Genomic DNA, 72,089 nt, shown 5'->3' on the forward strand with positions numbered 1-72,089 from the left:
CTGGAATCTTGAGTTCTTGACTAATAGGAACTTTGACCATCATTATCAGCTGAAGGAGAAGAACCGAAGGCGGCCTCTCTGTTCCCTCTCTTCGTAGTCTCTGCTACTAATATCAATCAAACCTCGATCACCGAAGCCCCTCATCAATGGCTTTCCAATACTAGCTTCACTATCAATCTTAGAATCCCCTTCCAACTCCAACTTATCCTCAACCAAATCATGTCAGATCTAGGTCAGGAAAGCTCTGATGTTGACGAAGATGATGATCTGAAAATCAAAGGCAGCCATGGATGTTGATGATCAGAAAATCAGAGACGACGATCTAAAAATCAAAGTCAGCTATGTATATAGGAAAATCTTATTTTCGTTTGTAAGATTGAAGTGAATGAATACACGAACTTCATCTTCTACTCTCTAAGTTCTTCGTTTCTTCTTCAGCTTCCATTTCTACTTAACTACTTTTGTGCAAGCAGTAGTATATAAAAGGTCGGTTGTTATCAACAACCGAACCATTGAGCAACCGACAATATCGGTTGCCAACCATCACCCAACCCACACAAGTCGAACCGATAATGGTTTTCAATAATAAGTATAATCAGTTGGTTGGGTGATTGAATTATCGACCGATAATCAACCGACCCGACCCAGTCCCAACCTTAGCTACTGCATCATACTTTGTTGGATGTATATTTACAGCCTAAGACATTCTAGTTATAAACCTCACTATTGGTAACAATACCATGACGACTCCATTCTTTGAGATAAATTCACGTTCTTTATATAATCTCATGTTGAGAAGAGACTGGCTACACTTTTGTATGACGGTTCCATCCTCTCTGTACTAGTGTGTGGTATTCGAGAACAAGAATGACATAGAAGTGATCAGGACATACAATAATCCATTTTTGGCATCTACAAACTGTGTGAAGCCAGGTTTTATGATGAAAACATTGGCAATCTCAGAGTGATATGCATGGACAAACATGACAGACCCAAATCAGTTATCTTCAGCAAGGATTCGTCCTTTGGATAAGTAAAATTTATCTATACTCAGGTTTCGTCCTTTTAATGATAAGAATTTGTAGACCGATTACCATTATCATACAAAAAATCAATGATGTCAAGAGAACCGACATAAGTTGAGGAGGCCCAAGATGACCTCTTTTTTAGTAGAAAAATGTCTGGAGAGTTTGTTCTATGTAGACTCCCATATAAATATAGTAGAACTGGTCTTTGAAAAAGACCAACCAGAAGATTATGTCGTCTATATAGAAGAACTTGAAGCAGCTCCAGTAAAGCTAGACGACCTGAAAGCTTATGCCAAGATCCTTTGGATGAAATTAATTTTAGAATAGAAGAATCTCCAAGACCGCTGTTCATCAGTCAACTCCTGCCTCCATACATCAGAGAGGAAATGATTCAACTACTTGAAGAGTTTTAGGATTGTTTTGTATGGGAGTACAAGGAGATGCCAAGTCTCTCAAGAGAGCTTACAGAACATCGGTTGCCAATCAAGGAAGGCTATAAACTACACAAACTACCTCCTAGAGGGATGTCAAATGAAGTGACATTGGTGGTAAAAAACGAGCTAAAAAAACCTCTCAAAGTTGGATTCATTATAATTGTAAGGTTCATGGAATGGTTGTCTAACATCGTCCTTGTAGTGACAGTTCTGAATCTTTCTACACCAATGGATGAGTACCCTATGCCTATGACAGACATGCTGGTAGATTAAGCAGCCAAACACCAAGTCCTATAATTCATGGATGGGCGTTCAGGATACAACAAGATTTTCATAGCAGTAGAAGATATACTCAAAACACATTCGGGTGCCCAAGTGCACTTGGAGCTTTTGAATGGATGATTATGTCATTCAGTCTGAAGAACTCAGGAGCTACATATCAAAGAGCCATGAATTTCATGTTCCATGACATGTTGGGCCGTTTTATGAAAATCTGCATTGATGATGTAGTACTCAAGTCTCCTTCTTATAGGGAGCACCTTGTAGATCTTTGGCGAGCATTAGCTAGAATGAGAAAGTATGGCTTGAAGATAAATCCCTTGAAGTTTGCCTTTAGAGTTTCAACCAAAAATTTCTTAGGATTTCTTGTTCATCAAAGAGGCATCAAGGTTGACAATAACAAAGCCAGAGCCGTTCTTAAAGCACAACCTCTGGCAACAAGAAGGACTTTAAAGATTCATGGTGCAAATGAATTTTCTCAGAAGATTCATCTCTAATCTTATTGGGAAAGTCTAGGTATTCTCTAAACTTCAAAAATTAAAGTAGGAAAAAGGATTCATCTGGGAGGAGAAACATCAATAGCATTTCCAAAAGATTAATGAGTATCTAGCACAACCTCATATCCTTTCTCCTCTTGTACCTAAGAAAGTATTGAAGCTCTACATATCAATGGCAAAATGATCTGTTGGATGCTTTCTAGCTCAAGACAAAGAGTGGTAGAGAACATGCGATCTATTATCTCAACAAGTTCTTATCATCTACAAAACTGATGAACTCCCCTATTGAGAAACTTTTCCTGAGTCTTTTCTTTGCGGCCACCAAGTTTAGATACTATATACTGCCAATTACAGAGAACTAGGCACACGAACTATTGAAGTCACTTGAGATTCCCAGCTAGTATCAATCACTTGGGAGGCACCTACAAATATCATAGTCTAGAACTTGCACCTTACTACATGGCGGCCAAGCAACTTCTGGAAGAGTTTGACAATGCAATTGTGTCTTACATTCCAAGGAATTCAATGTAGAAGCAAATGAGCTAGCTTAGGTAGTTAGAGGGGTTAAGATACCACAAGATACCTATAACATAACTATCACATTATAGAGAGGACTGCTACCTTCTGTCAAAAGAATGACTCACGCTATCCTGGACGATTTTCATGTGGAGATTTCAGATTCAGATTTGAGGCTTCCTATAATCCAGTTCTTAAAGTATCCAAACTTGAAGATGGATCGAAGACTAGATCAAAGAGAGCCATCAACTACGTGTTGGTAGATGCATTTACAAGAAGAGCTCAAAAGATGATTACTTCTGAATTGCCTAAGTTAGGAGGACCCATCAACTACGTGCACGAAGACATTTGTGGAGCTCATCAAGTAGAAAGAAAGATGAGGTGGCTCATTAGAATATATGGATATTATTGACCTTCTATCTTGGCAGATTGTATCCAATATTCGAAGGAATACCAGCCTTGTCAAATACACGGATAGATTCAACATGTACCAACTACTACCATGCAAGCATTCCTGAAGCCATAACCATTCAGGAGATGGGCTATAGATCTCATTGGGAAAATTTTCTCACTTTCTAACGAAGGACATCATTTCATCATAGTAGTTACGGACTACTTCACAAAAAGGATGGAGGCCTTTCCACTCAGATCGGTAACTCAATAGGATATGATCAAGGTCATCAAGGAGAACATCATCCACAAATTTGGTCTTCCCCAAAAGCCAAGTAGAGTCTACTAACAAAGTTTTGAATAATATCACTTAATGAATGGTGGAGAGTAGGCCAAGAGCTTGGCAAGAGGCCTTATCAGAAGTTCTTTGGGCGTACAAAACGTCAAAAAGAACAAAAATAGGAGTTACACCTTTTATGCTGACTTATGGATAGGATTTAATTCTTCCTATGGAGATGGCAGTCAAATCAATAAGGGTAGCATTGCAGAATCATTTTTTATTTTCTACGGATTATTATCAGGCCATGATAATGGAAATATAAAGCCTAGATGAAGTTAGACTTACGGTCTATGACCATCTTCAAGTTCAGAAGTAGAAGGTTGTGAAAGACTTACAATAAGAGAATGTGAGAAAATACATTTCCTATAATAGACTTTGTATGAAAAGTTGTTCTTCCAATTGGCCGCAGGGATTTAACATATGAAAAATGGTCACCAACTTGGAAGGGTCCCTATCAGGTGACAGAGGTGAAGAAAGTTGGAGTCTGATTACAAGATCTGGATTGGACCCAACACAAACACCATATAAATAGAAAATATCTCAAAAAGTATTATCCTACTCTATGGGAAGCTATGGATAAACCTATTTTGGACTAACCTTTTATCTTGTAAAAAAGCCATAAAATACCTTTACCCAGAATAAAATTCCTATCAATTAGAAATTCAAGCTCGTACCAAATTTAGCCTACCATTCCACACTTAGAAAATTAATACAAATATCCAAAACAGAAGATCACATCCAGTAACCCAAGAAAAGAAAACCAAATATCCATAAAGTTACTAGGATCGTTCAAGTGAACACCATTAGAAACCTAAGAAAAAACGAAAAGCAATAGAACAGTCTAAGACAGAAGAAGTCTCAAAATTGTTCATGGCTTATCCGAAGAAAAAGTTTCACCTTTAGCAGATTTTGATGCAACAGGGTCATCACTAACAAGTGAAGTATCTTCAGCTGGTGTGTTGGTTGTTGGAGAAGCATTTTCTTCAAGAGACATTACCAATTCATTGCAAACTTCCTTCAGCCAATTTTACTCGGCAATAAAAATTGTAGTGCTGACGTCAATGTAGTTCTTTTCATCTGCAACAGTGAAGTCCCTAGCCTCCAATTGGGATACCTTAGAGAAGACACTTTCAGAGTTCTTAAGAGTGGCAATGTTCTGCAGTGAAATAGCAGCCAAAAACTTTTCATGGGCCCTCACCACGAATTGGAGGTCGGTGATTTACCCTTAAACTCTTCAATTATCCTCTTCACTTTATCTTTTAACTTCTAGAGAAGACTGTAGCTTGTTTATCAGATCATGAAGTTTAGCATTAAGTTCTTGTCTCTTCTCTTCTTCAGCATTTAACTCAGAGCTTGGTTGCTAGTGAAATCCTTAATGAGAATAGGGAAGTCTTTCATAAAGGTCAAAAAAATTCTGTGAACAGCTTCAGTAAGATCAGAAGCTTGGAGGGTATCTTCAATAGTAGCCTTTAGATTGAAAAACAAATAATGATGCAGACATGATTCAGGTTCTGTAGCACTAAGGACTTTCAAAAGCTTCTTGGCAGCTATTATCTTGTCCTTAGAAAGAATGGTGGAACTAGAAAAACCTGAATCACCAATGTCTAAAGGCTTGGAACAGAAACTAGAGTCCCATAAGCTAGCTTGTCCAAGAATCCTTGAACATCAATTATAGTCAATTTGCCAAAGCCACGAATAAAGTATCACTATCAAGGTTAGTATCTACATATTGGTTCATTTGAAGTAAATGAGTTACATTCTCAAGAGAGACAGGAATGGTGTAGACCTGGGGTGGACCGACGGCAAGCAGGGTTCTCTTTGATGATCTAAGTCGTTGTCCACCTCTGATCGCTTGACAAAGATTTTGTCACGCCCCTCTCTCCTAAGATACACCGAGGTGTATCTATATCACAGGGATGTGACCGGCAGGGGACACCCCATCTCCCGAACCAGATCCCAAATCTCTTCTAAACCCAACAGACATAATAATAATAATAATAATAATAATAATAATAATAAGAACTACCATACTATCCACAAAGTACATCCACCTATACATATACAACAGCGAAATAATAAAACATATCTACCCGATACCAAACCGTATAGTATATACAAATACAATACAAAAAAAAAAGTTCCCACACCCACTAAGAGTCAGCCCAAGGCTACACACCAGCTCACGCATCCCGCTGCTGACCGCCATCACCTATATCCAACTCACCTGAAAGGGGATAAAGAAGAGGGGTGAGCCACAAAGCTCAGTAGGGCGTAGAGAGGAAACGCCAATATTCATAAATAATAATGATAAATCCAAAAATGAAATGCATAGTATGCAATACAGGAAATATACATCCATCAGTAAGTCAACCAAATAGCACAATAGCCGATAAGGCTAAGCAACACTGGAACCACCAACACTGGTCTCTAGAAATCCATACACCAATCCAATCAAGTGAAATGATAGCCGATAAGGCTATCCAACACTAATCACCACATCAATCTCCAACAATCCATCACACCCCTGGACCCACCCTAATCCCCGTAGGGTGTCTCCCAATCCAGGTCCACACCGAAACTGGATGAGGATCGGGTATCCCGATAGCATAGCCTACACCAGAGGGCGTCCCCTGTGATGCACCCCATCTCAGACGGTCCATCGGTATATATCCGGTCTGTATATGTATATAAATCATCCATCAGAAATCCATATCTGATCATTTGGGCGCCTATATGGGCCCACAATCCACATCCACATCCACATCCATATCCACATCCACATCCACATCCACATCCACATCCACATCCAACACCTCCAATCACCTCACTCTCAGAAAACATACCAACAGTTATATATATATAACAGGGAATATAAATCAACATGCAAACAGGTCGTATTTCCACTCCCGGAAACCGACAAAACCATAATATCACCAGAGTCCGTAAACCAGAACTCTAAAGTCACATGCAAGAGTAAGGAAACCCCTACCTGGAAATCAGAGTGCTAAAACCAAGTACGCGTCCTAGACAACCCCTAACTCCAAAAGTTAACCCGCTCCGAATCTCAACCGTGACCACCGTCTACACCGAAAACATGATATATGTAAATACTGTAAAAATACGGTCGGTCAACTATGGTCAAAGGCCAAATAGTACTGGTCAAAGTCAACGTATAAATAGTAAACGAGTCAAAGTCAACAGTCAAATAGTACCGGGTCAAATAGTACCGAACCGGGTCAAATAGTACCCGACCGGGTCAAATCGGGTCAAATAGTACCCAGCCGAGTCAACTCGACGGTCAACCGAGTCAACTCGCCGGTCTACTGAGTCAACTCGGCCTGACACGGTCAACTCGCCGGAAACCCATTTAACCCCATCGCCGGCGATCCGACCACCCAAACCTGCCAAATCTTATATCAAATTAAAGAACTCGATGAGATGAACTCATAGGTACCTGAAACAAACCAAACCGTCGCCGGAATCGGCCGGATCGACCAAAAGAAATCCGAGTAAATCGGAACTTCAAACTCCGATATCTCCCAAACGACAACTCCGATCAGCGTGATTCTAGTTGGGTTAGACTCGTCTCGTCAATACGCTTCTTTTGACACCGGTGGTGTCCCTCACCGTCGTCGGACTCAGAAAATGAATAGTAAAAAAATAGATATACGAGAGAAAAAAAAACTGCCGTAAGGTTTTTTCATTTTAAGTTTTCTTTTATAATAACTTTGACTTACCAAAAACACCCACCTGTCAAAACACCCCCAACTAAATTGTTACAATTTACTTCAAAATTCATAACAAATCAAATTTAAATCTGATTAAAGTAATTTTTTCTCCAAAAATTTTCTTTTAAAATTCCCCATTTATTAAAATATTTATTCACACTTTAATTTTATTCTCTTCAAATACCGATTCACCAACACAGAGGTTCACTCCACCTCAACCACCACGATAAGATACTATGAATAGTGTAAAATTAGACCAGGATATGACAGATTTGCTGGTCACACTTTTCCTAAATTTCTAAAAAGTGGTAGTAATTTTCATTGAAACACTACAATTGGCCTCAGCATCATATAGCTGTCATTATCCTTTAAGGATTTATGAGAAGAGCCTACAAAAAAAGTAGTCAACATCTGCACCAGATAGTCAAAGAAATGGTGAATTACAGGGTTTTACCAGAACCATTGGACAAGTTCACCCCAGGGTGAGAAGTCATAATAGCCAGTAGTTCCTTAAGGTCTCGTGCAAACTGCTGATTGATGTATTCTGTCCACCAATTTGTGAACTCCAGAGTGGCTTGATCGCATTCAACAAATGAGAAGATATTTTTAGAGGTTATAATGAAAGCAGAGATAGGGTAGATGTTGGTCAATACCTCAGCTGACCACAAGCCTCTACCCAAAAAGAATTTATTCTCTGAAAGATATGGGGGCAGGGGAACCATCTAGACATTGCCAAACTGTCGAGCCAATTGGGCAGTATTGTAATACTCCACCACACATTTGTTATTATGGGGGGATTCGTTGAAGTAGTAGGGGAGGTCTCTGAAAGACAGAAAGCTAATCCACAAAGGGATGGCATTTTCAGCATTTTTATCAAATTCAAGGTCTCTAGGGTTGACACTTAGATAGCCAGGAGCCTGACTATGATTGAAAGGGAACAAGAAAAATTCATTGGTGACAGTGAAGTCTTGATAAAAGTAAGAAAAATAATCCTTTAACTCATAATCTAGGGGAAAGACACCTTTGTATTGGAGACCGAAACAAGAAAGGTTAGAAGAACTGAGATTATGCTCATGGTAAAAAGGCTTAAAGTATGTCCATAGCCGTAGCTGCATGATCTAGAGGGGACGAAGACAACTTTCAACACATGCCTCAATGAAGGATTGCATAGTCCTATAGACAAGAGCAAGTACTATACGAGCAAAGGAGTGTACAATACTGTGAGCCCACCATAGGCAAGTTGGATGAAGTCCTGGGTTATTTTGGAAGAGAGGATGCAGAAGACAAACTTGTTACGCCAAAAATTAGGAACTTGTTGTGTTCTTCTTCAGAAATCGTTTCTTTCTGATCAACGTATGTCTTCAGCCAGTAAAAGTAAGATATATCCCAGACTTTGTAATGGGAGAAGAAGATGTTGTCAGGAGAAGGCAAGGTCCTAGAGGGTAAGGCTTATGAATCCACCCTAAAAATGGAAGGTGTTGGTCACCACTTCCCAAAACTATACTGCGGGGCAAAGAAATGCTTTATCCATATGAATTTTTTGTTCACTAATCAACAAAAATTCATGGATGCCTAATTTTCTCCATAAGTTTTTCAAGTGAGGGGAAAAAACTAACAAAGGTAGGAGCCAAATCGAATTTTTTAGGGGCCAAATCCAGAAGTTGGTACATGAAGGTGAGGATAGGCATTAACAGGTATTCCTTCTTTTACTATGATTTTGTGGACTTGGATTTCAGGGCTGGATTCATAGTGGCTAGAGCAAGGGTTGGCCATTATAGAGAGGGAAAACATAATGCAGGGGAGAACTTGGGAAGAAAGAAGGGTTAAAAAAGAAGTGAAAAGGCAGTGTAGTGACTCAACTCTGTCAGAGTTTTTGTTGAGGTGAAACATCTACAATAAAAGGAACAGGCAACATGTCTCTTCATAGCTTAACATAGAGGGACGATTTAAAATTTCAAAAGGTTGCGCTGCGCAATTAAAGGTAAAATCAAAAGTCAAAATTCAAATACTTCTCTTTAAAAAGAGGAAGGTTTCAAGGAGGGGTATTGTTTGTACTGTAAATGACCCTCACACACCTATTGACACGTGGCAACTTGGGCCTCACATTTTGCAAGGAACAACCAACCTCCAACTGACACGTGGTAACAGCAGGATATTTTTATTTTTAATGTTTGTTCATTTTGTAGATTTTCTGGTAATTATTAGCTTGAAATCTAGGAATTAATTTCTTGAGATTAGGAATGCCTGAAAATCAATGTCCAAAAGGTTACAAATGGGGAATCATTGTCTTAATGGTTTATCCTCTTTCAAATCAGTTTGTTAAAGGAGAACCGAGCTATAGTAGAATTATCTCAAAGGAAGTTTAGGAGAAGTTAGAGTTTATTAGCCCTACGTCCTTGAATTCTCTCAAACACGTTTCGAGCTGCTACATGGCACTATGAAGCCAAGATCATGTTCGTCCTATACTCCAAAGTAGAAGATATTTTCCCACGAACTTTCGTGTAGGAGTATCAATAGTATGGCGATTGTTAGCCATGTTTTCATAATTTCAAACATGAAGCCCACAAACGAAGAAGATGGACCGTACAACATCCTCCTAGAGTGCCCACATCCAACCTGAAAAAGGAGCACGACTAGAGAGATGTTGTCATCATCCTAGTTTCTAGGAGTTGGTTGAGGTTATTCAGAGTTCTGACCTAGCAACTTAAGCAACAAGCAAGATAACAGTCCCCCATGACTTCCCACATTTGGAAATTTCAAGAACGTGCCTAGGGAATAGGAGTTGAAGATCACCATGGTCACCATGAAGAGTATAAAAGAAGAAAGAAGAGAAGCCTACAAGCACCCCGCATCAAACACAGACTCCGCGTCTACTTATCTTTTCAATGAGCATGGCTCCGGCAAACTAGTTTCTAGCTTAGTCATTTACTTTTCAAGCCTCCGTGACTATGTTTCGTATTAACTTGTAAAGCATGCAAGATACATTTCAGGATGTATTCCTTTTCAATGAAATTCATGATGCATTCCTGCAATGTATTGTTTTTCATTTATTTTCAACAGAAGTTCTTTCATTCCGATGATAATCTTTTGTCTCATGTTTTTCCGGTTTGGCACAAATCCAATTTTAAGTCCTTTTCTCGAAAGTCAATCTCGAACCAACAGTCTTGTGTTCTCAGCCTGCACACAATTTATTTGTTGAGGAGGGGTCAAATTTGGAGTGTTAAAGTTAAAGAATGTAAAATATATTACACAAATGACAATTGAATGACAAATTTTCAAAAAAATATGCACCAAAAGTTTGAAAAATTGTATGACTTTCTGATGGACAACATAAGAACGCAAGTTGTTTGGATCCTGATTTAGGAACATAAAGAGGATATATGTCCTGCATTCATAAGAATTACTTCTTGTTAAGATTAACTAATAAGGAAAGGGAATGAACTAAAGAATAGAAACATAGTCTCATAATGATTGGAAAATTCAAAGTCTCATAGTCTCAAGGCACATATGGTCACAATTTTTAAACTTGGACCGGTCCACCGATTCAACCGTAAAACCCATGAACTGGAGGCCTACACGGGTTATTTTATGTAAAAGACCATTTCAGCAATGAACCGTAGTGAACCGCGAATTCGATCATCAAAACCATGGCCCGTGCGTGATAAGACCCTTTCAAACCTAAACCTTGCAAGCAATGTGGCTATGGCGGTAGAAGCTTTACAGAGAAGAACCTATAGGAAAAACAGAGAACTAATTGTATTTCATTTCATAACTGTTTCTTTACAAACTAATTCGTACTAATATCTAAACATACCAACTCAACTAATAACATCCAATTAGGATATGCCACGTGTATAGCTATATAAACTCAGGACCTCAAAATGACTATAATATCCTAAGGTTCATATCATTCCACCTCCCTTGAAATATTCCTTGTCCTTAAGGAATGAGTAACCAAACAACTGAAACAGCAAAGCAGTCCACAAAAAGTATCCACACCTTATTACAAAACCAGTAGCTTTCATGCAAAATCAGTAGCTTTCAAACAAGCAATCCAAGTTGGAAGTCATGGAATTTAGCCACAAACTAAGTAAGATAAAGATGTTGTCCCCCTGAAAAGCCACACTCTCTAAATCAATATTGCTCCCAGTTGCATGGTACCAATCAAGTTTTACTTGCTCAAACTGTTGCTGCCCAAGTGTAAGATAAGCTTCATAGAAGTCAATTTTGATTCTTAATGCTTATTCATATCTCAACTTTGCCTTCACATACTCTTTGTGCGTCCATTCATACGCCATCTTAATATGCTCAAGCACAACTTCTCTAGAACCATGCTCTGGTAAGGCCTGGGACAAGTGAATCATTACCGCAGGGCAGAGAGGGGGAGGTCATAAGCGTCTAATGCTAAAGCAGCCATCTTTTGGAACTTATCTGAAGTAATATCAAAAAGTTCCTGGGCATCTTCAGAAGCAATAGTATCCTCCATAGCCTCTGAGTACAGTTTCATGCCAAGTTTTGGTTTCTTCTTTTGCCTGTATACTTCCTCCTTCTTCTTAAGGTCTGCTACCTCATAAGCTGGTTCTTGATCTAGGTTAACTTGTGTAATATACAACCTAAAGGAACCCCTTGAATCACAGGATAACTCAGCCAATTTTAGCTCCTCCATGGTAGTAATAGCCACTAAATCACCTTCTTGATCCCTATATTTAACAAGAACACCCTTCAAACCTAGATACTTATCTCTCACTATATCCCTCACCAGCCTAATACTGCAATTCACTGGCAATTGTGCCCACATTATATCTTTATCTAGCACCAATTTTACAGTCCTGCTAATCACCTTCTCCTCCACAACGACCTCATCATCCTTTTCCACTTCTTTCCCCTCCCTTTTACCACTATATTTCTTCTTTTTCTGTAATTTATCCTTCACCACCTGACACAATCGCATAGCACCAACTATTTCAACTTTATAGTCCTCAACATTTATATCTTTTCCTCAACATTTATATCTTTTTCACTCATGACCTTCTTAACACTATCTATGTCCTCCAAAGCAGATAGATAAAAAATGAGGAATATAAATCCACTTTTTCCCTCTTGTTGCACAAAATCCATAAAGGAGATTGCACAAGGTGCCATACCTGATTGAGACAATTCTTCAAACACTTTTCGTGCATTGTCCACCACAACTTTCATATTGGATTTTTCCACTTGCTTTGATCTTTGTTTTCCATGACTATCAGAGGGATCCTCATTGGATAGTGAACTTTTGGTTTGCGGTTTGATGAAAACTCGCTCACTTCCTCACTCTCATGATTCATCTTGCCTTCTTGGTGCCTCCAACCTCCAGCCTCCACTTTCGAGTTTCGTGTTCGACCTAACAATCTAACTTCGACTAGATGACGACTTCGCAACAACAAATCAATGGTGACATGGGTATTTTAGATTCTAATAACTTCCAAATCAACATGCAGTTGCCATCACGTTCCTGTTCTTCCAGTCGATGGGTCTCTTTTTTATCTCTCTCATTCACATCACTGAGCGCCTATGGATACAAAGATGTGAAATACAAATACCTTACTGCCTCTGAAACTGTTTGAAGAGTTGAAGATCCATCGTAGCCGTCGACAATCACGAGCACTTGAGGCCGTTCACCCAAATGATGTGGGTGTCTAGGTTTACTTTGGGTCAACAGTTAGCTAAAAATGAGCTTGGATTTAGGCCTCACTTCAAAAGACATATCAAACCCTCTATTTTGTTCGTCCCATACATTCTGAAGTTGGGCCCTTGATAATTGATATAATATTCAATATTATCACGTGTTACTTCAATATTATTATCATCATACATCATCGACTAATAATATTGGTTAAGAGAGGTAGTAATGATATCATCAATCAATCAATCAATCATCAATTATTACAATATATAAAGTTCATAGATTTGAAGTGATTTTGTGGCGAGTTGCCCTTCCTTTTCATACTCTCTCGGTTGGTGTTCGTTTTTTTGTGCAAGTGGCTAGGAAAAACGACGTCGTTTGGGCTGTGGCTATTTTTGTTTTTTTGTTCCGTGTAATGCAGTTGCCCGTGTGGTTCGTTGCTGGTTTTCCTGTTATTTTGTTTTGTTGTGCCATCTCGCCCTTTACGTCGTCCGCGTTTGTCGTATTTCTATTTTGTCTTTCGCTCCTCAAGTCATACGGCTTCGTTTTGTATCCTGCAGTGTATATTTCGTCAAACTTGCGTCGTTTTGTTCTTCATCGTGTCAATTGGTTGCCAAAAATGACGTCGTGCGAAGCCATGATTCCATTCATTTCGATCGTATTTACGGTTCATGCATCTACTGCCTCAATTAGCTCAGTTTCGTGCTGATGTCTTCCTGGCTTTGAGTGACTACCTGACATTGGTCTGTGTACGGTCACCTCACAATTGTCAGTTCGATATTAAGTTGAGTTGTCATCACAGCTTCCTTCCTTCCTTCCTTCGATTATCATCTACTTACTGTTCTTTGCGTGGGTTCTTGGCCTCATCAAAGGTTTGCGTCTTCATTTTGTTGCTTTCTCTGGGTGACGCTCGAACGGCTTGCGTGGTTTGCTTTCGATCATCTCCGATTTTATTTGCTCTCTTAGGTTTCCCATTTTTGGCTTGCTCTGTTTGTCTTTCGTTATTTATGTTATTTTTCAGCTGATGATTTTGACAGTAGACAGCGACGGTGGGCGAAACTGGTGGTCTTGGTTGTTCTGCTTCTGGTTCCATTTTGTCTGTTTTTATTACTACCAAAAGGAGTCTCTGTCCTTCTCAGCCTCTCGATGAAGGTGAGATTTTTCCACTGTAAGCTCTGCCACCATGCCCGAGTTAATGCTTGAAATCGGCTTTTGAGAAATGTAAAGTATTACAGAAGGTGTTGCTTGTGGGTTTGACATAGGGGATTTAATTTTCTTACTAACAATTCCTTCGTTTATGTCTTTATTTCAGTTTTGACGTTTTTCTTAGCTTGGGGACGATCATGCGGCTCAAGTTAGGGGCAATCATAATGTTTCGGGGGTCTTTGGCCTTCTTCCTGAATTCGATTTATTGATGTTCGATTGATTTCTTTTTTCCTCGCGTGGTTCTGCAGCTCTCCTGAACTTCTCTTCGTCATATTGGATACTCTCTGTGGTACTCTCTTTTTGCAACTTTATGCTTTTTTTTAGTTGCGTGATTAGGTCTACTAATGGTTATTTTGAAAGCAAGCTTTATTAGTTCAATATGTGGTAGGAGAATTCTCAATTCTAAAAAGATGATGAAGTGTATGATTGTCGTTTGTTCCATGCTTTTAAGTGGCAATTTTCCCATACTGGATTAGGACCCTCTATTGTTGTACAAGCTTTTTGTGAAACTATAATTGGGTTTCCTTAGGGTTAATTTGTTCCATCGTGTATCATTATCTGATTTGTTGCATTTCAATTGAATATGAAATTGCTCTCTTATGGTAGGTTCATCATACATCTGATTTCAACTCAGCTGATTCTATGCTTTTGGATCTTCCTACTGAAGAATCTCGACAACCAAAGAGCAGACTGAGGTGTGGTTCTTACAATCAGAAACTAATGATTTGTTGAAACCCTCATAAATCTTATGATACCTATCTGAGCATCTTTTTCAATTTCTACAGTCTAAATTAATTGCTTTCTATTCTGTCAAAAGTTTTGTTCTTGAACTGTTATCCAATATACTGCTGACTTCTTAGGTTGGAATTTCAATTGTCAGTGTACATCCACCACCAGCTTTTGGTTCATCGCCTAATCTTGGAGCCCTTGTACTTGAAGCAAATAAATCTGAAGAGCAAGATGGGGATAGATTAATCACATACATTTGGTTTTTGTTGGTACAGCGCTTGATGTACCAACTTTTAAGGTTGTTGCTCTCTGCCATGGACATGGAATCTTACACAGGTTATAATCATACTCTTTTTCTTACCTTCATATTGGTAGCCCAAATTACTTTATAATTTTCTTTCTCATATATACTGAATCTAGGGACCTATAGCCTCAACCTCCCAATGGATGAAATGACAGCGATGCTCAAAATAGCAAATCTTCGATTAGCTCGAGCATTTACTATTCCAATCAAGAAGTACACTCATGGGGTTATATTTAATTCCTAAGAACCCCTGTGGATTTTTCAGGAATGCATATGATTACAATTGATAGCATATACACTAACATTTCAACCAAGTTAATGTCGGCTTCTGTCAGATAATCGAATAATCATTTCCTTGGACATTTTTACATATTCGTGTGCTTAAATGTGCCTCTGTTTTGGTGTGATGTGTTTTCTCTTTTGTATGTGTGTTTTCCTGTCAGATTTCACTCCAGAGAATATACAGAGGATGCAATCAAATATATTAGTGGGAAAATTCTTGACGACCATCCTATACATGTGGATTTTAATTGGGGGGTTTCAGGATTGAAGGCAATGATCCTATCATCCTGTGGATAATCTATGGTCTATGTTAAAGCTATGTTGACAAATATCATACTGATTATTTTTCGAGTATCCTTTGTTGTTTTGCTTTCATTGTGAGAAATGTCTTAAACTGATATGGTAGGTGGATCAATTAAGCTAGCATACTCTCTTCCTAATTGAAGAAGCAACCACTGGCAGATGAGAAGGCATGTCAATTATATCTATTACTTGATATTTTTGTTGTTAGCCAATGTTTGAGTTTTTGGTTGTATTTAGAAATTAGACAACCGATCGCGATTATGTTTTTAGATCCACTTCCTACGGGTGATTGGGGTATTTTTTACAATAGGTTCGTGAGATTAAGGTGATAGAGTTTGTGAATGTCTTCATTCTTTTTTGATTTGTGTGAATTATAGTTTGCTTTTGTTTCTTTGAAGATGCTCAGACTCTGCTTTTTGTATTCAAGCTCTCTCTGCTTTTGTTTTCTGCAAGGTGGCTTATTAGTCTCTACTTCAGCACAACAACCGCGCTGGTGCCACTGCCCTACCATATCACTTTTTTGGATGGAAAAAAGTGATTACAATAACAGTATGGAAGCTTACAATATAAAACAGGTTCTTTATACTTTATCTACTACGCTGCCATTGTTGTTGTCATTGTAATTTGGTTGAAAATGGAGTCTTTGTTTCAAACAAACAATGTGTGATGTGTTTGGGAATTTGTTGTTTTGTTAACGAGGAGTTGTGCAACATTATCCATGGAAATGCTTCTTGAGATGTGTATTTTTGTTTGTTAATTTCAGGTCCAAAGCTCAAACCCCATGCCAATCTATTGACCCTTCCATGTACCTAAGCTACTGTTTGTGATTAATTAATTAGGTTCTTCAACTGAAGCTTTAGTCGCATATTACTTAGATTAATCATAACTAATTCCGTCTGATATTTTTGTAAGTATTTGCCTCCTCACAGGTTATTGGAGTAGTTTATGATGTGGTGTTGGGTTTCGGTTCTTCCTTCCCCTCTCTGTACGCCTCTTCATTTAAGAAAAGGTAATTGTGTTTGCTTTAATTCTTTAGATATTGCATTTTGGTTCGATTTCTTTAGCGAAATGTCGAATGGTTTTTGGCTGATTAATTTATTTGGTCTGTTTGTGAGTTTATGCAGAGAGCATATGGAAGATTCTGAGTATTGAGGCCAAGTTGAGCTGTAAATATAAACTGAAAGTATGGATGCTCTCAGTTGAACTATGCATGCATCCTTCCAAGTCCCTCCTCAATCTTCTTTAGACAGAGTTGCATGCACTTGATAATGCTTTATCAAGGTGGCAGTGGTGGTAGCAGTGTAATGAGGGACTACAGGAAAGGGAACTGGACATTGAGTGAAACAATGGTGTTAATAGAGGCAAAGATGGATGATGAGAGAAGAATGAAGACAAGTGGATAAATTAGTGAAGTAGGGAGATCGAGCAATCCAACAGAGTTGAGATGGAAGTGGGTTGACGATTATTTCCATTGATTTTTTGACTGTGGGTTAGCTGGACTCTCTCTCTTCTATGATTTGCCCAGCTTTCACAATTAGTTCGATACTTCTGTAGGTATGTTCATCTTCAATTTTCCTTCTATTAAGGTGGCAAACCACAACAGCACTAAAAAAATTAAGCAGCCTTTTTATTCAATAAAGTTCTGTTAAAAATAATGGTCTCATATCCTTAGCTATATTATGCCTTTGGAAGAGAGAACCAATTTGTACAATAATGACATCTGCAATAGGAATAAATAGAAATAAATATTTACTAATCATAGTTCACCAAAGGCCATACGTATTGTAAGTACATAAAAAAATCAGTGTCCATTTAACCAAACCAGGTTTATTTTTATGGATTAGTTTTGGTTTTTCATTGTCATTATTTTTTAAGAGGAGACTCCTTTACCATTCTCTACAAAATTGATTAATCCTATGTCAACCAAGACCCAATTCTGAAAGCAGCATGGAATGCCAAGAATATCAAATAAAACCAACTACAACAGCAATAACCCAGGCCACGAAAACAACAAATAAAAAAACATCCCCGTAGCGGAGCACGGGCTAAACGCTAGTAATAATATATTGTGTATAGTGTAGGATATATAATATAGTGTATATATATATATTTTATTATTTTATAAATAAACTTGCGGTTCAACTTTCATTGTAATGATTGAATCTTGAAACCCTTGAACCTTCAAACTTAACGGTTCAATGCACAGGTCGGGTTTAAAAACTATGCATATGGTTACTCCAGTCCATCACTTACATTGAGCGTAGCATTCTATTAATATAAAAAGCAGGCAAGAGTGAACGTAACCATGGTTCAAAGTAATTCAGGTACTAAACATTCGAACTTTAAGACATTGGCAGTTGAGGAAATATAATCCAACCCAAACATATATATAACCAACAACCATAATGTCAATAACTCCTATGAGAAAAAGAAAGACATCATTGCATCTCAAACCAATTATCGCGGCCCTAGATTCTCCAAAATAACGAATGATTCCAACACCCATGGAAATTCTAACTCCCATAATAAATTTTATAATAACTTATATTTACAACTCTGCTCATCCATAACAATCACTGCACCTCTTTAAAAAAGTAAAGAAGATTAAAAAAAACTTTCGTAAAATCATCTCCATTGTCAACAACATTTCATAATTGAACTGTATAATTTCCGCATGGAATGATCATCTATTGAAGTGTCCCTAGGATTCAACAGCCCATGTATACTAATTTTACCAATGGTTTTTCACATATTACTTAGATACATAAGCATTATACACCTCTCATTAGAACCACTCACCAATCAATATAGTATCTACACTAAACAACTAATGTTTGTTTATATAAAGTTACAAATCCCCTTTTGCAATCTACGTCAAATAGCCATAAGCCAACCAAGCCTTTATCAAGCACATAAAAGTGTAGAATTCAATATAGGGTGCGTTTGATAGAGCGGTTGGATTGATTTTCAATTCTAGTAGAAAAACTGTGGGAAAAAAAGCTAAGCTTAAAGGCTCCATTTGATAGAGCAGTTGTATTGATTTTCAAAGCTAATGATTAAGCTGTGAAAAAAAACTGAGCTCAAAGCTGTAAAATAAACTATGAGGAATTTAATAAAGCTGTTAACTGTTGTTAGCGGTTAAGTAGTGCAAAATATATTTAGTTTTTTTTAAATTTTAATTATTTTATTTCAATATAGATATTAATTATTATAATTATAAATGAATAAATACAAATTATAGATAACTAAATTATTTAATTATTTAATTTAATATTTAAATTATAATTGCCTTAGTTTAATATTTAAATAAGTTTGTAATTTAATATATACTACATTATTAATTTAATATTTAAATAATATTTTTATTAATAAAAAAATTAAGATATAAGAATTATTAATTGTAAAGTAGGTGGGACGCAATAAAAAGTAAGTGGGTCTCACCACTGTTTCAACAATGTTAACAACAAAGTTTGTGGGGCCAACAAAATTTTTTTTTAAAAAAGAAACAAAAGGCTAACTCCTTGGAAAAAGCGGTACCGCTAACGGTTAACCTTTGCCCAACACCTTACCAAACAGACACAAAAACTGTGTAATATGAGATTTGTTTGGTGAAGCGGGCTGCACGCCAGACCCGCTTCACCAAACATGGTAATAACACCGGGCGTTACGGCCCTCAAAACGGGGCGATAACGCCCCATGGGTCAAGGGTGGTGGCCATTTCTTATTTTTTAAAATAGTTTTTATGTGGGTCCCAGATGGGACCCATGTGCTTTATATGTTATTTAAATGTAATTCTTAATAAACTATACAATGTACTATTATTTTATCATAATTATACTTATAAATTAATAATAATTTATATTTATCCATTAATAGTATTATAATTAAATTATTAATAATTTATCTTTATCCATATATAATTTATATTTATAATAATTATATTTGATATTTATAATAAATTATATTTAAATATATTTAAATGTAATTCTTAATAAACTATACGATGTACTATTATTTTATAATAATTATACTTATAAATTAATAATAATTTATATTTATCCATTAATAGTATTATATTAAATTATTAATAATTTATATTTATCCGTATATAATTGATGTTTATAATAATTATATTTGATATTTATAATAAATTTTATTTATTCATTTATAATAATAAATTTATATATTTATATTATATTATATATTTAAATACTTTTTTATTTAAATATATGTTTTCATTTATATTATACATATTAAATGACTATTTAAATATTAAATTAAAGTAAATATAATTTTTATCTAATAATAATACAAACAAAATATATTTTACACCACTTAACCATATATTTTACACCACTTAACCGCTAACAATAGTTTACAGCTTTACCAAACATCTCACAGCTTATTTCAGAGCTTTAAGTTTAGCTTTTTTTTTCACAGCTTAACAGCTAGCGTTGAAAATCAACACAACCGCTCTATCAAACACACACATGCTGTGAGGTGTTTTGCGAACTAAAAGCTAACGCTAGCGGAAAAGTTGGTTATTTAAAGCATTATAATATTAAATTTTATGATTTTTATATGAAATTTTGTTGTTAAATTTAATATTAAATTGAATATAATAAATATAATTTTATTAAAATTCATTTTTAGTATAAATTATTAAATATTTTTACATCAAAATTAAAATGATTATCTCAAAATATTAATAAAATGATTTATTAATAAATTTTTTAAAAATATTAATGACTTATTTTGTATAATTTTCCAATATAATAATAATATAAATTATTTTTTAAATAAAATTAATAAACAAGTAATAAGTGAAAAACTGTTAAGTATAATGATAATGCAAAATTAATGAAGATATTATTTCTGTGGGACACACATAACAATAATAGAAAAAAACTTCAAAGGGAAATTAGTTAATTTTTAATACTTTAAATAATTCATTCATATAATTATTGTAAGGGATAAGTATGAATTTGACCCTTGTACTCAACGTTTTGATTCAAAAAGGCCCGTGAATTTTTTTTTTTTGGTCAAATTGGTGTCAAAAAAACGCTGATTTGACAATTAATTGTATTTTTTATTTCTTCATTTTTGACTATGGATTTAACCTATCAAATTGTGACACATGACATTTTTTAAAAACTAAATAATTAAACACACTCTATCATCTTCTCTGGCACAACTTTAAACCTCCATCTTCGTCGACACCAATTAGTGTATTCTCTAATTCAACTTTAAACCTCCATCTCCGATTAAGCCTAGGCTAGAGAGCCCCTGAACAATTGATAGAATAAAAAGACCAAAACGCAACTTCATGTTCAGATGTTCAAAGACCAAAACAACTGATTGCCATGAGTGGGGAAGGAGGATAAAGCAATTAGGGTGTTATCAATTTCTAATTTAGGTTTTTTAATTTTTAAGTTTTTGATTTTTATAAGGACATGTTTGGTTTATAATTTAAAGTTATGTTTGATTTTGGCCATGTCATACTTTACACATAATTGTTTTTTGTCAAATCAAATCCATGTCACATATTTGAGTCCACGTAAGCTTAATCTAATGGTAGTTTAACAGAAGGGCTTAAATGAACCATTTTGACATGTATAAGGTCTTGTTTGACCCAAAAAAAAGTTCAGACTTTTTTGATCCAAAACGCTAAGTGTATAGGAGTCAAATCCATACTTATCCCTTATTGTAATATGGGACCCATATAAAATATAAAAACAAAAAAAAATGCGGCGGAACACAGCAAATAAGCCTCCTCCAGGAGTTTATTTTTTACAGTATATCCGCCTTACCAAACAGGCTGATAATAGAGTAGACAATTATGCACACGAATGCGTACCAATTGCCGTTTGGCACAGCAGAAGTGGAGGATCCGCTTCCGGCTTCCGCTGTGCCAAACAGCACAGCGGAGCCAACGGATCTGCTGGTTCCTGGCCAGCGCTAAGGGAGCAATGCCAAAAAGCTGCAGCTTTTTTTAAAATTTTTTTTTAAAGTGTGGGTCCCATACTTTTATATAAAATATTATTATTTAATAATTTTAATATAATTATATTTTAATAAAAAGTATAAATCAATTATATTTATGCATTTATAATTATTATAACAGTAAATTTAATTTTAATACATAATGATAAATTAAAAAATATAATAAATGTAACAAAATTTATTTGATTAATTTAATATAAATTTAAAAAAATACAATAAATGTAAGTTTAATTAATTTGATTAATTAAAAAAATTAAATAAAATTAATTTTAAATATAAATTATATTTGATTAATTAAATTAATACTTAAAATTAATTTTAATAAGAATTAAATTTATTAGATTAATTTTAATATAAAAATAAAAATTAATATTATAGTATTTTATTTCAACAGTTTTTTCGCTAGTATCAGTTTTTAGTTCACCAAACACCTCACAACATATTTCACAGCTTTAAGCTCAGCATATTTTTCACAATATTTCTGCTAACATTGAAAATCAATTTTTTCGCTGTGCCAAATGGAGCCCAAATATCAGGGATCAACTTTATATGAACCCCAAAATTTACTGAGTGTACCCCATTTTTTACACACCCCAGATAAAAATATAACATTACGTAATATACCCCTTTTCTATTTTCTTACAAGATAAACCAACTACACCCCTCTTCTTCTCCCTCATCCTCTCCTCTGCAATCAAAAATCCATCAGAAATCCAGTACAAATAAGCATTGTAGATGACAAGTGTGAACAATCAGGTGTAGAGTCCAACCCCAAAAAACAATTAGATATAGAGTCCAACTCTAACGGAAAATAAAGACCACAAAAAATTACAACAATTTTTGAAAATAGGGTTCAAATCTCATGAAGCAATTGCATATCTGGAGCATACCGACCTCAAACACGAATTGCAGATTCGACCTTGGGCCAACCAGGAGTCACGATGCTATATGTGGATGACGACGACAATCGTTGGAGATTTCTTCGTCCAACCAAGAGTCATGAAGCAGTTACAAACCCTAAGAGTTTTCTAGAGGAAGAAAAAGATTTGGGGCTTACAAACAGTCTTCCCCAAAGAAGAACTCGTCGTCTCCGTCAAATACGGACTCGTCGTTGGCCATCTCTCCGTCATTGGCATCTCCGTAGAGGATATTCGAAGGTTTCAAGGGTTTCAAGTGATGAAGGAGAACAGAGGAGGCAAGAGGTCGAAAGGATTTTGGTCTTTTGGTAGAGATAATGGGGTATGATAAGAATGAGAATTTTCACGAGATTTTGGGGTACACTTAATGTTAGAATGAAATTATGATATTCTCCAAGCTGTTAGCAAAGTTGTTATGGAAAGGATCAAGCCAAAGTTGGTATACGTGAGTTGTTATACAGAGGATATGTCATATGTATAAGATAGAGTTCTAGATAGAGTTTAATTCATCTCATAAACTACCTCCTCATAGACATGTATATATACCTCGTGTAATTGTAAACTCGACAGTGAATGAAATATATTTTTCATCTCTACTTCTCTTGTGCTATTCACTCTATTATTATCTTTCCAATATGGTATCGAAGCCTACTGCTCACGCTAACAGTTCCTCCTCTTCCTCTGCACCTACTATCGTAGGAAATCCATCTATTCAAGTTCTGAGTCCAACGAACCAGCTGGTGAATGTTAAGCTGGATGAAAACAATTACCTTCTCTGGAAGCAACAAGTGTTTGCAGCTGTAAGAGGATATGGCCTTGAAGAGTTCATCAAAGGCACAAAAACCGTTCCGTCTCAATTCGTCACCAACGAATCAAAAGAAAAAGTTATCAACACTGAGTATGTCTCACATCAACGACAAGATCAACTGTTTGTCTCCTAGCTGCTGTCTTCAATCAGTCAGAGTATATTGCCATAGCTCGTAGGCTGCAATACTGCCCATGAAGTTTGGGACAGTATCGAGCAAGTCTTTGCTTCTCAATCAGCAGCTAAAGTCATGCATTTCAAATTCCAGCTTCAAACTCAAAAGAAAGGGAGTATGTCTACGAGGGAGTATATCATCAAAATGAAATCTTTATGTGATGTTCATGCATCATGTGGTCACTCTATTCCAGAAGCTGACCAAATCCTAAGCATACTAGCAGGATTAGGGAGTGAATATGAACCCATAATTGCTGTCATTACCTCTAGAGAGGAACCATTTTCTTTAAAGGTAGCATCATCACTCCTCCTTGCATCTGAAAGTAGAACCTTGCAATAATTGTCTGTTTCTGACGCTCAAATGCAGGTGAATTTAACAGTTCAACCAAAGAAGCCATGGGGTAATTCTGGATCACAGTCCTACCGAGGCAATCAACATAATGCTGGAAGGTCAAATCCAAATCAAAACACTTATGCAGCCAGGCGAAGAGGTAGAGGAAGTCCACTGGCCGACCCCAATGCCAGCTATGCAGAAGAATTGGATGCACTGTCCAAAAGTGCTATCACAGGTTTGATGTCAATTTCACTGGCTCTAATATGAATTCGGGTGGCAGCAACATTGATAATGGTCAAGGAAACAAGGATTCCACTGCAAACCTCTCAGCTTTGACAGCTTCAGCCGAACCTAGTGATGAGAACTATTGGTATCCTGATTCTGGAGCTACTAACCACATCACCAATGATTTGAATAATATGTCCTTTGGATGTGAGTATTGTGGGAATGAAAAGATTCATGTAGGAAATGGCACCGGTTTGAAAATCTCTCATATTGGTCATACTTCATTACCTTCTTTTTGCTCTCGACCCTTACAACTCAAAAACTTACTTCATGTTCCTCTAATCACCAAAAATCTCATTTTAGTTTCACAATTTTGCAAAGATAACAATGTTTATTTTGAATTTCATCCGTTTGTTTGCTTTGTGAAGGATCAACCAATGCAAACTGTCCTCCTTGAAGGGACTGTTACTGATGGACTGTATAAGTTCGATCTGAGAGAGGGATCTACTGCCGCAGGAAATGCAAAATCTGATTCTCAACAGTCATCTGCTTATTTATCTTCCACAAATAAAGTCTCTTTTAATTCTTCATGTTATTTGTCTCGTTCAATGTCAGTAGAACTTTGGCATAGGAGGCTTGGCCATCCTGCCTCTCCTGTTTTGTCTAAGTGTCTCAATCAATGTAATGTTCCTTATCAAGCAAATAAAAGTCCTTTTTTATGCTCAGCATGTTCTATGGGTAAGAGTCATAAACTTCCATTTTCCCATTCCCATACAACATATCATTCACCTCTAGAATTAGTTGAATCAGATCTATGGCGACCAGCTTCACAAACATCTCACAATGGTTTCAAATATTATGTCTCCTTTGTTGATGCATTTTCTCGATATACCTGGATCTATTTTTTAAAATCAAAATAAGATGTATATCAGTCGTTTGTACATTTTCAACGGCAAGCTGAGCGACAATTTAACACAAAGCTTAAAATCCTACAAACTGATTGGGGAGGTGAGTTTCGTTCCCTTGTACCTCTATTGAATTCTAGTGGCATCATTTTTCATCATTCTTGCCCTCATACATCTGAACAAAATGGCATTGTCGAAAGAAAACACCGCCACATTGTTGAATTAGGTCTCACTCTTCTCGCTCAATCATCTCTTCCTCTTCTGTTTTGCTCAGATGCATTTTCTATTGTAGTATTTCTCATCAACAGATTGCCTACTACAGTTCACCAAGGTAAGTCTCCCTTTGAGGTACTTTTTAATACTAAACCTGATTATTCCTTTCTAAGAGTATTTGGTTGTCTCTGCTTTCCTCATTTGCGACCTTAGAATGATCATAAACTTCAATTCCATTCCTCCCCTTGCACATTCATCGGGTATAGCACAAATCACAAAGGCTACAATTGTTTAGATTCTGATGGCAGAATTTACATATCATGGCATGTGACATTTCATGAACATCATTTCCCTTTTCATTCTCCCTCCTTACCTGAAACTAAAAATCTAGTTCAGACTCTCTAGCTACACCAAGTTCCATACCTATATATCCCATCTCTCATGCGACCAACACTCATACATCTCCTGTCCCTGCTTTCTCACCATCACCTGTTGTGCTTCCTCCTCCATTAGAAGTCTTAGATACATCACCTCAATCTCATCCTGCTACACTTGATAATTCTATCCCCGCTAGCCCTTCAAATAATGCGCCAAATCCTACTGTTCAATCTAATGTTCATCCCATGATAACCAGGGCAAAGGATGGAATTTTTAAACCAAATGTGTATATTGCAGATTTGTCTACATCTGAACCATCTACTGTCCATGAAGCTTTAACGCATGCAGATTGGTCCATTGCCGTGCATAATGAATACAAAGCTCTAATGCGTAATAGAACTTGGTCTCTTGTTCCTTTACCTGCAAACCGGAAAGCAGTTGGCTGTAAGTGGATTTTCAAAATCAAGAAATACCCTGATGGAGCCATTGATCGGTACAAAGCACGATTAGTTGCTAAAGGGTTCTCACAAACAGCTGGTTTTGACTACACAGAAACATTTAGTCCGATTATTAAGCCAGCCACTATAAGGACACTCCTCACTCTTGCTTTATCTCAAGCATGGTCCATCTGATAGGTAGATGTCAATAATTCTTTTCTAAATGGTATTCTGCAGGAAGAAGTGTATATGCCACAGCCACCCGGCTTTGAGCAACACTCTGGTCATTAGCAGTTGGTTTGCAAATTGCACAAGACCTTATATGGCTTAAAACAAGCCCCAAGGGCATTGTTTGAAAAGTTGAGTCTATTTTTTTCGATATATTGGGTTTAAATCATCAAGGGCTGATCACTCTTTGTTCATACGGATCACACCAGCATCCAAACTCTTTATTCTTGTGTATGCTGACGATATTATTATCACAGGAAGCAGCACCTCTAAGATTCACCAACTAATCCGGAAACTTGATCATACATTCTCTCTCAAGGACCTCGGCAAGCTCAATTTTTTCCTTGGTGTTGAAGTTCAATATCTATCTCATGGACTGCACTTATCTCAGCAGAAATATATTATGGACCTCCTCAAAAAGGCAAAGATGGACAACTCCAATCCACTGCCAACTCCCATGGTTAGTAGCTTGAAACTCTCCTCAAGACAAGGCGATCCAATCTCTAATGTCCAAGAATATCGAAGTATCGTAGGTGCTCTCTAGTACATCACTATTACACGGCCAGAAATTGCTTTTAGTGTGAACAAAGTGTGTCAGTTCATGCAGACACCTCTTGACACCATAGTTTTTAAACTCGACCCGTGTATCGAACCGTCACAGTGGAAGGTTCAAGGGTTTCAAGGTTCAACCGTTACGATGAAGGTTGAACCGTAGGTTTTTAATAAATAATAAATAATATATTTATATATATATAATATAATATATAGTTTACAGTATATAATATATTTTATATACAATATGCACTTGCACTAGACTCTTTTTATGTGTTATACCGAGTGATAACTAATAAACTAATAATAGATATTAAGATATATAGTACATAGTATTACAATATATAATAGATTATATGTATAACATAAACTTATACTTTTCTCTCATGTCATCCAGGAGTAGCCTTGGGTTTTTTATCTTCAAATTTAACAGCTTGCATGTCTTACACGTCTAGACACGTGTCTTCAATCCAATCCTTCATCATCCATTCTCTTTCAAAGGCAAGTCCTCGTGATAATAAAATTACCATCACCTTGTGATCTGTACAACTCATCTCCTCTCCTCACTTTCTCTCTCCCCCCATCTCTTCTCTAAGTGTCTCTCTTGCAAAGCCAGCTGTGATCTCCTTGCCTCACCGTTGGTTCTTCATTTTCATTCAAATCTCGTTCTCGTTCAGATATGCCAAAGCTTTCCGTGATCTTCTCCTCCTCACTCTCTTCCCTAACATTCAGATCCTTTCTCTCTCATTTTCATTCAGATCCGCCAAAGTCTGCTGTGAATATCGCATGGAGCCTGGAGGAGAAGTGGATTGTGGAGTGGAGAAGGATACTGGTGTTGTTGTGAGAAGTGGAGACCGCAGACTGGAGAGAGATTGAGAGAGAGAAGGGTTAGAGATTGCTTAGGGTTTTGTGGTTTTAAGGTAATTTTGCAATCAAGCTGTTTTTAATTAAAACCGTCGGGACACGGGTTTCTCCAGTTCGTGGGTTAATTGGCGATTATTCACGGTTCAATGCATAAACGGTTTTTTTATAGAAAAAAAACCACGGAGGCCGTCGGTTCACGAGTTGTATGGTCGAACCGGTGAATCGATCCGGGTTTAAAAACTATGCTTGATACACATTGGAAGGCAGTGAAACAAATTTTGAGATATCTTAAGGGCACTCTCACATCTGGTATCACTCTTACAGCCTCCTCTTACCTCAATCTCACTGGATTTTCAGATGCTGATTGGGGAAGTGATGTGGATGACAGGAGATCTACACTGGGTTTTGTGTGTTTCTTGGTAATAATCTCATCTCTTGGTGCTCCAAGAAGCAACACACAATGTCAAGATCAAGTACAGAGGCTGAATATCGCAGCCTTGCAAATGCCACCTCAAAAATTTTGTGGTTGCAATCTCTGTTATGTGAACTCCAAGTCTATCAACACAGACCTCCTGTTATTTGGTGCGATAATCTGAGTATAGTGGCCTTATCTGCCAACCCAATTCTCCACTCACAAACAAAACATATTGAACTTGACTTATACTTTGTTAGGGAGAAAGTCTTGGCGAAGCAACTGTCTATGAATCACGTTCCTTCCCATGAACAAATTGCTGATATTTTTACAAAGCCTTTGTCTGTCTCTTTTTTTCAAAAGCTCAAAGATAAACTCACTGTGCATACTCCTCAGTTTCGTTTGCGGGGGAGTGTTGACAAGGGAGGTTAACACAAGTTGCTCAGAGTGCTTGATTTGCGAGGAAATGTTAGAATGAAATTATGATATTCTCCAAGCTGTTAGCAAAGTTGTTATGGAAAGGATCAAGCCAAAGTTGGTATACGTGAGTTGTTATACAGAGGATATGTCATATGTATAAGATAGAGTTCTAGATAGAGTTTAACTCATCTTGTAAACTACCTCCTCATAGACATGTATATATACCTCGTGTAATTGTAAACTCGACAGTGAATGAAATATACCTTTCATCTCTACTTCTCTTGTGCTATTCACTCTATTATTATCTTTCCAATACTTAATAAAACGTGGGGTTCAAATAGCACTCATCATATCAGGGTCTTAGGAGAGTGGAAATCACTTGGTGACGCTCTCTTTATGTACGTACCTGAAGGACGATGATAGCCATTCCATTGACGTCTGGCACTAGAAAGTTTCTTATGCCTGGAGTATATTTCAACGAAAATGGAAAACTCTTGAAAATTAGAAATGCAAATCTTAGCTTAAAATTTAGAAACCCTGCAAGTATTACCCTAAATTTCATCCATTTTTCTTCAGTGAATATTTGTAGCAAGAATTATCCAAATTTCCACTCAGCACAAACATAAGAACCAATCCTGAAATGAACATATATAGTGAACCGTTATTTGAATCAGCTTATAAAATTGTTGTTCCCCTCGGAATAATACTATTATTCATCAAAATAAAAAATTATTAGCAGATTATACTCGTAAGTAGGGGATTTTTTTTTTTAAAGTTTCTCTCCATTACTTTTCCAAGTTGAGTTTCGTGGCCATTCAAGAAAACATTTGCCTGAATCACATCCAAACCTGCTTCCTTAGCCCCTGTGTAGTACTCGGTTTTCGTCCGGCCCAAAAAAAAAATAGAAAAAATAGAAAAATTAAAAAATACAATAATAATAATAATTCAAAAGCCCGTTCTGGAGCCCGTAAGCTCACAAAACATTCAAAGCTTGTTTCTTGGACCATAAGCCCATAAAAATTCCAACCCAAACCCAATATAACTAAACCCTAGAAAATATCTAAAAAATAAGAAAATTAAATAAATAATAAATAAAACCTTAAAAAAAAGGAAAGGTGACACATTTTTAGGGTTTTGCAAAAAACATTGAAAAATACCAAAATATTAGTTTCTTAGTATTTTTAAGGAGAGAAGAAGTAGGGTTTGTGGGGACATTTTGGTAAAAAGAGAAAGTAGGGTTTTATGTGGTCATTATATAAAGATAAGTGAGAGATTTTTGTAAAAAGAGAAAGCCAACAATAGGAGGGAGCAGCCGCATAACAAGGAAAAGGGGGAGGCGGCACAAAGAGCAAAACAAGAGAGAAGGAAGAAAAAAGAAAAAGAGAGAAAGGGGAGGCGGCACAAAGAGCAGAACAAGTGGGGAGAAAAGAAGAAGAAGAGGGTTTTAGAGGGTTTGGAGAAGGAGAAATCGGGATAACAGAGGGCAAAAAGAAGCCAAAAGGGAAGGAGAGGATTTGCAGCTGGAAGTCATGAGAGACAGCAAGGTGAAGATTTAGTCTCTTCTAGCTTAGGATCGAAAAGGTGATAATTCATACACACTCTCATCTTTCGTTTTGATTTCCGTTTTTGTGTATGCTTCAATCTCTGCAAATTTTTGAATATCTATTTGATATACCCATGTGCTGCTTCCTGCCTTCGTGTTTAAGCTGGTTCCATTTCTTTGATCCATACTAGTGTTAATTGTGTCATACCAGACTCTGTTTCAATACCCCTGGTTCTATTTCATGATTTTGATTTTGCAAAGCTTTGGAATGTGTTTCTCCTGGTTCTATTCAGATGTATTGGATCTATAGTATGTATTGGTTTTGAAATAAACATATTTGCTTGTTCTTTGACTGTTGATGTCCGGTTTGAATCCGTTGTTCAATATGGTGATATTTGTTTGAATACTTGGCTTAGTGTGCCTGTATATGGAGGATGCTTGTATGTGGGTTATGGGTACATGTAGAAATTGAATAAAAATTTGATCTGTACAAACATTTGCTTGTTATGCTCAATATGTATATCTATATGTAATTAGTGTATATGTTGTTTGTATATGGATATGGGTCTATTATGTACAGGTTTATATGTGTATGTATGTGTTTATGTATATGTGCGGGTATATGTGTTTATGTATATGTACAGGTTTATAGGTATATGTGTATGTGTTTGTGTACGTATACATGTTAGTTTATATATTTATAATGTATGGGAATTTGTACTTAATTTAATTTGAATTTGATATTGGTTTTGAATACCCATTTGACCCCATCTTTTGTGTTTACTTGTTGGGCTTGGGTCGAATGAACTACTTGGGCCGAGGGGCAACTTAGAGGATTTGGGCTGGATTGGAGCAATGGGTCTCGCGGGTGATATTGGATTTTTGTACATTTTATTATTTATCATACATAATTGTAAAGTGTAAGCCTTGTAATAGTGTAACAAAAATAGTGGATGTAAAATAGAAAATGCATACATGATATTCTAGGATGTTAGAAGCATATAGATATTAGGGATTGATTTTGTGAATGATGATTGCATTAGAATGCATGCTTAGGACTTTGATTTCTTACATTATGCCATGCTTTAGATGTATACTAGGATTGTTTGAATGCCATGAAAACAAATGCAACGCGTCGGTCATTTGATTAATCCAAGCCGTCTCACATTAATAAATACACCAAGAATAAATTATGGAACCCTTATGTTTTGTTTAAATACCAAGGAGCCTTCAAGATATTGGGGTTCCATTGGCATTCATCCAAAACATTTGGATTTCGTGGACCCGGAAAGCAAATATGTTTTTAGGGATTAGGAGAATTTATTTAAGGATCCAAAAGGGGGTTTAAAGATATTTGGCCCGTCCGATGGGCCTTAAATGGATTCTTTCTTTTCTCATGAAGAACATAATTGTGAGTAAGGCTTGAATTGAATCTTTTTCATTGATTGTGGGCCTTTTTGGTGCATCAACCAAGTTCCCAAAAATCTCTTCTCCATTCCAATACTCATTCCAATGTTCCTATCTAAATAGCCTTTTTTTCCAAATCATCAAAAACATCAAAACCCACTCCGATATGGATTTTTTCATCCAAGACCAAGTTAAACATTTTTGGCCAAGCCGGGAATGGCCATAGTGATCCCGTGCACCCTCTTTTTTTTATTAAAAACCACTTCAAGTGGAGTCCTTTATTAAACATTTTTGGCCAAGCCGGGAATGACCATAGTGATCCCGTGCACCCTTTTTTTATCAAAGACCACTTCAAGTGGAGTTTTTTTTTAAATTTTTTTGGCCAAGCCGGGAATGGCCATAGTGATCCCGTGCACCCTTTTTCCTTCTTTTTTATCAAAACCCATAAAAATAAGATTTTTAAAGTCAAATCTTGGTCTAACATTAATGGAACATTTCCACCCATTTGATAATACATGATTTTCCGGGCATATGAAAAACTCATTAAAACATTTGGGACATACAATCATTCCTCAAAACAAAGTAGAGCCAAATAGGAAAACATTTTTGATGGTAACCGTTTTCGGGAGTTGTGGGGTGCCTAATACCTTCCCCATGCTCAATAGACCCCCTTACCCATTTTTCTCGTAGACCAAAATGGATGTCCAATTGCATCCTAAAAATCAATTGGTGGCGACTTCATTGTTTTTAATGCCGGTTGCTTCAGCTGGCGACTTCACTGGGGATCATGGTTGTTGCACCAAAGGGGTCGGGCCTTGTTGTCTTGGTGTTTTCCTATTTGGTTGATTTGTTTATTTTGTTGTATAATAGTCTTTCAACATTTTGAGGAATCTAATGTGTTTGTTCATGATTGTAGATAAAATAACAGGTTTTTGGTTTCATAAAATTTGAGTGTTTGAGTGTTTGTTAAGGATACGGTATGTTCCCCCGCGCACACATCACTATTCACATGCACACAAATGGCCCATAAAAACCGGGTCCTACTAGTAATTAGTGAGGGTTGATCTTTGCTTTTGATGGATTTTGTCCTCACATAAGCAAGGAAAAACATCCTCCTGGATTGACGTCCCTTCAAGATATTGGGGGATGGGTTCCACTTCCAGATATGGGGTGTGAACTAACCTGATCCAGTGGCCTCTCGCGTAGCCGCGTTATAGTTAGATATGCCAACCATATGCACATTAGATAACCCTTAGATCTGGTTCGAGACCTTCAGAAGTTTGTAGGAACCTGATTTTTTTAGGAACAATGGGGGAACTCTCCTATCCTTGACTCTATTTATTTCTTGTATTTTTATTTTTCATTTCATAAAACCATACATATACATCTTTTATACACTTGCCTTGAATATGTTAGCCTAGGTTATGATCTTACACGCTTGTTAATCATCCATATATGTTCATATATACTTGTTAAATCATCCATATATGTCCATATATACTTGTACATCCGTTAATCATCCGTACATGCTCACATATACTTGTACACTTGCCAATTATCTCTACATATCCATACATACTTGCATATTTGTTGATCATCCATACATGTTCATATATACTTGTTAATTACCCATACATGTCCATATATACTTGCATAATTAATTACCCGTACATGTTCATACATATCTCATACTCTTCACATAGGTATAGTCATTGGAATTTGGTTTGGTAAAATTTTCAAGACATCTTTTAATTGAAATAGGATTTGCACAAATAATAGCCACATACATGCACATTTGTAAAATAAATGAGAACTAATGTCGTTGTTTGTACAATGCACAGAAAATCATAAATAATCATAGCGCCCAAGAAGCACCATCGACACCCCTATCAGACTCGCCTACAATCAAGAATTATTGAGAATATGGAGCAGGAAACGGGTGAGCATAGTCAGAATCAGGATATAGCTGAATTGAAAGAGCAAATGACCCTATTAATGAAGAATATGGCGTTGCTGATGAAAGGAAAGGGAGTAGTTGAAAGTTCTGAAACACCAGAGGTTTCTGAGAATCATTTGCACCAAGAAGTACCAGTTTACCCACCCGGGTTCACTCCTGCGCGTAACCAATCTTTGCTTGGTTCGCACCAGCATCAGTATGTTTCTCAACAGGCAACGACTCAGAACCCAAAGTACATTCATCAAGTTGATCCTTATGGGCATGAGAATCCCTTCCTAGTCGGTGCTGATATTGCAGGAGCTGTCACTGGTGGAGTAGTGACTGAGGGAGTTCAGTATGAAGAAAATAGTTCAATGGATGCTATCAAGAAGTTAGAGAAGAGATTAAGAGCCATGGAGGGTTACAATGCTGCAGGGATGCTGAACCCAGCCAATCTGTGCTTGGTGAAGAATTTGAATGTTCCACATGACTTTGTACTACCAAAATTCAGTTTGTTTGATGGCACTGGAGTCCCTTTGGATCATTTAACGATGTATTGTCGGCGTATGCAGCCATATGCAAGTGATGAGAAAGTGTTGATGCATTATTTCCAAGATAGTCTGACTGGGGCAGCTCAAAGGTGGTTCAATACCCTTAATCCTTCGTCAGTAGCTTCGTGGGAGGATTTGGCTGAAATGTTTATGAAGCAGTATAAGCATAATGAAGAGAAGATCCCTACCATTTACGATTTGCAGAACACAGCAATGAAGAGTGGGGAAAGCTTTAGGGAATTTGCCCATCGATGGAGGGATTTGGCAGCCCAGATAATTCCACCCCTTTTAGAAAAGGATTTGTTGAACGCTTTCATTGATGCTCTCCAGGAGCCTTATACTTCCAATCTGGCGGGAGGTGGACATAATAACTTAGCTGATATGATACAGGCAGGAGAACGAGTTGAACGATGTATGAAGAGAGGAAACTTGCACTATCCCATCCTTGACAAACCAGATCCAATTAAAGGAAGTAAAGGCAAGAAGGCTGAAGTGCATTCTGTGAATTTTGATTCAAATCCCGTTGTTTATGGTGCGCCTACTTCAGACTACCGCCCTAGAAGCGATGCCCCAAGGATGTCAAGCCCAGGAGCCTACTATAACCATAACCATACCCATACCCAAAATCCTTATCTACCCCGATTCAATGCACCACCACCCAATCAATACCCGCAAAACCCAAACACTTACCAAAATTTTCAGAACCCACATACCTACCAAAATCCTCATCCAAATTTCCAAAATCCAAGACCCAGAAGGCCGGTGGAACGTTTTGACCCTATATCTATGACATATGCGGAGTGTTTCACTAAGCTGCAAGCCCAAGGGGCGGTAGTACCAATACCAGGAAGAGTTCACCAGCCTCCATATCCTCCCTGGTATGATCCAAATTCTACATGTCTTTACCATGGGGGCGCACCCGGACATTCAACAGAAGCATGTTTGCCTTTCAAGAGGTTAATTCAGGGGATGATTGAAGCGAAATGGCTCAACTTGGATGCTGTGGACAAGCCAAATGTTAACAACAATCCGCTGCCAAACCATGGAAATGAGGGTGTGAATTGTGTTGGTGAGTCTCGTGTTATCAAGAGATGGGTGTCAGAGATTACGATGCCATTGAGCCAGTTATTTGACATCTTAAAGGAGCAGGGGATGATTGAAATGATGAGTTCTTTTTGCCAAAGTAATCAACCCGATACAACTAAGATTTGCAAATTTCACAGTGGAATGGAAGGTCATACTATTGAAGAATGCAATGATTTTCGGGAGAAAGTACAAGAGTTGATGGATTTGAGGAGAATTATTTTTGAAGAAGGAGAAGGTCAAGAAGGCCATGTCAATGTCCTAGGAGGTTATTACCAGGGACCAAGGCCGAATTGTGTGAAACCTTTTGTTCTACAATACTCTACAAAGGACAAGCCAGTGACTGTGACTCCAAGGATAGATCCTTTGTACAAGAATGACAAGGTTGTGCCATGGAATTATGAGGTTGAAGTTAGAGGAAAGCAAGGAGAAATGGTAGATAATATTTCTGGTGTCAGTGGAGTTACCCGAAGTGGGAGACGTTACACGAGAAATGAGCCAGAAGGGAATCCAGTAGTGGATCTTGAGGCTGAACGCAAAAGAAAAGGGAAAGCAATACCTGAAGTTGAAGGATCAGGTTCTATTCCAGAAGAAGGTCTTTTTGTACGCCCAGAAGAGAAAAAGAAAGTTGTAACTGATGTGGAAGTCCAGGAGTTCCTGAAAATTATTTGGCAGAGTGAGAACATGACAGTGGATCAATTGAAGAAAACCCCTGCAAAGATTTCGATCTTGGAGTTGATAATGAGTTCTGAACCGCATCGACAAGTCTTGATGAGAATGTTAAATCAGGCTTATGTATCAGACCAGATTCCTACAGACTCTTTTAATGGCATTGTGGGAAATGTGTTGGCCTCTCATTTGTTGTCCTTTACTGAGGATGATATTCCGCCTGAAGGGATGGGGCACAACAAAGCTTTGCATATTTCAGCCATGTGTCGTGGAAAGGAATTAGCAAGTATCTTGGTGGATAATGGATCATCCCTCAATATTTTACCAAAGGAGACTTTTGAAAAGCTGTCGATTGACAGATCTTATTTAAAGCAAGTGCCGATGGTGGTGAGGGCATTCGACGGAACACGTAGAGAGATTATGGGAGAAATTGAAATACCTTTACAGGTTGCAAGTGTAACTTTCAATATACCATTTGTGGTAATGGATATCTCACCAACCTATAGTTGCCTGTTGGGACGACCTTGGATTCACACTGCAGGAGCCGTTCCCTCATCGTTGCATCAGATGCTCAAGTTTGTTCATGATGGAAGGGTTTATATAGTAAAGGGCCAGTCAGAATGGATGGTTGCTAGTTTGTCTAATAGTTCTCCTATTGATGCTCCGGCGAAGGGGATTGAGAGTTCATTCCAATCTTTTGAAATTGCTAGTGCTAGCTATGTGAAGGAAGGACTTTCTCCCTTAAAGCCACAAGTATCCAAGGTTACGAAGAATGTAGCAAAATTTATGTTGAAAAAGGGGTTTCGCCCGGGAGAAGGACTTGGTAAGAATCGACAGGGAATTAAGAAGCCACTAGAAATGGTGAAACATCCAGAACGTTGGGGCTTGGGTTATAAGCCAACTAGGGTTGACAGGAACCGTGTGCAGGCAGAAAAACAGGCAAAGAGGTTTGCTCGTCTGGAAGTTGAAAAGAAACCGATTCCTTGGCTTTATGACAGTTTTGTGTATGGAGGGATGCAGAACAAGATAAATTTGGCTGATACTGGGGCAGTTTTTGGAAAACTGCCATTTGGAAACTCGACAGATAAAACTGGGGCAATTTTGGCAAATATATGTGTTCAGTTTGAAGACTTCCAAGTTGCTATGGTGGAAGAGGAACAGAGTTCGGCTGCTAGACCTTGCTTTGTCATCTCGCGTCCTTCAAATTTCAAATTAGGCAATTGGACCAGTCTGGAGCTCCCAGTATCTCTCAAGAACTTGCAAGAGTAATCCCGAGTGCACTACCATCGTGGGCCTAGCTCACGGCCTTCGTTTGGGTCTTTTGTAATGAGCATGCTTTACTTTGCTTTCAATAAATTTTATAGTATGGCGATTGCATGTTCTATCTTTGTACATATTCCCCTTTCCATGAAATGAAAGTCTTTTGACAGTTATCCATATTCATGTTTCTTCATTCCCATTTGAGTTTTTCTTCTCCATTCTCAAAGCCATTTTTTCACTTCTTCAACAGGATTGAAAATGATGATAACGAAGACGACGAACTTAATGAACCAGATTTTGATGCACCCATTAGCAATGTTGAATCTGACTATGAAATAGAGGAAGAAATTGAGATTTTACCTGAAATGTTAAGACAAGTCAATCAAGAGGAGAAAATAATACAGCCACATCAAGAGGTAACAGAAGTTGTTAATTTGGGAACTGAAACGGAGAAAAAAGAGGTTAAGGTAGGAGCTGCCTTCGAAGGAGAAAACAAGAAGAAATTGATAGATTTATTGCATAATTACTAGGATGTCTTTGCATGGTCTTATCAGGATATGCCCGGTCTTGATACAAGTATTGTTGTTCACAAGTTGCCATTGATTCCAGAATGTACTCCAGCGAAACAAAAGTTGAGGAGATTAAAGGCAGATATGCTTTTGAAAATAAGAGATGAAGTGAAGAAGCAGTTTGACGCTGGTTTTTTAGCAGTGGCTAGATACCCTGAATGGGTGGCAAATATTGTACCTGTTCCCAAGAAGGATGGTAAGGTTCGGATGTGTGTCGATTATAGAGATCTCAATCGTGTAAGCTCGAAGGATAATTTTCCTCTTCCCCATATCGATGTTTTGGTGGATAATACGGCTAGACATTCAAATTTCTCTTTCATGGATGGATTTTTGGGTTACAATCAGATCAAGATGGCACCAGAGGATCGTGAGAAAACGACTGTTATTACCCTCTGGGGAACCTTTTGCTATAAAGTCATGCCGTTTGGTCTGAAGAATGCCGGTGCTACTTATCAACGAGCCATGGTCACTTTGTTTCATGACATGATGCATAGAGAAGTTGAAGTATATGTCGATGATATGATAGCAAAATCCAAAGAAGGTGAAGATCATATTGTGAATCTCCAAAAGTTGTTTGATCGATTAAGGAAGCATCAATTGAAGTTGAATCCAGCTAAGTGCACATTTGGGGCAACCTCGGGGAAGTTGTTAGGTTTCATTGTATGCAGGAAAGGAATTGAGGTAGATCCTGATAAAGTGAAGGTGATCTTCGAGATGCCACCCCCTCGGACAGAAAATGAAGTTAGGGGTTTCTTGGGAAGATTGAATTACATTGCCAGATTCATTTCACAGTTGACAGCTACTTGTAAACCTATCTTTAAATTGTTGCGTAAGAGTAACTCTACTGAGTGGAACGAAGATTGTCAGATTGCATTCGAAAAGATCAAGCAATACTTGAAAAGTCCTCCAGTATTGATGCCTCCCGTGGCTGGCAGGCCGCTTATTCTCTATTTGACTGTCTCAGATAGTTCAATGGGATGTGTGCTTGGACAACATGATTCATCGGGAAGGATAGAGCATGCCATTTATTACTTAAGCAAGAAGTTTACTAGTTGTGAAGCAAATTATTCGATGTTGGAGAAGACTTGTTGCTCTTTGGTTTGGGCTGCACATCGACTTAGACAGTACATGCTTTATCATACTACATGGTTGATTTCTAGGATGGATCCTATCAAGTACATTTTTGAGAAACCTTCGCTTTCAGGGAGGATAGCTAAATGGCAGATGTTGCTATCAGAATATGATATTTTGTATGTCACACAGAAGGCAATCAAAGGGAGTGCAATAGCAGATTATTTGGCAGATGGAGCAATTGATGATACTCAGCCAATGGATATGAAATTTCCAGATATTGATATCATGACTGTGTCGATAGAATGGGGGAATCAGAAGGATTTGGCAAAATGGACTATGTTGTTCGATGGTGCTTCTAATATCGTAGGATGCGGAGTCGGTGTAGCTTTGATATCACCTGAAGAGAATGTTATACCGTTTACAGCTAAGTTGTATTTCGAATGTACTAACAATGTGGCTGAGTATGAAGCATGTACGATGGGAATTCAAGCTGCTATTGATATGGGGATTAAGAGGCTACAGGTTTATGGTGATTCACAGTTGGTGATTAGGCAATTGAATGATGAGTGGGAAACCAAAGATGACAAGCTCATTCCATATTACCAGCGTATCAAAAAGTTAGTCAAGTTTTTTGATTGGGTTGAGTTGGATCATATCCCAAGAGAGGAGAATCAAATAGCGGATGCTTTGGCAACTTTGGCGGCAATGTTTGATGTAGACCCAAAAGGGGAAGTGCAGGTGATTAAAATCGAGAGACGAGAAGTTCGAGGTTACTGTTCAAATTTGGAGGGAGAGCCTGATGGTAAACCGTGGTATCATGATATTCAAAAGTACATTGAAAAGAAAGCATATCCATCAGGGGCATCAGAGAATGATAAGCGTACCATCAGGAGACTGGCAGGATCTTTCTTCTTGAGTGGAAATGTTCTTTATAAAAGGAATGATGGAATAGTTTTCTTACGTTGTGTTGATGTTGCTGAGGCTAAACAAATAATGGAGGAAATTCATGAAGGAATATGTGGGACTCATTCCAGTGGATATGCAATGACACAGAAGATTATACGTGCAGGGTATTATTGGTTAACCATGGAGAGGGATTGCATAAGTTATGCAAACAGATGCCACAAATGCCAGATTTATGCAGACAGGACACATGTTCCCGTTAATCCATTACATGTGTTGACATCACCATGGCCTTTCTCGATGTGGGGATTAGATGTCATCGGTCCAATTGAGCCGAAGGCTTCTAATGGGCATCGTTTCATTTTGGTTGCTATTGATTATTTTACCAAATGGGTGGAGGCTGCTTCATATTCTAATGTGACGAGTAGCGTGGTTGTTCGGTTTTTGAGAAAAGAAATTGTTTGTTGATATGGAGTCCCATAAAGAATTATTACTGACAATGGCACGAATTTCAATAGCAAAATGATGAAGGATTTTTGTGACCAGTTCAAAATTTATCACCATAATTCGACTCCTTACCGTCCGAAGATGAATGGGGCTGTCGAAGCGGCGAATAAGAATATCAAGAAGATCATTGGGAAGATGACAGAGAATTACAAAGATTGGCATGAGAAGATCCCTTTTGCTCTATATGGTTATCGGACCTCAATATGGACATCTACCGGGGAGACGCCTTTCTCCTTGGTGTATGGTATGGAAGCGGTTTTGCCTATCGAAGTGGAGATTCCATCCCTTCGAGTAGTTCTGGAGGCAGGATTGGAAGAATCAAAATAGACTCGAATGCGTTATGAGCAGTTGAATTTGATTGAAGAACGAAGACTAAGAGCAATTTGTAAAGGGCAATTGTATCAAAGAAGATTGATGAAAGCACATAATAAGAAAGTTCGACCTCGCAGTTTCAGGGAAGGAGATTTAGTGTTGAAGATGATCTTGCCGCCTCAAAAGGATCACCGAGGGAAGTGGACACCGAACTATGAGGGACCATATGTGGTGAAGAAAGCCTTTGAAGGAGGGGCATTAATTTTGACAAGAATGGATGGAGAAGAATTGCCTAATCCGGTGAATGCAGACGCCATCAAAAAGTATTACCCATAAAAAAAAAAAAAAACTCGCTAGATTGAAAACCCGAAAGGGCGGTCTAGGCAAAAATTAGAGTTAAAAAAAAAAAAAAAAACTCGCTAGATTGAAAACCCGAAAGGGCGAGCTAGGCAAAAATTAGAGTTAAAAGCTCGCTAGATTGAAAACCCGAAAGGGCGGTCTAGGCAAAAATTAGAGCAATAAAAATCCTGCTGAAGTGAAAACCCCTCGTGGGCGCTTCAAGCAAAAATTAGGGAAAATAGAAAAGTCTCTACTAAAGTGAAAACCCTTCCTGGGAGCTTCAAGTAACATCGAGATCAGAAAAGACGTGGAGAAAGCAATTACGGGGAACTGACAGAGGCCATTAAGAGGATTTGAGAAGAATATGGGACAATACAGTGAATGACAGATAGCAAGGCTGTACACGGGTGAATTGGTTATGTTCAGGGGTATGCATGATAAGTCTATGAAGGAGAAGCTTCATATGGAAGTAGTCAGATTCAATAATTGCAAAATGGGGGCACACAAAACTGGGGCAGTTTTGTGCGGTATCAAAGTTATCTCATTTTATATCCTGTAAAGATTTATGCTATTTCCTTTATTTTTAACCCTCTTGAATCATATATATACTCGATCAGTCTCTCCTGTTATCTATTTATTCTAAATAAAACTCTCAGGTTATTCAGTTCATTTCCAAATTCCTTATTCATTGCTTGTGTTCTTCACGATTTTTATTGCTTATATATCTTACCTTCAAAAATCTCGTGTAGTACAAGCATTGCCATACTATTGAATTTATTTGGAAGTTAAATAAGGTAATAAAAGAATCATGACAAGTGCATTAGGACATTGTTCTTAGCAGGAACCTGTGAGATTTTGGTGTTCTTGACTGTAAAGGAGCTAAAAGAAATTAAATGGCGCTAAAAGGCATGGTGGAGCCTGAGAGATTGTGGTGTTCTTAACTCTAAGAGAGCTAAAAGAAATTAATTGGCGTTAAAAGGCATAGTGGGGCCAGAGAGATTTTGGAGCCGGAGAGATTGTGCTTGGCGTTAAAGGTATGTCAGATTTGATGGAAATCGGATGTAAACAGTAAATCGATGGAAAGATCAGACAAAAAGAGAATGAAAGATACAAGAATAAGCCTAACATGGCATATTGAAGATAGGATGGAATCAAATGATGCAGTTTTCTCATGATGGATGATTGCAGGATGAAAGGGTGGAAATCAGATGTGAACAGTAAATCGATGGAAAGACCATACAAGACAAAAAGAGAATGAAAGATACAAGAATAATTGTAACATGGCAGATTCAAGATGGGATGGAGGCAAAAGATGTAGTCTTCTCATGATGGATGATTGCAGGATGATAGGGGTGATGGTGCTTACGATAATTAACCAAAATCAAAATTTCAAAATAAGGGAAAAATAAAATAAAATACAATTTTCTTCGTGCATTCATACACTCATGGATATTTTCATGCATAAAATTCAAGCAAACATTGCTGGCCAAGCTGGGAATGGCCGTAGTGATCCCATGCACTTTCTTTTCTTATCAGCCAAGCTGGGAATGGCTGTAGTGATCTCATGCAGTTCCTTTTTTTTTATCAGCCAAGCTGGGAATGGCTGTAGGGATCCCATGCACTTTCTTTTCTTATCAGCCAAGCTAGGAATGGCTGTAGTGATCCCATGCACTTTCGTTTCATCAGCCAAGCTGGGAATGGCTGTAGTGATCCCATGCATTTCTTTTCATTTGGCCAAGCCGGGAATGGCCTTGTGATCCCGTGCCCTTTATTTTCTTGCATCAACATTTGGCCAAGCCGGGAATGGCCTTGTGATCCCGTGCCCTTTATTTTTCTGCACCAACATTTGGCCAAGCCGGGAATGGCCTTGTGATCCCGTGCCCTTTATTTTCTTGCACCAACATTTGGCGAAGCCGGGAATGGCCTTGTGATCCCGTGCCCTTTATTTTTCTGCACCAACATTTGGCCAATCCGGGAATGGCCTTGTGATCCCGTGCCCTTTATTTTTCTGCACAAACATTTGGCCAAGCCGGGAATGGCCTTGTGATCCCTTGTCCTTTATTTTCTTGCACAAACAGTTGGCCAAGCCGGGAATGGCCACAGTGATCCCGCGCATTTCAGTTCTCGTACGAAACTCGGTTGACTACACCTTTGTTTGTCTTTTATTTCATAAAAGACATACAAAGGGGGCCAGCTGTAGTACTCGATTTTCGTCCGGCCCAAAAAAAAATTAGAAAAAATAGAAAAATTAAAAAATACAATAATAATAATAATTCAAAAGCCCGTTCTAGAGCCCGTAAGCTCACAAAAAATTCAAAACCTGTTTCTTGGATTATAGGCCCATAAAAATTCCAACCCAAACCCAATATAACTAAACCCTAGAAAATATCTAAAAAATAGGAAAATTAAATAAATAATAAATAAAACCTTAAAAAAAGGAAAGGTGACACCTTTTTAGGGTTTTGCAAAAAAACATTGAAAAATACCAAAATATTAGTTTCTTAGTATTTTTAAGGAGAGAAGAAGTAGGGTTTGTGGGGACATTTTGGTAAAAAGAGAAAGTAGGGTTTTATGTGGTCATTATATAAAGATAAGTGAGGGATTTTTGTAAAAAAAGAAAGCCAACAATAGGAGGGAGCAGCCGCATAACAAGGAAAAGGGGGAGGCGGCACAAAGAGCAGAACAAGTGGGGAGAAAAGAAGAAGAAGAGGGTTTTAGAGGGTTTGGAGAAGGAGAAATCGGGATAACAGAGGGCAAAAAGAAGCCAAAAGGGAAGGAGAGGATCTGCAGCTGGAAGTCATGAGAGACAGCAAGGTGAAGATTTAGTCTCTTCTAGCTTAGGATCGAAAAGGTGATAATTCATACACACTCTCATATTTCGTTTTGATTTTCGTTTTTGTGTATGCTTCAATCTCTACAAATTTTTGAATATCTATTTGATATACCCATGTGTTGCTTCCTGCCTTCGTGTTTAAGCTGGTTCCATTTCTTTGATCCATACCAGTGTTAATTGTGTCATACCAGACTCTGTTTCAATACCCCTGGTTCTATTTCATGATTTTGATTTTGCAAAGCTTTGGAATGTGTTTCTCCTGGTTCTATTCAGATGTATTGGATCTATAGTATGTATTGGATTTGAAATAAACATATTTGCTTGTTCTTTGACTGTTGATGTCCGATTTGAATCTGTTGTTCAATATGGTGATATTTGTTTGAATACTTGGCTTAGTTTGCCTGTATATGGAGGATGCTTGTATGTGGGTTATGGGTACATGTAGAAATTGAATAAAAATTTGATCTGTACAAACATTTGCTTGTTATGCTCAATATGTATATCTATATGTAATTAGTGTATATGTTGTTTGTATATGGATATGGGTCTATTATGTACAGGTTTATATGTGTATGTATGTGTTTATGTATATGTGCGGGTATATGTGTTTATGTATATGTACAGGTTTATAGGTATATGTGTATGTGTTTGTGTACGTATACATGTTAGTTTATATATTTATAATGTATGGGAATTTGTATTTAATTTAATTTGAATTTGATATTGGTTTTGAATACCCATTTGACCCCATCTTTTGTGTTTACTTGTTGGGCTTGGGTCGAATGAACTACTTGGGCCGAGGGGCAACTTAGAGGACTTGGGCCAAAAGGAATACTTAGAGGATTTGGGCTGGATTGGAGCAATGGGCCTCGCGGGTGATATTGGATTTTTGTACATTTTATTATTTATCATACATAATTGTAAAGTGTAAGCCTTGTAATAGTGTAACAAAAATAGTGGATGTAAAATAGAAAATGCATACATGATATTCTAGGATGTTAGAAGCATATAGATATTAGGGATTGATTTTGTGAATGATGATTGCATTAGAATGCATGCTTAGGACGTTGATTTCTTACATTATGCCATGCTTTAGATGTATACTAGGATTGTTTCAATGCCATGAAAACAAATGCAACGCGTCGGTCATTTGATTAATCCAAGCCGTCTCACATTAATAAATACACCAAGAATAAATTATGGAACCCTTATGTTTTGTTTAAATATCAATGAGCCTTCAAGATATTGGGGTTCCATTGGCATTCATCCAAAACATTTGGATTTCGTGGACCCGGAAAGCAAATATGTTTTTAGGGATTAGGAGAATTTATTTAAGGATCCAAAGGGGGGTTTAAAGATATTTGGCCCGTCCGATGGGCCTTAAATGGATTCTTTCTTTTCTCATGAAGAACATAATTGTGAGTAAGGCTTGAATTGAATCTTTTTCATTGATTGTGGGCCTTTTTGGTGCATCAACCAAGTTCCCAAAAATCTCTTCTACATTCCAATACTCATTCCAATGTTCCTATCTAAATAGCCTTTTTTCCAAATCATCAAAAACATCAAAACCCACTCCGATATGGATTTTTTCATCCAAGACCAAGTTAAACATTTTTGGCCAAGCCGGGAATGGCCATAGTGATCCCGTGCACCCTCTTTTTTTTTATTAAAAACCACTTCAAGTGGAGTCCTTTATTAAACATTTTTGGCCAAGCCGGGAACGGCCATAGTGATCCCGTGCATCCTTTTTTTATCAAAGACCACTTCAAGTGGAGTTTTTTTTTAAATATTTTTGGCCAAGCCGGGAATGGCCATAGTGATCCCGTGCACCCTCTTTGCTTCTTTTTTATCAAATCCCATAAAAATAAGATTTTTAAAGTCAAATCTTGGTCTTACATTAACGGAACATTTTCACCCATTTGATAATACATGATTTTCCGGGCATATGGAAAACTCATTAAAACATTTGGGACATACAATCATTCCTCAAAACAAAGTAGAGCCAAATAGGAAAACATTTTTGAAGATAACCGTTTTCGGGAGTTGTGGGGTGCCTAACACCTTCCCCATGCTCAATAAACCCCCTTACCCATTTTTCTCGTAGATCAAAATGGATGTCCAATTGCATCCTAAAAATCAATTGGTGGCGACTTCATTGTTTTTAATGCCGGTTGCTTCACCCTGAATGATATTTGGCCATGTCTGCGATAGTTTTAACTTTCAACAAAAAACAATAAATAAGAGACCAAGACAGAACTATTTGTGTTTTAGTGTGAAGAGAGAAAAATCTAGAAGTTCCACCCGCAAGTGAAAATTCTGGAGCAAGAACAGTGGCAAAAAACAAGAAAGAAAGAAGATACATGAAGCACATTATGTGGAGATGTACCTCAGGCGAGCTTCTTGGGTAGTGAGTGGTTTTAGACATGAGAATCCTTCTTCGGCCATTGATGATGACCGCCTTACCGTCATTAGAAATGGAGGCATTAAGCAGCCGCCGCCGCCGCCGCCGCCACCACCGCCACCACCACATTCTACATTACAAACAACATTCACTAGTATAATAAGCTTTAGCTATCAACCAACGGTAGACCCAAAAGTCTGCAATTAATGAAATGTCGAACGAGACATTCGACAACCCTGCCAGATCGAACAAGATGTAAACCGTGAAGCTTGGACACCGGTATGGTGCTGCCTAGAAAAGCTTTGACGGTCAAGTCAATTATTGATGAGAGAATTTGTAGTGAGAGAAGTGAAAGATTTTTAGAGAGAGGGAGAGAGATATACCTTGAGTGGGTGAGAAGTTGGGACCTCTTGTATTTATAGTGTTTTAGGTCACTTGACCGGCACATATCGACCTTACGGATGGACCTTGGGCTTTGATTGAGCCCAAGGATTTGTGGAGGAGCTTCCTGGCCTGGTGGGCTTTGAGCCATTGTACAATAGATGGACCTTCTTGTAGGCCTGCTGAAGTAGGCTTAATTTAGACTCTCATGGGTCTAGTTGTCGGTTGACTTGGCCCTTGATCGTATTGAGTTCGACTTATACTCTCGTAGGTCTAGTGTCTATTGATCTTGGGCCTTGGGGCTTGCTTTGCTTAGACTCTTGTGGGTCCATCTGTCACACCTCGATTTTCATAGGGAAAGGGAATGTGAGGAAATGACAAAAATACCCCGGGATCAAACAACAGATGTGGCGCAACATTGCATAGCAATTGCACCAACCTGTCAAACCATTGCAAAAAGTGGTCCAATTTTTTTTCTCAAAAGTATAATTAAAAACACAAACCATATAACCCGTCGAATCCATGGATGTACAACACATACCCGGACATCCAAATATAGGAATGTCTTATCCGATGTCTGAACACCCAAATAACATAGGACATATTGCAAAACATATCCAGGAATACTATGCCAAACATCATAATATGTTTAAGAGCGGAATTAACCAATATCCTAATAAACAAGGTAGTTCTACTAGAAATTCAAAGTGCAAATAGAGTAAAATGGACTACGCCCGCATCACGCGTCCGACAACTGCTCCTCAACCTGCTCACCTGAAAACAAAGATAAATAAGAAATAAGGAAAGAGAATAGGGTGATCCAAATGCCTAGTAGAATATAGAAAGCTAATGTAATGACATGTGTCAGAAAGGAATTTAAATTAGAATTCGAAGACAAAAGGAATAAACCGGATGTGGTGATCCATCAACTATGCCCATGCAATCAATGATATAATATTTTATCAATGTATGCTTAAATCCAATGCAATTATTCAGTAAAATACATACATTTCAAACATCAACAATCACCGAAGGTATAATAATAATAACCTTGACAGTCAACCGTTCTTTAGCCTTGACTATTCAAACTTATCTACCCGACTCAAATGAATACTTATTCAACACATGTTGATCCTACAAGGACTCTAAAAGTACAAGGTATTACACTATCATCTGTTGATTGGGGCACTCGTAGGTATCGTAGTGTAGATTCTTGTGTAGACAGTTTTTTGGCTCATACACCAACAACCTTACCTTTTCTTAAAAGTTCAATTACAAATTATAACAAAAAAATATTTTATAATTCCTATTATAAGTGCAGCCAATCAAAGACATATATCCTAATATGAGAGGATTTGAAAACCCAGCTAACCTGACACAGTGTAACCATGTAAACAAATTTGATTATTTCCATGCTTTCAGACGGCAAATTTCATGGAGCAGCCGCCCTGCAGGTCTGGTCTCCTCCTGGCTTGCAACGAACATCTGCTCGTTGCAAAGACGATACCTTTTCCAGATAATTGTTTGAACTCTGCCTGTAAGCGTCTAACTCCTCTTCCACTGAAACGATATATGCGTGAAATGAGAGCCAATTAATTAGTCAATTCAACATGCCCCACATATATGATAAACACCACAATTCTATCAGTCGACGAAAATCAGTATCCATATGTTTGACATTAATAAATATAGTCAGCAATGAAGTTGGAAAATTACAAAGCTGTAAGTACAGTTTCATTATCCCAAAACACAACACCATAAATTAAGAAATACTAATTTCTAGACACAGTTGATTATAGCTGCAGTCCCCCCTAACAGGCATTGGTCAACGTCAATGTTTCTACTTTTTTTTTTGTTTGTTTGATTTACATGGAAAAAGAGTAAGATGAGAATACGAAAAACTCTTGTAGATATTGGATACATTATCTAAGAAAGGCCAAAACATCACATACCTTTGTACATGTTCTTCTTAATTTTCAGAATTCTTTATTGTATTCTGCAAGATAAAAAAAAAACTCCTTCAACCATTCAACCTTTTAGACTCAGAACGGAAAAACTAAAGACTAAACCCAAGACTTAATCTAAAAGAAAAGGCTGTATTTTCTGGAAGATTGCATCTTCAAATGAAAAGGCATTGGCCCCAAGAGCATTGAAAGCCCAAAATTTCTTTGAAGGTTGCTTCTTTGCAAGCCATAAGTAACTGAACTTGCTATCCATTTTCCAACTTAGAACAAAGAGATGGGATCGCACCAAAATGCATCCAAACAGCATAAACTACACAAATTCAAACATATTAACACTAAAATCAACAAAAAGAATCTAACCATCTATATCTCTGTCATGTAAAAGTCTAGGAGCGGAGTCAAAAATTTTCATGAGGGAGGCGAAAAGTTGGCGGGGGTTCGGGGGCAGAGCCACCGAAAATTTTTTTAGGGTTATTTATAGAAAAATTAACTAAGTACTCATTGATTATATAACAAAATTAAAGTGAACAACAAAAACATCACGAAATGCATAGAGACCACGTACTTACAAAAACCCCAACCTCATTTGCTCCACAGTCCTCGAACCTCAATCCCCTCGAAGTCGCACTCAGATACGAGCCACGATAGTTGCAATAAAGACGGTAATGTTTAAAAAAAGAAAGAAATGCTGGTAGAAGGAGAAGAATATGTTTTTTAAAAAAGATATATTGATGTTTAGATTAGTCGCACTCGAATACGAGTCACGACACTTGCAATAAAAATGGTAGCATTTAAAAAAAAGAAAGAAATGTTGGTAAAATGAGAATAATATGTTTCTAAAAAAAGATATGATGATGTTTAGATTTGAACTCAGTATGTATAATAAAAGAAGGCATATGGTTTGCCACTAGACCAACATATAAAGTTTGAAATATAATGTACAAAATATATATAAGTTTTTTTTTTTCAAAATCCAGGGTGCCTAGGTCCCCCTGGTCCCCATGTGGCTTCGTCCCTGTGTGAAACATGTTAGTTTTTGTAGTTTAAAAACACTTGTATACTATAACTAAGAAATATAAACAGGCTAGTAGGTTCAGACAATTTCATACATGAATCAAGTAGAAAAATCAAGAGTAAAAAACGAAGCCAAGTCGAGGTTTCACCTCTAACTTTAAAGTGATCAATTGTCTGCTTCTTTGTGATTGCAGCTTATGCAGTTTCACCTCCCAGGCCTCCTTGGTTACACAAGACAAGCAGTACAACTATAAGTGTATTGCAAACCAAAAATTGAAGCTATCTCCCTCAAGGAAGACGCAGAATTTTGAGAAAGAATATGAAGCTTGGAAGTTGTGTATTGAAGAGAAGAGAAGAGAAGCTGCTCTTTAAATAGTGAAAACAGGTGAGAAAATTATGGCCACAAAAGCAAGAAATCAGGGCAGTAGCTTATAATGCAACAAACCTGGGTTAAATATGCATAGGTCACTGAAAGATAGGAGCATTTGCAATTGGATCACTAAAGAAAAAAGTTTCAAATTAGGTCACTCAATGTTTCAAATTTAGACAAATAGATCATTTTGGTCTAATTCCAGTCAATTTCTTGTCGAAAAATGTTGTCTGTCTAACTTCTGCCACATATCAATATTTTTTGACTAGTTGGCGTATGCGTGTCATTGTTAATTATTAATAAAAACTAATAAGGACTTGTCATATATATGGATTGAGGGATTTGGGAGGAAGGAAAGAGAAGGAAAAAGGAGTTTACTTCCAATTCCCTTGTTTGGATAGTTTAGAAAAAATTAAGGGGAGGGATTTAAAGAGAATTGGGGAAAGATTTCTGATAGGTATGATAATACTTATTATTTTTGGTAGAAATCTCCCCCTCTTAAGCTTCCTTTTGATAAATAATGAGTATGTTTATGTGTTGATTTGTATTTTTATAGGTTAATTGCGGATTGTATCAAAAAGTGGAAAAAGGGGCTGAAATAGGCACGACTGGAGAAAGAACAAGTCTTCAAGCTGTTCTGGGCGAATTTTAGTCACGCCTAGGCTTCATCATTTGCGCCCAGTCCAGGAGGAAGAGATTTTGTGGGTGAAGAAGTATGCCTAGGCTTACGCCTAGGCGAGGTGCGCCTAGGCGCATGATTTGTGCACACCCAGGATAATTTCATTCGCCCAGTCCAGGAAGCAATGATTTGAAGGGACATAACTTAAGAGGCTCACGCCTAGGCGCATGCCTAGGCGCAAAAAGCAGCTTTTGGGCCAGCTTTAATTCTCGATTTTCCCTAGCCGCAAAGCACTTTTGACTCTGCAAACTGATTTTCTGGAGAGCGAAAACAGAGGGGAAAGGTGATTCTTGGAGCTAGGAGGAGAGATTCTTCAGCCCAACTTGGATCTTCTCAACTCATTGGGTTTATTCATGCTTTTCTCATCTATATTCTTTTGTTTTTCTCTTCCTATGTGTAACTAAACTACTTGTACCAAGGCTAGGATGAAGCCTTGGGTTGAATGATTTGTATTTGACTTTGATTCACATATATAATAGTCGATTAATAGGTATAAATCTTGTGTTTCTGTGCTGGATTGCATATTCTTCATACTCTTTGTGTTTGATCACCACTTAGGGTTTGAATGAAATTGTTCGTTGAATCTACTTAGATGGTAAAATGTCAAGTAGGTTATGCTTCATGAAACTCATGATTATGAATGCGTCTCCCTTTAATTAGGTGACGATTTGTATGAACCCTTATCTCCATGGAACTTCATTAATTCCTATGCATGTTTAGACCAATAGGATGGCTAAAACGTATAGTAACATCCAACCTAGACCAATGAGATGGCTAGTAATTGATTTTAGGGAGATTTGACCTAGGTGCGCTAGTACCGACCTAGGTACGGGTTCGTTATTCTCGGATTGCTATTGATGTGTGTGAATCGGTTTTGTTGCAAATCAGTGACCCTTGGTTGATTCCGAAGCCTTGGTGCTTCTTTTTCATCTTGAATCTTATTCCATTTCTTTTAGCTTGTTTAGTTATAAATTGCATTAGCTCAATTTGCATCCTTATTCCAAGAAAACACCAAAAAAATACTTTACTGCTTGCTTGTCCTTAGTTAATTACTGAACCAAACAAACTTGAGTTGATCTTTACTTTGTTTGCACTGTCCATACATACATACAAGTATACTTTTGGATTAGACATAACTCCGTCCCTGTGGATTCGACCTTTGCTTATCATTGTACTGTAGTCGCCGACTAGTACACTTGCTAGTAAGGTTAAATTAAGACCCAACAAGTTTATGGTGCCGTTGCCGGGGACGGTTGCTTATATTTGATCCATTTTAGTTTGTATAAATAGATACTTACATTTCTAGTCTAGTTTTTATTTACTTGATAATTAGCGATCCTTATCCTATTCATTCTTGTTTGTAGTTCATGCAAGGAAGACGTTCTCAAGATACAGAAATTCTTCCTATTGATCTAGACTTGGAGCGTGCACGAAGGAACAAAAGAGATAAGGACCCTGTTGGGGAGCTCTCTCTCACTCAGTCTATTTCTCGTTCATCCAGCTCTTCTTCATCTAGTGACAACACTTTGGGAGAACATTCTGAACAAGCAAGTATGGCTGAAAATCGTGAAGAAGTTGGCAATAATGCCCACATTGCTAATGCTCCTGTCACCATCATGGACTACTCTATGCCACAATTCTCTACTAGACAATCATGCATCGTCTATCGTACTATTCCTCCAAACCTCTCCTATGAGCTTAAATGTCATGTGATCAACATGCTTCCATCCTTTTCAGGAGCGGAGAATCAAGATGCTAGTGATCATATTGATAGTTTTCTGGAGATTTGTGGCACTCAAAAAATACAGGACATATCTGAAGAGTTCATCTGGTTGAAGCTATTTCCTTTTTCTCTCAAGGAGAGTGCTAAGATTTGGTTCAAGACTCTGCCAGCAAATTCTATCACTTCTTGGGATCAACTCTCCGCTAAGTTTATTCAGAAGTTCTATACTCAGTCAAGGACACAGAGGTTGAGAGATCAGATTTTCCATTTCAGGCAGAACAAGGGAGAACCACTCTTTCAGGCTTGGGAGCGATATAAAACTCTATTGATTGGTTGTCCCCATTATCAATTCTTGCCATGGCAGATTATCTCATACTTTTATCAACATCTGTCTGATGATTGCCGCCATCGGTTAGATGCAGCTGCTGGAGGAAATATTATGGCTAAGGAACCGACAGAGGCCAATGAAATTATTGAGACTGTGGTAGCAAATTCCTCACAATGGGATAGTCGTGATCCTGATGTTCCTAGACACACTGTTTATGAGGCTAGTGCTTCGAATTCAGAGATGACATCTGTGGCTAGGAAACTGGATGCGGTAGTCACTTTGTTGAGCAGAAATTTGGAGCCATGTGGTATTTGTGGAGGCACCGATCATCCTACTCATGTATGTTCTAGAAGTGGAACATTTCCTGAAGCTGAAGCTAATGCAGTTCAACCTTTTCATAGGCAGTAGAATGACCCATTTTCTCACATATATAACCCAGGATGGAAGAATCACCCCAATTTCTCTTACGCTTGACCCCAGAATTTCAACCAAGGGCCCAGACCTTGGCAAGCTCCACGACAAGCACCACCTTCTCAAGATGCACGGAAGTCTACTATGGAGGACCTTATTTCCCAACTTGCTCAATCACAAGTCTCAATGCAGCATTCCCAAGCGGAGATGAGCAATTCAATGACTCAGTTGCAACAAACTGTGTCCAGTAATACTCAGTCCATCTCAAAGCTTGAAATGCAAGTAGGACAACTCGCTAATGCCTTGAGTGAAAGACAGCTGGGAAAGCTTCCAAGTCAACCTGAGGTAAATCCCAAGAAGCATGAAGATGCTAATGCCATTACTGTTTTGCGAAGTGGGAAAAAGGTGGATAACAAGATTGAGTATCAAAGGCTTGAAGGTGAGAGTCATGATGAGCCTATAGTGGTGGAGCCAAGTGCTTCCACCATACCTCATGTTGAGAAGGAACAGCCGGAAGTAGAAGAGGTTGTTCCAAAAGTGCCTTTTCCATCTCGTCTTGCACCGACTAAGAAAAGCAAGTATAATCGGGATATTTTTGAAGTTTTGAAGAAAGTGGAGATTAATATTCCACTCATTGAGGCAATTAAGTCTATTCCCACATATGCAAAATTTTTGAAGGAGCTGTGCACTAACAAAAGGAAGATAGGTGATCATGAAGAAGTATTTCTCTCAGAAGAGACAAGTGTTATTTTACAAAAGAAGCTCCCGCCCAAATTAAAAGATCCGGGTAGCTTACCATTCCTTGTATTATTGGAGAGAAAAAAATTGAAAAGGCTTTGATGGATCTTGGTGCAAGTGTAAATATCATGCCTTATTCTGTTTACACTACTTTGAAGATCGGCGAGTTGAAACCAACTTCAGTCACTCTCCAATTAGCGGATCGCTCTTTAGTGCATCCTTTTGGGCTAGTGGAAGATGTTCTAGTGAAGGTGGGTGAGTTTGTTATTCCTGTGGATTTTCTAGTGCTTGATATGGAGGGTGAACCTAATCCGGGAAAAGATGTACCACTCATTCTAGGCCGCGGTTTTATGGCAACCACCAACACCATCATTGATGTCAAGATGGGGGTTCTTACTATGACAGTTTTTGATAAAACTGTTCAGTTTCGGCTCTTTGAAGCTATGAGACATTCTAATGATGCAAAAACTTGTTTCTGGGTGGATGTGGTGGATAGAAGAGTTGATATGGAGCTGCATAGAAATGATACAATCATTGCTTTGGAAGCTTTTCTTGTGGGAGACATTGAGAGGACTTTTGACAATGACACTCAAGAAGTCGTAAACATGTTTGAGGCTTCTCCTAGTTATCAATACAAGTGGCATCCGACTTTTGAAAATTTGAGGGACTCTCCAAATCCTGAGAAACTAGCACCATCTATAGTGAGTCCGCCAGAGCTAGAGTTGAAGCCTTTGCCCGCACACTTGCGATATGCATTCATAGGTAACTCTAAAACTCTTCCTGTTATTATTTCTTCTTATCTTTCTCTCTTGGAAGAAGAGAAATTGCTCCGTGTTCTCAGGGAATATAAGAGTGCAATTGGGTGGACCATTGCGGATATCCGTGGCATTAGCCCCTCTATGTGCATGCACCGCATTTTGATGGAGGACGGAACTAAGGCCACTAGAGAAGGACAAAGAAGATTAAATCCCAACATGAAAGAAGTTGTCCGGGGTGAGATTTTGAAGCTCTTGGATGTAGGCGTTATTTATCCTATTTCTGATTCCAAATGGGTGAGCCCAGTTCATCTTGTGCCGAAGAAATCTGGGATTACTGTAGAAGCCAATGAGAACAATGTGCTTATTCCTACACGGAAGGTCACGGGGTGGAGAGTTTGTATTGATTACCGGAAGCTGAATTTAGCTACCCGAAAAGATCATTTCCCCTTACCTTTCATTGATCAAATGCTTGAGAGACTAGCAGGGCATGAGTATTATTGCTTTCTGGATGGTTATTCTGGCTATAACCAAATTTCCATTGCTCCCGAAGATCAAGACAAGACTACTTTCATTTGTCCATTTGGAACATTTGCTTATCGTCGGATGCCTTTCGGCCTTTGCAATGCTCCAGTAACATTTCAGCGTTGCATGATGAGTATCTTTTCTGACATGGTGGAGCATTTCATTGAGATATTTATGGATGATTTCTCTGTCTTTGGGTCAAGTTTTGACAACTGCCTTCAAAATCTGTCTTTTGTGTTGAAGAGATGTGAAGAAACCAATTTGGTTCTAAATTGGGAGAAATGCCACTTTATGGTGCAACGAGGCAATGTGTTGGGGCATGTTATCTCCAAAAATGGGATTGAAGTTGATCCGGCTAAGATTGAGCTTATATCGAAGCTTCCACCTCCAATCAATGTGAAAGGAATTCGCTCTTTTCTTGGACATGCAGGGTTCTATAGGCGGTTCATTCAAGATTTTTCTAAAATTGCTAGGCCTTTATGCAACCTTTTGGCCAAAGATGCAGTTTTTCTATTCGATGAAGCTTGTATGAGGGCATTCAATTTGTTGAAGGAGAAACTTACTACCGCTCCAATTATGATGCCTCCGGATTTTTCTTTGCCATTTGAAATTATGTGCGATGCTTCTGACTTTGCCATTGGAGCGGTGCTTTGCCAACGAGTTGACAAGAAGTTTCATGTTATATATTATTCAAGCCAAACACTCAATGATGCTCAAGTCAATTATACCACCACCGAGAAAGAGTTGTTGGCCATTGTCTTCGCCTTGGACAAATTTCGCCCATATTTGGCATGCTCTAAAGTGATTGTCTATTCCGATCATGCGGCATTGCGGTATTTGTTGTCAAAGAAAGATTCCAAGCCAAGGCTCATTCGTTGGGTGCTTCTCCTCCAAGAGTTTGATTTGGAGATTCAGGATAAGAAGGGGTGTGAGAATGTAGTTGCTGATCATCTTTCTAGGATTGCTATCAAGGAGAGTGGTGAAAAAGATATGGATTTCAATGAGACCTTTCCGGATGAGCAGTTATTTGAGGTTGAGGAGGTCCCTTGGTATGCAGATATTGTTAACTACTTGGTGAGTGGGAAGTTACCTCCCGGCATGACTACACACGAGAAAAACAAATTTCTCTCCTCTATCAAATATTACTATTGGGATGATCCTTATCTATTCCGGTGTTGTCCTCATCAGATTATCAGGCGATGTATTCCGGTTAATGAGTAAGAAAGTGTTCTTCATTTTTGCCACACCCATGTTTGTGGAGGGCACTTTGGGGGAAAGAAAACTTCGGCCAAGGTGCTTCAATGTGGATTTTATTGGCCATCTTTGTTCAAAGATGCTCATTCTTTCTGTTTGACTTGTGATCGATGCCAACGAACCGGGAATATTTCAGCCAGAAATCAAATGCCATTGAACAATATTTTGACTATTGAGCTATTCGATGTGTGGGGGATTGATTTCATGGGTCCATTCCCCAATTCCCATGGAAATCTATATATTTTGGTGGCAGTCGATTATGTGAGTAAATGGGTAGAGACTTCACCGTGTAAAACTAATGATCATGGTGTGGTTTTGAATTTCTTGAAGAATATGATTTTTGCAAGGTTTGGAACCCCACGAGCTATTATTAGTGATGGTGGATAACATTTTTGCAACAAGCCCTTTGAGAAATTGATGAAAAAATGTGGGGTCACTCATAAGGTTGCTACACCTTACCACCCGCAAAAGAGTGGCCAGGTGGAGATATCGAACCGGGAGATCAAGCATATTCTTGAGAAGACGGTCTCTTCTAATAGAAAGGATTGGAGCGTTAAGCTTAATGATGCTCTTTGGGCTTATCGGACCGCTTTCAAGACTCCTATTGGCATGTCTCCTTACCGGTTAGTCTTTGGGAAGCCTTGTCATTTACCGGTAGAGCTGCAACATCGAGCATATTGGGCAATCAAGGTTCTGAACTTTGATCTCCAAGAAGCTGGCCAATTGCGGAAGCTCCAACTTAATGAGCTTGATGAGCTTCGGAATGATTCCTATGAGAATGCTAAAATCTACAAGGAAAAGACCAAACTCTTTCATGATAAACATATCTCAAGGAAGGTATTTGAACCGGGTCAAAAAGTCTTGCTTTATAATGCTCGCCTTCGATTTTTTTCGGGAAAGCTTCGATCAAGGTGGAGTGGTCCATATGAGGTGATTAAAGTTCTTCCTTATGGATCTATATTTATCAAGGACCCTCGCACAGGTTTTGAGCAATAAGTAAATGGTCACCGCCTTAAGCCCTATTTCGAGACCTCTTTTGATATGGAAAAGTACAAGTTGCGTTTGGAAGATCCTTCATCGCTTTGAATATCTCAGGTGGTTTCGTTTCTTGATCAAGTTGTTGTTACTTTCCTTTTAAGTGTGGGGTGGGTGGCTATCTTCATCTGTTAAGTTCTGATGCTTGTTTGTTTAATTGTGTAGGTACCGCTACGTCTGGCTGAAGACACTAAACTTAGCGCTACTTGGGAGGCAACCCAATGAATCATATTTTTTTTGTGTATCCTTTTGTTCTTCAGCATTCCAGTTTTATTGGCAAAAATCTTGTGTGGATGCTAGTTGTGAATGAGTTGGAATTTGGCTGCAGGACAATTAAAATTTCTGGGCATTATGTTTACAGCCAGACTGTTCTGGGCGCACGCTTAGCGCGCCTAGGCGCAAAATGGTACCACGCCTAGGCGTGTACAAGTGCACGCCTAGGCTTAAAAAAATAATAATAAAATTATTCGTGTCTATTTAGAACCTGTACACTCATTCACACACCCACGCCAACCCTCTCTTCACTTAGTGCCTAGACTCACCTCTCCAATCCTCGCCTAAGCGACATTCTAAGCGCCCCAGGTATGTAATACTTTCTCTCATGTCTGTTCTTTTGCTATCTTTGAGTTCTTGTCTTACTTTATTCTGAGCAAGAACTGAAGTGAGAGAATTGATGAGTTCCACCATGGCATATCCTAATTTTTGGAGTTTAGGGCTAACGAAGGGGGATATCTTGGTTGATTTGTCATTTTGAGTAATGTAGGAACTGTGTGCTGCCTGCTATGATGTGTTTGAGTACCAATTTTGGGATTCTGGAGCTTGAAGCACGGGTTGCCATGGCAACCCGTGCGTGTTGGAGAAGATGAAGCCACGCGTAGGCATTATTCGCCTAGGCGTGGCTTCCTGCACGCCTGGGCACCCCCAAGCATGCTGAGTTTATGATTCTGCCATTTCTGTTCATCTTTAGGTGTCGTACTGAGTTTATGATTATCCCTGCTATTCTTAATTGTGGTATTTTTCTTTTGCAGGAATTATGCCGCGACAAAAGATATTGGCCACCATGCGCAAGAAGTGCACTTCTCAGGCTACAACACCACGGCCACCTCCTGCAGCAGAGGGGTCTACTTCTGGTGCAGCCACTGATCACTTTGACACTGCCGCTATTGTGCCTGAGGTGTATTTATCAGCTGATTTGTTAAACACGGTTGGGAAGAGAATTGAGCCTCTCGGTCGGCTCCGCCAGTTTTGCTCTTTCATTGCTACCCCGGATGTTTCTGCCCATGATATCCTGGTTTACCCAGAGCTGGTGCGTGCCTTCTACCGCACCGTGCAGGCAACAGGGACTGGCACATACCAAGCTGCATTGCCTTCAGGGATGATTACTTTTTCTGCTACAGATGTCAGTGCCAGTATTGGACATCCTACTTCCCAGCCTCCTGATAGTGGTTTCCAGCCACCTATTCCTTCTTCCCAGCTGGAGAACCACGAGTGGATTGTCCAACAGTTTACTGGTCGACGGGGCAAATTTGTTAGGAAATCTGCTCTTCCGCAGGGTATATATCTCGTGGACCGACTAGTGCAAGGAAACTTATGGCCAACTGGGCATCAGAGTGAGAGGAGGGAGGATGCATTGGAGATTCTTTATTGTATATGGACTGGTACTTGGTTTGATCTAGGCTACTATTACATACGTTCCCTTTTGGCTATTCGTCGGAGCGTGGAGGATACCAAAGTTACGGTGAAGCGGCTCTTTCTGCCGCGGATCATCACTTGCTTGCTGACATATCTCCAGGTGCTCCCTCAGTCTGTGCAGTCTGTTCCTCTTCCCTTGGTGGTGTATGATTTGAACAATTGGCGTATTAGTATAGCTCGTATTCGCTCTGTCCCCACTGGGAGAGCTCGACTAGCTCCAGGTGTTCAGCATTCAGAGGATGAGGAGGAGGAGGAGGATGCCGTTGAGGGTGATGGTGATGCTGATGCAGCTGCTCATGATACTCGGATCAAGGAGATGAGCGACCAGCTGACTCGTCTTGAGCAGAACTTCCAGTCTCATGCTGAGTATGTCCATCAGCAGTTCCAGACTCAGGGTCAGCAGATTGCAGACGTCCTCTCCATGCTCCAGGAAATGCGGCGTGACAAAAATTTCACTTATGTTCGCCGCAAGACCTCTAGTGGCCCCTCTCAGTAGTTTCTCCTGCAGGTTGTATCGTTTCAAGCTTGTTCTTCATTTTCTTTTGTTATGTTTCTTCCTATCTTATGCTTTGAGGACAAAGCTTGTTCTAAGTGTGGGGTGGTAGGGTACTCTTATTTGTGAGCTATTGAGGTCATGTACTATGGATGATGCTTACTTATGGTTTTCTGTTGAGCTGAGCTTGGATGGACTCCATTATGTTTCATATCTGAGTTGTGAACCCATCTTGTCCCCTTATATGCTTGAGGAATCATTGATGCCTACTTGATTATTTACGAAATTGATTCACTTGCACTGAAATGTGGTGGGGTATGACTTCGTTGGGTATATGTGTTAAATGTGGACTTTCTCTTAGATGAGCTAGAACATCATGTTAGTGATATCATGGGCACTAGTTATTTGTGTACAACTTTCTATGTGAAAAAAAAAAAAACAACTTGAAAATTGATGAAAATCATGTCCGCTCATGTGTTTTTGCTGAGTAACCGGGGCTCTTGTCTAACCAACTCGAGTTTCACGTAAAAAGGTGAGGCAATCATGATGAACATACTAGGCTAGCTTAACTTCGAAACCTTTTCAACTCGAGCAATTGACCCGAGGGGTGCTTTGTCACCTAATGCCCTAAACCAACTGGTTGGGAGTCATTGGTCGAGAACTCGCTACATGGGTTGACTAGAAAGTTTAATGGAGTGAGCACTGCACGGTCCTAGATATAATAAAAAATAAATAAATAAAAATTTTTTAAAAAAAATATTTATATATATTTAGATAGAGTAGTATGTATATAAATAAATGTGCCTTGGTATCTCTGCTTGGTTGTTCTTGGGAATCTTGGAATGTGACTATGTTTAGCATGTATAAACTCTTGGAAGCCGCGCTATTATGCATTTCCTCTTAGCTGTATGCCATCTAAAAAAAGATTAATTGAGTAGGCTGAGAATTTTCCATGAGTATATTGTGCGGATTAAGTGTGGGGTGCTTGATCTCTTGAGACTGAAACGTTTGTGGGTGTCGTTCTTGTAAGCCCTCAGGAGACAAAACTCCTCCACTAGGGACACCTAGGGGTTTAACGGCTTGTTGCATACGCTAAATGCAACCGCGATTCCTGCGTTAGTGAGTTAGGATGTTAGTTGGTAGATGTACTTAGTTTAGTTTACTTGAGGACAAGTAAGGTTTAAGTGTGGGGTGTTTGATAGGTATGATAATACTTATTATTTTTGGTAGAAATCTCCCCCTCTTAAGCTTCCTTTTGATAAATAATGAGTATGTTTATGTGTTGATTTGTATTTTTATAGGTTAATTGCGGATTGTATCAAAAAGTGGAAAAGGGGGCTGAAATAGGCACGATTGGAGAAAGAACAAGTCTTCAAGCTGTTCTGGGCGAATTTTAGTCACGCCTAGGCTTCATCATTTGCGCCCAGTCCAGGAGGAAGAGATTTTGTGGGTGAAGAAGTATGCCTAGGCTTACGCCTAGGCGAGGTGTGCCTAGGCGCATGATTTGTGCACGCCCAAGATAATTTCATTCGCCTAGTCCAGGAAGCAATGATTTGAAGGGACATAACTTAAGAGGCTCACGCCTAGGCGCACGCCTAGGCGTGAATTCAACACGCCTAGGTGCAAAAAGCAGCTTTTGGGCCAGCTTTAATTCGCGATTTGCCCTAGCCGCAAAGCACTTTTGACTCTGCAAATTGATTTTCTGGAGAGCGAAAACAGAGGGGAAAGGTGATTCTTGGAGCTAGGAGGAGAGATTCTTCAGCCCAACTTGGATCTTCTCAACTCATTGGGTTTATTCATGCTTTTCTCATCTATCTTCTTTTGTTTTTCTCTTCCTATGTGTAACTAAACTACTTGTACCAAGGCTAGGATGAAGCCTTGGGTTGAATGATTTGTATTTGACTTTGATTCACATATATAATAGTCGATTAATGGGTATAAATCTTGTGTTTCTGTGCTGGATTGCATATTCTTCATACTCTTTGTGTTTGATCACCACTTAGGGTTTGAATGAAATTGTTCGTTGAATCTACTTAGATGGTAAAATGTCAAATAGGTTATGCTTCATGAAACTCATGATTATGAATGCGTCTCCCTTTAATTAGGTGACGATTTGTATGAACCCTTATCTCCATGGAACTTCATTAATTCCTATGCATGTTTAGACCAATAGGATGGCTAAAACGTATAGTAACATCCAACCTAGACCAATGAGATGGCTAGTAATTGATTTTAGGGAGATTTGACCTAGGTGCGCTAGTACCGACCTAGGTACGGGTTCGTTATTCCCGGATTGCTATTGATGTGTGTGAATCGGTTTTGTTGCAAATCAGTGACCCTTGGTTGATTTTGAAGCCTTGGTGCTTCTTTTTCATCTTGAATCTTATTCCATTTCTTTTAGCTTCTTTAGTTATAAATTACATTAGCTCGATTTGCATCCTTATTCCAAGAAAACACCAAAAAAATACTTTACTGCTTGCTTGTCCTTAGTTAATTACTGAACCAAACAAACTTGAGTTGATCTTTACTTTGTTTGCACTGTCCATACATACATACAAGTATACTTTTGGATTAGACATAACTCCATCCCTGTGGATTCGACCCTTGCTTGTCATTGTACTGTAGTCGCCGACTAGTACACTTGCTAGTAAGGTTAAATTAAGACCCAACAATTTCACTAAATTTTTGTCAAAATTCATCCTCCCAAAATGGGGTAATCTGGAGGGTAGGGATTGATAATTAAGTTATTTATAAATTAAAAACATATTTTACCCTTATACATAATACTTTAAGATAAAAATAAAGATAAATTAACAAATTAAACTAATTTTCTTTCCTTTTTTTTTTTATCTATCCAAACATGAGTGGAAAAAGTATTCTACCTTCATTTCTCTTCTCCTCTCTTCCCTTCCCGCAAATCCCTCAATCCAAACATAGTTTAAAATTCTAACGCCTCATCTCTCACATCTTATCTTTATCTCTGCTCTCTCTCTCTCTCGCTCTGGTTCACCATTGCCGATCACTGCTACCCCTTTGTTGTGTCGTCGATTGCTGCCACCAATTTGTTGCATTGTCAGTCGCTACTCTCTCTCTTTGTCGCCTGCTGCTGCTTTCTCTCTATCGTTTGTCATTGTTCTCACTTTTTGTCACCATGCTTCCCGGGCTTTTTGTTTTAGTGCCTCGACCCGAAGCGAAGGTGGATTCCTCTAAGAGATTGTAACTATTTTGCTCATCTCTCCCTTTCCTTTCCTTTCTCTTCCCTTATCCCCAAATCCCTCAATCCAAACACACTCTAAAATCCTAACGCCTCATCTCTCACATCTCATCTCTATCCCTACTCTCTTTCTATCGCTTTAGTTCACCATCGCAGGTAGTTGCTACCTCTCTATTGCGTTGCCGATCACTACTCTCTCTCTCTATCGTCTGTTGTTGCCCTCTAACTGTCATCGGTAGTTGTTCTCTCTCTCTCTCTATGTCATCGGTTGCTAGTCTCTCTCTAAGCCCATGTAAGACTTTTTCCCATAAAATCTTGGGTGTCCTTAGGCCCAAGTTCATACTCCCAATTAGGAGTATTATAAACTCACTATTAAATTCTAAACTTTCCAATGTAGGATTGGATACACACCTATTTATACACCAACTTATATCATTTCATGTGGAGATTTTTGAGATCAATTTCTCTTTCACCCAATATTGATTTTTGCAATATAAATGTACTACGCTCATCTACACTTGGAGATGTACGTACGGAAACTTGGACCTATCCCGAAGGACACGTGGGCTCCACTTTTAATTAGACTCATTTATATGCACCAATATCCAACAATACTATGATGAAATTCCATTCCAAGGGGAATTACCTAGCTACACAAAATTCACAATACAAGGTATGTAAAAGGAGGTCGATGAAAACACACCATCACACCATTGAGATAAAGAAAATCACACTGACGAACTAATATTTGTTTTGAATGTAAGCGGAAGTGAAGTAATTGCAACAAAGAATAAGGAATACTAAACAGATACCTACGATCATGCAAGGCATGAATATGCAATAACAACTCACGCCCCTTCCGCTCCTCAACATAGAAGCTTAGAACAAAGAGGGAATCGCATCGAAATGCATCCAAACATCATAAACTACACTAATTCAAACATATTAACACTAAAAATTGACAAAAAAAAGAACGTCCTTTACACAATTTTTATCCGAACAGCAGTCATAAATCTTTAGTTTTTACAGCTCATATAAATAGAAACTTTTAGGGTTTTGTAAAACTAAATTGAGAGAGGCACCAGAAATAGAGAAAAAAACACCTAGGGAATGAGAGAGAGAGAGTTTGAATCATTGTACCTGATGAGTTTCCGTAGTTGTATTCTTCTCCAAACATAGTGAAATTGGTCTTTGTTGCATTATTTAGCTTTGGTTGTTTGATTTAGTCAATCATCCAAGTGCATAGTCTATGGGTTCGGTGATTTTGGACAATACATTCTTCCATTCCTTCTTTTGTACCACTTCTCTTTGCCATTTCTCCATTCTTTGTTAGGTCTAAGGTCGAAATGAGGCATAAAAAGCTTTACATTTGTTGTTTCTATTCTTCCTTACTTTTATTTAGACATAGATGTTGGGAATAAAATTTTCATTAAGGATTTTTTTGAGTGTTGGATCTAGAAAAAATCTGTCAAGTTCTTTCAAATCATTCAGACTTGTTAATGTTACTATTTCAAACAGTAACTTAATAAACAATACCCTTACCCTATTTCTTACTGGAGCAAACGACCTTAAAAAACACAATGTCAATATATTAACATTATAATGTAGGTTAATATTAGTGTAATATTACTTTTTCAAAACAATAACATGTTGATGTTACTGTTTCAAATAGTATCATTAACATTAAAAAGCTCATCTACATCATATAGTACTAATATCTTGATAGTATAATGTTACAGTTTCGAAACATAAATGATTAAAAAATGAAGTAAATTATTTGATTGTATAATGTTACATTTTCAAAACATAGAGGATTAAGAAAAGAAGTCAATTATTTGATTGTATAATGTTATATTTTCAAAACAGTAACATTGAAACAGTAACTTATAACTGTATGAGGACAGATCTGAACTACGATTACATCTCATATCTCATATTGCGATTTCAGATCTTATATTTCATCTCAAATTTAAGAAGATGAAGGCAAAGAAAAATAAAAAAGAAGAAGAATAACAATAAGAAAATGAAGAAGATGATGGTGGATGTGCGACGGTGGTGGAGGTGCAACGGTGGCAATAGTGGAGATGGAGATGGAGGCAGTGGTGGAGGCAGACGGTGACGGTGGTGAAATTGAAGGGGATGTGTATTTCTTAGATCTATGCTTATTGAAGAAGAATGACAAATATATGAAAATATTAACTTTTAAAAAAGACATTTATGTGCAAAAATAAATACTTATATGGAAAAGAAAATTTTAGTTGGGCCTATGTGTCAAACACATAGTTTTTAATACCGTGTCTTACCGTCGGTTCTACCTCAAAAACCATGAACCGACTGCGACCACGGTATTTCTACAACAAAATACCGTTTATGCTCCAAAGTCGTTGGAACCGCGATTTAAGCCTTAAACCGTAGATATACCGCGAACCGTCGGTATTTAGAAGAATCGGCTGAAATAATGGCGTCCTGTCTCTATGCATCTCGTTCGTCGATAACTTCTTTCTGCCCGCCTACGCGACCTGTCGATGACACAATTCAACTAGAAGACCACGAATAAGCCTTCTCAAGACGAATTTGCAGACATAACAAAAGATTTAGGGCTAATGAATGGGTATATGTACCTTGAGATGCGGCGGAAGGTGGTTGACCGCGAGCTACAGGAAATCGAGAGAATGGGATGACAATTGAAAATTTGAAATGGAATTGGGGAAGAAGAGCGAAGTGTGCTAGAAGATTCTGGAGGTTTCTAAGGAGGAGAGGAATTGGATTAATGGTAGTGATACTCTACAGTAGGATTTAGATTAAACTTTCTAGATAAATTGCAAATGTTGTATTGATGTTGGAGTTGGACACGTAATTATTAATTATTCTTTTATATTATTAATTGAATCTTATTCAATAATATACAATTCTTTTCTTTTATATCATTGATTGAACGTTTTACAATTCAATAATATTCTTGTTATTTGTTTGTTTAATTTGTTCTTAAATTTATGTGTGTATTAATATAAAGTATGACTTTATTTTTGATTTTTAAATTATATATATTGGTATTACATATTATATAATTAGATATATATTAATTTATTATGTATTATAAACCAGTGGTTCAACCTTCATCGTATCGATTGAACCTCGAAACCTTGAATCTTCTGCCTACACGATTTGAGGCACAATACGGTATTAAAAACTATGGTCCAACATTTGTCAAGTGGATATTTAAATGACTTTTTATGAAAATTCAATAGTCTAACACGTAGGTGGAGCCGAGCCCATTGCCAAGCCTGTGAAAACTGTTGTGTTGGTCGGGCTTGGACCACTGACCATCTTCAAAGCTTGTCATTAATTTCATACATACAAGAAGTCCCAGAAAAAACTTATTAATACTCTTACCACTGCTAAATTCAACAACAATATAATGTTGGATAAATGGACTGGTGGATCAAATTGATAGATTATAAAAACAAAACACAACAATGCAACATGCTATGCGCCATGTCTTGAAGTCCATTTCAATAAAGGCTAGGCCGAAGAATTAAAAATCTCGCTCATAGGTTCAGGCCCACCCGCTCGAATGATAGCAGTGCTGAAACAAGTTCACAGAACTAGAATTTCATAAAGAAATATCCCACCCAGTTGGTTGAAACTCCCGATAATCATTAACAGACAAGTGGTTGTTATGTCCGATAATCATTAACGGACAAGCACACAAACAGCAAAATATGAAAACGTTGTAAGATCCAAAAATCTCCTCTCTTGTGAACATCGGAAATTTGTTTGCATAGTTTTTTTTTTTATAGATAATTCTGAGATTTTATTAAGATTAAATGTTTGTACAGTTAAAAGACGCCAATCCCTAATTCAAACTTTAGTTGTTCAACCAATATGATCAATACAACACAATCAGTTATTCCAAGTTTGTCATTTAACAATAAGGCAAAAAGTAACTAGGTTAATGAACAATGACTATTCTTGGAGAACAAAGTCCCCAACAAAAGAGTTTCATGTAAACTTAGGAAACCAACAACATAAGATCCAGAATATGCTGCTGGTCCTATGTATAGTCAAATTATCGCCACCTACAGTAGATGAATCCAATACACAATGATCAAACTTATTATCTTGATGTGGATAAATAGAAACCAGATTGAATCACCATCACCATCACGATTGACATCGCCGTGAGAGTCCCGAGTTCTCAGCATTCTAGTTTTTTTTTAATGATGAATATGTCTTTTTCTGAAGAGGCTGGCGATTATAAATTCGCTTTAGTAAATCCAGGCATTCCATTAATAGTTTATATTTATATCAATAAAAGACTCAATCAATCTACAATGTTGAAACAAAATTTAAATTAGGGATTAAAGCAATAAATTTCTCAAAACAAACTTTTATATTCCATTAAGGATAGTCCCCTTTTTTTTATATGCTATAAGGTCCATAGGAACTTAAAACATATTCCATTACAGACAAAAAGTTTCAAATATTTTGTATTGATTAAATTACCCTTAACCCTTAGTTTATGAGCTGAAACAGATTAAAAGTTATGGTTATGTTGTTTTAGCGGGATAAGAAAGCGAACTCACTCGCTTGGTCGAGAAAGATTTGTGTGGTTGTTCTCTGTTGAGTGATCTGCAAGTCGATCTGAGTCAAGAAAAATTTGTTGGGATCTTAGTGAGACTGAAGATTTGAAAGATAGATATGTGTTTCTGACGTTAGTGTAATCGAACAGTAATAACTCATTCGTTTGAGTTTCGAGTAAGACGATTTTTGTGGCATTCTAAAGAAGACTCTAACACCTACACAATTGTGTCTACTATATTTTTAGAGATTTAAACATTTCAGGGGTCAAATGGAGGCTCAAAATTTACACATCGGAGTTGTGTTTCTAACGTCAGTGTGTTTAGACAATTATGTCTAATACATTGTTGTAGATTCAAACTGAGGTCAAATCGAGACTCAAATTTTGTGCATCAGAGTTAGTGAATCGTATAGACACAATTTTGCATTAAACTGATATGCACTAAGTTTATCTACACTTCACTAAATCTATCTACATTATATTTATTTGCATTATCTGTTTTTGTTTTATTATGGTTAGTTATATTTAAAATTATCTACACTAAATTTATCTGCAATAATTTATCTGCATTATCTGTTATGATTTTATTATGGTTAGTATATATTGACATTTATCTGCACAAAATTTCAATGTATTATTAGTTTATCTACATTATCTGTTGTGATTTGTTATGGTTAGTATATATTGACATTTATCTACACTAAATTTATCTACATTAGTTCATTTGCATTATCTATTGTGGTTTTATTATGGTTAGTATATATTAAATTTGTATGTGAGATTTGGTCATCTAATTACAATGAATCTTGTTTGAAAGAATTTTCCACATTGATTTATAATATATAATTTTTCAAAATCCACCAGAAAATGGTTCTCTTACGCAACCCTAGAAAGGCCGTCTTCATCTTCCTTAACGCTAGCATTAGACGTGCGTCCATTCGATATCCATATATCCATCCTTTTTGAAGTCATTTCCATACAAGTTTCAAAGGAGACTTGTTGATTAAATGACATAAATGCCCCTTTTCATTTCATGAAATGACCTAATTTTTGCATGCGCCCCTCTCTCCCACATTTTCACCACACACATGACATCATCAATTTTGACTTTTTTCATTTTTTAAATGAAATTTCAAAATGATTTATCTCTCAAAATACATGACGAAATTTGAAAATAATTACATATTCTCAATCATCGTGAGAAACTTTTTTCAAATAACATCACTCATTGATAATCTCACATATTAATTTAATTTATCTGCCCTGCATATATTTTTTATGCACTACATGTAATTTATCTGCACTGCATATGAATTTATCCTTCTAAGTTGGAAATTGCCTCTTCATCAATGGGGGAGGTGAAAATTTCTTTGAGTTGCGACTCTATTCTTGGAAGGCCTGATTTTCATATGCCTAGTGTAGATGAACTTCTACAATCATTGGAGGAGAAATGGCTCCGATCATATAAAATCGTTGACCTGAATTTGTTCATCATGAATTTGAAGAAAGATATGTGTGAGACCTTCCTGGAATTGGCAACTGATAGGTCTAATGAATCACAGGAGAGAGTAATGAATATAAGGCCTACAATAGATATTTAAATGGAATGATTGATGAACGGGGTTCTGTAGAGGCTATCAATGGTTGTTCAGGTACATGGGAGGAAAGGGAATTGAGAGTCACAGGCGGTGGTGGACACTTATAGTTGAGGGTAGTATCGTCACTAAAATTTTTTTAATATTTTTTCTTTAATGAAATAAATCTTATCCACTTATGGATTATATAGGTTGAAAAAAAAATGAGAGTAGACTTATTGGAATAGGAGTTTGATTTGAGAAATCTATTGCTAATCAACTCTTCTTTATATTTGTATTTTGAGAGATAAATCATTTTGAAATTTCATTTAAGAAAATAAAAGAAGTTAAAACTGATGAAGTCAAGTGTCAAGAAAATGTGAGAAGAAATCAGGAAAATTAAAAGCGTCATTAAAAATACGAAAGTACTACATGTCTATAATTTATGCATCCATAATGTATCCATAACTAGGTGGTATGAGAAAAATGTAGGGACCATAACTAGATGACACGAGAAAAAGTGTGGGGGTCATTTAGAGTTAGCATGCCACCTAGATTATGGACACCAAAATTTTAGACACATATCATTTTGATTAAAAATATGTAATTTTATAAAATGAAAAGGGATACATAGGTAATTTAATGAATTGTGTTCTTATTAATAAATTTCTTTTTTGGATGGTTCTTATTGAAACATGTCTTTCCAATTGTCTCCTTAGTACGTTAATTGCCCCTTAAATTAATTGGTATAACATAGTGACGATGTTATTAAATTGAGGCATGTCAATAGAAAAGAGACAACTTGGTTCAGATCTATAAGTATGTACTACTACATGTACATAATTAATTATAAGGATACCATGCTAACAATTAATTAAAATATTGTATGCTCTAAATTAATAAGTAGTGTAGGGAGGTGGGGGTTTCTGTTCAAGCACATTGTCCACCATTCCTATTAGATTTGGTACAAGATCTTATCTTATATCCAATTATATCTTAAATAATATTGGACAACTGTTGAGGAGGGATACGTTGGCTTGTTTGTCCCCAAACACTAAGACACACCTTGTGCCCTAAAGTCATTTCAAACTTCTCACTACTTGAATCCCAGCCATAGATTTGGCTGCTAATGGCCAACAAAATCATCTACACTGTAATCCCTACAAAGAACTGATAAAATACACAACAACAATACATAAATATTTTAATAAAAATTCATATAAATAGAGTCAACTTCATCATCATCATGGGTCTTAAATAATACATCTTTGTGTATGTGTAAAAAGATTACAGCAGCCTCTCTCATCCATTGCATAAAGGAATACTAAGCTTGGATAAATAAAATGAAATTTGTCAGGTCAGCATGACACATGGTATGGAGAAAGAGAAATGTACATCATACTTGTAGGAAGAATCATACTAGGAAAGAGGCTGGGAGAGGATCTGTCACTCCCATTAATGATATCTCAAGTTAACATTCAAATGTGAAGAAATCAGGGATCAGGAGGGATTTGATTCTACCTACCATGACACTTCATATCCTACCTATCATGGTACTCCAAATCAAACGCTTTTATCACATTACGCCTATATAGAGGAACTGAGGTTGTGCCACGATACGGAGACACACATTCTCTGATTCACTCTAAGATTATTAGAACTCCCTGAGTTTAACATTGATTGTCCTTGGGCGACGAAGGGCTGCCCTCTCCCTTGTTCTTGTAGGATTCACGAAGGTTTGCCGCTGCGTCAGTCCTCTCAACAATTGATGTGTGGATCATTCAAATTTTTGCATTCACAATGAGAATATACAAAAGTATATGGAAGAAGAATTTCAAATGACGTAATATTGTATAATAGTATTGTTGATAGAAAGCGACAACGAGATGGCAACAAATAACAAAGGTGAGATGAGAAATGAGTCAACATCCATCCAAAGCTAGAAAAAATTAATAGAATCAATCATCGCCCAGAACTAAAAGTCAAATCGTTTTAGAAATAAACCCTAGCCACCTCCACAAAAAACACTATCATCATTTGGATAAAGAGAAGATGCCCTAGGGTTTCAGAGCTCTGCATTAATTAAAACCTAGATATCTACAAAACAAGAAATTTAAGTCAGTCTCCATCCATCTAGCTATGACTCTCTGTGAACACACATATCAAGAACAAAGTGGCCAACAGTAATACAAAACATAGGTCGATTAACACAATAAACCTGACCGAGGATAGAAGGCTGGAGTGACCAAGGAAACAACTTCAGTCCAACATTGAAAAACTCTATTTTCACTGAAAACAGAACAAAAAACAAGGCTTTGGCGGCCACATATTAGCTAATAAACCAATGGAGTTCCATATACAAACATGGCAAAGCCTTGAGTACATAGAATACTTGACTTCCTCAGGAAAAATCAGAAACAAATCCAAGATAATTAACCACTACGCAAACAATCTTATAGGAAAACAACATTAAAACTACAGATTTAACAAAGATTGGAATTAGATGCATAAAGTATGAGGGAAATAGCTTGACCCACTTCGAGTCAAGAAATTTATGCAAGGACCATGGATGCATGATCAGGAGGTTTATCTTAATTTCCATATAAAGTATCCCCTTAAACCAAACAAAGAGCACGCTCGCACGAGCAGAGAATATATATGTGTGTGTGTGAAGTAGTACAGAATAACAGACCATGCAGATGGTACATGGAGGGAGATGTATGAGATAAAACACAAACCTCCGATGGCAATTATAGTTGATATTGGAGTTGGAATGATCTGCAAGAGATTTGAGTAAGAAGAAGCCATGAGGCTCAGGATGGATAGCGCCGTTGATCACAGGCCAACCATGCTGCCATATGTATATATGTTCATGGCGCTATCCCTCCTGAGCTTGACAGATTCTTCCATACTATTTGCCTACAAAGGAACAAATCAGAGATGGAGCTCAGCGATGAAGGAAAGGGAAGGTAAGAGAGTATTTATAGACGAAGGAGGTGAGGCGTGGTGTGGGTTTTTGTGGAGGGATAGTTTTCTATTTTGATTTAAATATTAATTAATAATATAAGATACAGCTGTGAATTAGCTTTTCTTACTTTCTACACTGTTGACTACATGTTTCATCATTTTCTCTCTCCTACGGCGGGCGTGGGAGCTTATTTTTCGTATATATAGGTATGCGTAAGAATTACTAATTAGGCATTGCTTAATTGCTTTGATTATATCTACGCTTTTAGTGCAGCTTTGTCTGGCCCAAATACCCTAAACTTGCATTTTTTCAATGTCCATATCATATGTCTGATTCAGCAATTCAGTGCATATTTCTGTATGCAATTGCTAATAAATGTGTTAAATAAGTAGTGCACAAGGGATAGGGGAGCTTCAATTCTTACTCTAATTTTTACC

General features: G+C 37.7%; 1 protein-coding gene, 1 non-coding gene and 1 pseudogene across 16 annotated transcripts; 2 read left to right on the forward strand and 1 right to left on the reverse strand.

Moving 5' to 3' along the window:
• Positions 1–13,464: 13,464 nt before the first annotated feature.
• LOC119990515 lies at positions 13,465–17,441 on the forward strand. Of its 15 annotated transcripts, none has more exons than XR_005466055.1 (10): positions 13,465–13,800; positions 13,915–14,026; positions 14,187–14,228; positions 14,329–14,369; positions 14,687–14,775; positions 14,961–15,145; positions 16,152–16,273; positions 16,462–16,537; positions 16,628–16,707; positions 16,823–17,441. XR_005466055.1 is itself a non-coding variant. In XM_038836468.1 (9 exons), exons 1-9 carry the CDS (start codon positions 13,546–13,548, stop codon positions 16,848–16,850), a joined length of 954 nt encoding a protein of 317 aa, XP_038692396.1. In that variant the 5' UTR covers positions 13,465–13,545; the 3' UTR covers positions 16,851–17,441. The 15 variants fall into 15 exon arrangements, 7 of the variants coding, with proteins under 7 accessions (XP_038692396.1, XP_038692398.1, XP_038692397.1 ...); XR_005466056.1 differs by having other exon boundaries at positions 16,462–16,503; XR_005466054.1 differs by having other exon boundaries at positions 16,462–16,707.
• A 34,535-nt stretch (positions 17,442–51,976) lies between these two features.
• LOC119991500 lies at positions 51,977–57,090 on the forward strand (annotated as a pseudogene).
• Positions 52,328–52,434, reverse strand: LOC119992344. Its single transcript, XR_005466348.1, has one exon. It is a non-coding gene; the product is annotated as a small nucleolar RNA R71 (small nucleolar RNA).
• Positions 57,091–72,089: the final 14,999 nt, after the last annotated feature.

This window comes from Tripterygium wilfordii, chromosome 22 (assembly GCF_013401445.1).
Source record: "Tripterygium wilfordii isolate XIE 37 chromosome 22, ASM1340144v1, whole genome shotgun sequence".
Classification (NCBI taxonomy): Eukaryota; Viridiplantae; Streptophyta; class Magnoliopsida; order Celastrales; family Celastraceae; genus Tripterygium; species Tripterygium wilfordii.

Bases quoted from the DNA above. Each gene is read 5' to 3' on its own strand.
- LOC119990515 (XM_038836468.1), top strand. From the start codon at position 13,546: ATGCATCTACTGCCTCAATTAGCTCAGTTTCGTGCTGATGTCTTCCTG. The intron at 14,229-14,328 runs GTTAGGGGCAAT...GTGGTTCTGCAG, and splicing joins GGGACGATCATGCGGCTCAA to CTCTCCTGAACTTCTCTTCG. The intron at 16,274-16,627 runs GTTCTTTATACT...GCCTCCTCACAG, and splicing joins AAGCTTACAATATAAAACAG to GTTATTGGAGTAGTTTATGA.